We start from the raw sequence: 71559 nt of genomic DNA, 5'->3' as shown, positions 1-71559 counted from the left end.
AGGCTTATAAACACTTTGTGCCTCTTCATGCCTCATATTTTTCACTATACAATTTTCACATATTGTATTTAAATAGATGATTTGAGGGAGACTAATTACCATTTGCTTATCGAGAAGAGTCTTTAACCCTTTAAAATTTAGGTGTCCATATTATGTATGCCACAACTTGGTTGCACTTTCTTCAACTAAGTAATATGATTGCATTAAGTTTTGAATATTTTGAGGAAACATTATTTTAACTATCATTAGAACCTTTGAAATTAGACTCTTCTTCTGTTCCTCAATATAGAAGGCTTCATCTTTAATAATGATTAAATACCCTTTTACATGAAGTTACCCAAGCTAAGAAGATTACTTTTCAACTACGAAGCATAGAAAACACCAGTAATGGTGTATATATGATTATTGTTAGCTTGGATACTAGTATATTTTTTTCCCATTACAACCACTCTAGAATCATCTCCAAATCTCATAGTTGTTCTATAAAATTTATCCAACTATGAGAATATAGATTTATATCCACACATATGGTAGTTGTAACTTGTGTCTAGATACCATAGGTTTGAGGTTGTTTTGTCTACTTCCTAACATACCATCAATAGTATAGCCTCATCTTGATTCTCCTTATATTGTTCTATAAATTTTTCCTAATCAATCTTGCCTTCTTGCCAAGTTGGTGTAGTTTTCAGATTAATAGTGACCATATTGATGACATCAATAACATTTGATTTTAGATTTATCAATCTTTATTGCTTGAAACCTAATGAAGATCCTTCTCACTTTTCTTTTTGAATCATAAATTTCATCTCTCTTTCATCTTCATCTTTCTTAGTATTTGCCTCTTCCTTGATATGTCATAACTTGTAATGCATGTTGTTGTTGTTTATTGTTAAAGTTTTTTTCATGAACAAGTAATGAACTATATAGTTCATCAATTGAAATAAGGTCAATATCGTTAGTCTCTTCAATTGAACAAACAAACATAGTTAAACTTTGATATCATTATAGCAAAACATTTTCCATCAATATAACATCTTCTATGAAATCTCATTTTACTAGTTATAGCTAGTTATTTAGATAAATACTCATCTACTAACTCTCCTGACTTTTCAAACTCTTTAAAAAAAGTTTAAAAATGTTGTCGTTTTACTTTGATTGTCATTTGATATTTCTTCTTTATGGAGTCCGATAGGAGCCATCTTTCTATAGAATAATTTCAGGTAGAAAATGATCTATAACTTGAAACAAATAGTTGTTTGCCTTGAGATCCTTCAGATTTTATACATTATGAATCTTTTTATATGCTGCATTTGTTGATGTTTCTCCTTCATGAATGTCAAACTCTACAAGATGCCAATTCACTTTGGATCTTAAAAGGTCTTCCATCAACATACTCCAAAGGTCATAATGACCATCAAAGCATGGGGTTGCAGGCTGCACAAAGTAATCAGATGCCAGTGGTGATTCCTACTGTAATTTCAGAGTTGCTTTCGTTCACTGTTCACTTGGGATTCACTCTCCCCACAAGCTGTCTCTCGTGTCTCCCTCCCCTCGTAATTTTAAGGATTTGATACCATATGTTAGTGCAAGAATAGATTGAAAAAATATCAGACCGAAAGGAATATGAAATTTACCATTTATTCAAATAAGTTCAATCTTAAATGAACAGTGCATAACTTGGAAGGAAAGCAATGATTAAAATCTTACCTAACTAGCTAGGATTATTGCTAATAGCATAAACTTCCTAATGACTTGGTATCAGCTATAAAATAGCATTGCTGGTTGATTATCTAGAGAATAGTTCAGCACCTGATTCTCTCCTGAAATGATCTTCCACAAAAAACTGTAAACAGCTTTTTATTCCAAATTTTCTCCCTTAAACTGGTAATATTTACACACCAGTTTACAAGACAAATTCTGAAATTCTTTCATCAAGTAAACTCCTTAGCTTCGTAAACATTGTTCGTTTAAGCGACTTTGTCATTATATCTGCAATTTGATTTCCACTTCAATAATGAACCATGTCAAATACCTCTCATCCTTGCAGAGAATGCACATAAAATAATATCGTACCTATGTGTTTGCTCCTGGCATGAAAAATGCCATTAGACTTCGATTTACTGCGCACCTGATAAATTCTTGGGGACAACGGGTCAGGACTAGTAATAAATAGAAAGAACTAGAGAAATAATTGTTGGCAAAACCAATTTACAAAAGAAAAGGGAAAAATCAAATTTCACTCTACAATATAAAGAACTGAATCTGCTACCAAGGGAAAGCAGCAGAAGAAGAACGAGCTAAATTGCTAATGGAACAGCACAGAGAATGTATCAATTATCAAAATGTCTTCTGGGGTTATTTATCATCATAATCACAAACACATCTTTCATCAGCAATATCATTACAAAGATCATCATCATCATCCTTGTTTTCATCTTGTGACCTGAAACCATCATTTTGGTTCATGTCCTCTAATTCAAGATCTCCGCCATTTGTATTAGACAACTTCTCAACATTGTCAGAGAGATTCAGCGCAGTTTCTTGGCATCCTCAGTCCCCTATAAGAAAACATGAATGACTTACATGTAAATGCATGGGAACCCAAAAATATTGAACAGGGAGCAAACGGTTTTTTATGCTTATGCAGTTACTAAATCCTCATCTAGAAAGGGAAAAGAAAAAAGAACTGGAATAATAGTCCATGCACAAGAGAAACTTTTAAGGAAAAAACTCTTCCTTTATCCAAAACAAGGCGCACTGTTCATTTTCTTGTGTGATGCCAGTCAACAAAATGTATGAAAAGATCGATTCAGACTTGGGCACAGTCATGTTTGTTTATCTAGAACTCAAAACTTATGGAACACGAAAAGTAGCAAGCCTTCACAAACATAGATAGAGGCATAAGCCTTCAAGTAAAACCCGTAAACTGAGGGAAGACCTTGAATAATTCTTTTATATAAGAGTATAACTATTATTTATAGTTAATAATTTAGATTTATTACTTTCATCTGTCATTTGTGAGAACAGCTCCTGACCATGTCATTCAACAGTAGTCAGCAAAAAAGATTCTTATAAAGAGGTTCAGAATATGTCTTTGCACCAAATGAATAATACAAGTGAAAACAAGTTACATGTTATAAGTTGAACAGAAATCTGAACATTTCCCTTGTGATAATTTAGATCAGAACATGGGACTGCTTGTTTAAGAATATGCAAGAGGAACTAAAATTAATTTAAATAAACTAAAAGCAAAAGCATTTGTATAATGCTTCAAGGAAGAGAAGACACGATAAATGACACAACTTACAGGTTCCTCAAAGAGTTTCTTCAATGTATCATAGTTGATCTTGGAACTGCATCTCTGACAAAGAAATAATGTTCACATTTCTCACTAAACAAAAGAAGCAGCATGATCCACAAATTCCACGGTGAGAATTCTAGTGAACCTTTAAAAAAATGAAGGTACTATTTAGAGACACTTGTACAGAAAGCTTGCATGTGCATGCAATGAACCATGAATGATCGATAGGAAGTACTTGTAGATTAAATATTTGTTCTTTTTCTTATGAAATCAACAGAAAATATGACTAGCCTTCTTTGTTCTTTTGGAATGGATAATATTGCATTGCTAAAGGTTTTGAGTCAGTAAACCCCAATGTATTATGGATCTGTCCAAAAACGTTTCTGGACTATTAAATGTCATTTGTCTTTCACTTTTGAGTGTTACTTGAAATTTCGAACTTCCTATAGTAATATGAAGATTTCAGATTTCTCCATTGAAAAAGCCAGAACTTTTCTTCTTTTTTTATCTTTTTAGGTGAGTGTGAACATGATAGAATACATAGACTGCTTGTCTTAAACTTTGACACGTGTTGATGCAATATCCTACTAGATTCTCGTTAATAGCTGCATGAATCATTTAAAAAGTAGTAAAGTAGTAGGGCATACCAAGTGACAATAATGTTCTTATTCACTGCCTTAATTCAGATTGTATGCCTAAGATTCATGAGGTTTGCTCTACCGAAGCCACTATTTTGTATCCTTGGTCATATGAAAAAAATAAAACAAAGGAAAAGTAGTAGGGCATACCAAGTGACAAAACAATATGACAACAAGCTGAGAAAATGACTGATAAAACTAGCTACCCAAATGAAAAATCTTAGATAAATTAGTTGCACCATAGCAGTTAGCTAACTAAATAAGAAGTTTAAAGCTGGGTTGCATCTTTTTGCTGCTTCTTCAGCAAGGGCTAAAAGAGGAAAATATTATTAGTTAGCTGCCTTTTTGGTTGAGTAGCAGAAGGCTAGTACAAAATTTCTATAATATGTCACTCCACCATGGTATTCTTTCGTCATTCCTTCCCACGGTATTTCATCAATCTACTGCAACTCCCACCCTTGTTTATGTTATGCTCATATTTAAGATTTCTTATATTCTTAGAAGAGGTCAGGAAAGTATAGCTCAGTTCTACATTCTTATCTTGAACATCAAGCAAATGTACTAATTTTCATATATATTTTGACGCATGGATGCATTTATTTGTTTGTAATAAGCAGGCAAGAGTGCACCTACATTCACACATCAGATGATGGTGTTCTGTATTGATACACCCAAAATTGTACATCGAAATATCACACAATCCATTAGCAAGAAATTATTCATGCATATGAGAATGGAGTTTATAACTTGATTCACATGATCCAAAAGACATCAACTAGATTAGGCCCTTCCTATGACTAATTATATGGTTAAACTAAAATTCAATCAGAAAAGCAGTAAGACATGACTGCCATAGTTGTTCCATATTTATTATATTTATTGCTGACAATCCTAGAATCTGATTTTCAAAACCCATGGTCCACATTGTTCAAATTCTATTGCCAACAACCCCAGTTTTTCTACTTTCAAATTCTATTCTTTTAAGTTAAGAATTTCACAATAGAAATGCTATCATAAGGACGGTGTTATTAGAAATAAATTCTTGTATCATGTCCATGTCTTATACCTTCATAGTTAGCATTTGGTGGACGGCTTCTGCAGCAGATTTAGCAGGAACTGAGTTCCTAGCTTCTGCTACTCGTTAATGTTGCCTTCCCTGCAGATAAAGTTTCAAAGAAGATTAATCAAATGACATAACCCCATAGCAGGAAAATCAAAAGTAAATACAAGTACAATTTTTAACCAGGAAAGAGTTGCAAGTACGATCAGTCATAGCAGCCATGCATGCAGGCTTACTATTTGAGCAGTTGACATATTCCTCCATAATGTCAACGCATTCATTTTGTAAATCATATGTATCATAGAATATGAATTGATGCAAGATGAACAAAACATAAAATCAAATAATTGTCACTATAAAAAACTTTTTGGTTTATAACTAAAAATGTAATGTTGAAATTTTTCTGGTGATGACTGATCCTGGAGGTTTTATTTGTTGTGCAAATAATTTGGCCAAAACCATAACAAGTCAACTAAAACTCAACAAGTGATGTTACAAATGCAGGAATGATGAGCATTGTAGCTGAATGGGGGAGGGGGGGGTACATGGATAGAAAAATGGTCACCCTGGATAGAATTGTGTGAAACATGGATGGCATTCATGAACTCACAAATAGAGCAGGCTACTGGACCACGAGTTTGTATATTGATATTGATGGGTAAAAAAGATCTAATGCTTTTATGAAATAAAATAGTAAAACTGTTTTTTGGAGAAATAAATGGAAAATAAGTGTGATTCTTCAAATATAAATTGGAATGTTTTTTGGAGAAATAAATAGAAAATAAGTGCTTTTATGCATGCATCTTTGTGTATGACAATTATAAAGGAAAAAACTAATCAAATTCAAAGGATAGTACAATGTGAATTTCTAGATCTATTAAAACCTGAAAATTAATTCATGTCTAAGAAAGTTTGACAAGGCAATTTGAATGTTTTAGCAGACAAATATAAATAAATAATCAACATTTAAAAGTAAGAACAATAGAAGTGGCTCAGTATCTCTTACTTTCAGACTACCATAAAACTATATTCTTATGCATTCAAATAAAAATTGCCTCTCCTTGCTCTAACGAACAGGCTAATCGCACTCCAACTCCTGTAAGTACATGAGCCAGACTCTCCTCATGGGTGCCCCAAGATAAGACTCCATTTGTTCTTTACCAAGTAAGATATACCAATACCAATTAAAGAAAAACCTTTAAGGATTGGAGCTTTATTCCTATTCCCAATGCTGAGTGATTTTGTCGAAAAGACATTGCAACAATTTCAACCATGCATTAAAAGAACAAAAGCAAAAGAAATAGATTTTAAAAATACAAAAAACAGCTCAAGTCATACACCTAGACTTGTGATAAGAATTATGAAATTAAAATATTTTCAGATATCAGTTGTATGTATCTTTGGGGGTCATTGGAACACTTGCCAGATAGTTAACAGAAAAAAAGCATAAAAATGTAAGTTATATTCTTAGATGAACCCAACGAACTGCAAATATTGAAGAACCTCTTTGACAGGATAATTCACAAAAACCGTTATCATTTTCAAGGAGGGGAATTGAGAAAATGGAGCCATGTTGAATAATGTTCATGCTCTTTTAATTTGCTCAGTTGATTATAGGAAATTGAAGTAATAGGAAACACATACCAAACCCAGAGATTTTGTCACTTTTTGACAAAATATAAACGAATGAAAAGGTGCAGAAACTTTTACATGCCTATTGAATTTAGGAATATTTGCATTTCAAAAGTTGCAAAAAAAAACAAATGAAAAAGTAAATGGGTTAAGCTTTATTTATTTGATGATTAAGAATCTTTTACACCTAATTTCTTTGCACAAATGGTTTGAACTAAAAACTTTGGCAAGGAAAAGTAAATAACAAAATTTTCACTCTCATTTCACATGAAGACACCCATGGCTACTTTTAAGTAAAGAAAAAGGGAATATTTTACAAGATTGTAATCTGTAGTTGATCTTCCAATGATAAAAGTAACTGGAATCTCCAAGGTTTCAACCAGGTATTTACCTTTTTGAAATTTTCTATAGCTGCTTCACGCTCCTTTGCAGCAGCTTGCAGTTCCTCTGGACAATTCTTGAAATTCTCCTCCCAAGCTTCCTTGGCAGCAGCTGCAGCTGTTTCTCTGGCTGCCTGCTCCTGCAAATAGCAGATTCACCAACTAACAATACCTAAATGATGCAGACAAGAAAACAAGCAGAATTCTTGTATTTTGTGTCAGATTTTCAAACACAGGGGTGTTTCTTTAGTTTCCATATTTCTAGAAATTGTCTAGGTCTAGGATTTTATTGTATATTTTTTTGTCTTATTAGTCATTAATTACGTAGGTTTATGTAGGAATAGTATATATTCTAACTTAAGATTTTTAAGTCCTTGTTAGGTTAGGAGTCTTAAGGACTTGACAGTTTAGAAGCATGTTGGTTTTATTTTCAGAATAAGCTTTTATGAACAAAATTTCCAGCAATTATGCTTTTTGGTTGTGTGATGCATTTTGTGTGATGCAATCTTTCTTAGGTGGTACTCCTATGAAAGATTGCATCACACAGACTGCATGTGCACACACTCACAAGAGTGCACAAGGCAACACCAGAACAACACAAATCTTGTTTAAAATAGTATTTATGATAACAAAAGGCACTAGAAATCAATTTAGCTGGCATGAAGAAGATTGCATAAGAGTTCCTGAAAATCCCAAGGGCAAGCACAAACAAACCTGCATATGCATGATCGCTGAACACATGCACTCACAAGAGAGAGCAAAATTATACTAGAACGAGACAAATCTTGAATAATAACATCTATGATAACAGCAATAGCAAGCAGGAGTGAAGATGGCATGAGTGTTCCTGTAAATCACAAATCACAGAGCTTGAACACGGAATCACGCTGGTTTCTATATCTTCAGAGTTGCAATTCATGCTTAAAAAATTGTGGTTGTTTTTGGAACATGAAAGATCAGATATAACAGCAACGCTGTGCATAGAATTCAGCTATAAGTTGTAGGAAATAGGAAATATGATTACTTTTACTTGAATTAATTCCTCTGATATTTCTGGCAAGAAGGCCACCAAAGCAACCGTGAGCAGAGAAATCAGCAAATGCTATTTGAATTTTTAAATCTCCTACACTAACTCTTCATTTTCATATTCATCAAACATACATAAGATTCAAAGGTGGAATTAGACAAGTGGTGGTATGCCTAGAAAAACACAAAAATGGTTGTTCACCTCAGCATCATCTATATTAAAAAAGTCATTTGAGTCATCAAAATAATTAGAAATCATATCATCTTCTCCATGCAGTTTATCGGGTTGAAATTGGACTAAAATGCATAAATTATACAAATTTAAACAATAATTCTTGTGATAAATAGCAACCAACAGCACTTTGCAGAAAAATGATGGTGTACTCTTCATAAAACTTTTTTTTAACCAAATTATTAAAAAGCATATATACTAGTTAGCTAACTACACTAATCAAAATTCAAATAATTTAGCTCAATTAGTAAGTAAAACTTCAACTTTCACAAACTTGAAAAAATAGAAACATGGTCATTCCAGTTTCAACTTTTGGCAAGGAAACACAGTTTTCTATCTATTCCAGCAAGAAATTTGAAAACAATGGCACATGCTCGAAACTTTTTTATAGGAAACAGATGTATTGTAGAACAAACAAGGAAAGAAGCGCAACAAAACAAACCTTTTTCATACAATCTTTCCCGTGAAATGTTTTCACTTGGGATTTTCGATAGTAGTCTCGGCACTACCTACAAATAAAATGTATGTGGTAAGAATATAATAAAAACAGAATAAAACGTACAAAACAGATAAAAGTTGACGAAAAGAAAAGATCAAGACCACACCTCCCCATTTATAAATCGGGGATTAGCTCTAAGACCCGGAAACGCCAAAACTTTCCCGCAGATATTGCATGACCTTCACAAAACCAGCACAAAATAAAAGAAATTTATTTGCTTCATTATTTATCCACTGGCATAAGATTTCAGTAAAAAAGAAAAACGATCCAAATAAAAATCGAAATTCCACATTACATTAAATAATAAATAAAAAAAACCAATGCATTGAAAATTTAATTAATTACTCGATTTCATCATCTTCGCGAGTTGTGGAGACCTTTTTTCCACAAGAGCTGCAAAACTTCATTGCTTATTCACTGTCAAAACAGGAGAAACTCAAAATTTAAATATATATATATATATATATATATATATATATATATATATATTATTTGGACGAGTGTTTCGAAACTGAGATTTTCGATTTTCTTACCTTTCTCTGCAATCAAAACAGAAATTGTTCGCTTATAACATGGTTGAGAATTAGGTTTGGTTAGACAGTAATTAGGGTTTTGAAAAGGAGGAGATAATTAAATTAGGTTTGATTTACGCGAAATTGTGAAATTTTGATATCAAACATTTTTTATTTGGGAAAAGGAGCGAAACTTTAGAACGGCGTTGACGTTAACGTAACTGGAGTTATTGGTTTATCTTTATAAGCTTCTCTTTTTTCAAAACAGGGAAAGAACCGTTGAAAATACAGTGAGACCAAAATAACCTTAAATTTTACCTTTTTTTTTCAATTTGTGTTTTGCCGACCAAAAAAGAGAGAGAAAGACCATTGACACAATACGCATGCCAGAATGAGCTCTTAATAAATAATTTCCTATACTTTAGCAAAATCTTTAACCAAAAAATAATTGATGGAACAATAAAAATAAAATTTTAATATTATATTATTATATTAATAAGTATTAATAATTTAGTGTATAATAATATAATTTAAAATTATATTATATGTTTTTTTAGTTATTTTATTATTAATAATACTTTCAACAATAGTTTTAATTAAATATCTTTTAATTATTTTTTATTTAATAATAATTTTAATCATATTTTTAATCAAATACATATTTTAATCCAACCAATCATAACAAAAACTAAATTATTTTAAATTTAATTTTTTAAAATCATAACTACAAAAATTATCATAATATTAAACATACTCATAAAATTACTTCACACCTAGTTATTTAAATCACAACTTTTATAATTAATTAAAAATTATATTTTTATGGTAAAAAAAAAAAACACAACCTCACTCGTGTGTGACTGGAAATATGACTGTTATTATTTTTTAAAGTGCTTTTATATTTTAAAAATGTATTAAAATAATATTTTTTTATTTTTAAAATAATTATTTTTAATATTAACATATCAAAATAATTTTACAAAATTAAATTATATTAATTTAAAAAACTTTAAAAAAAATTTTTTTTTAAAAAATACAATTTCAAATCACAAGGCAAAAGACTGCCAAATTAGTACACATCCGCAAACATATTTCTATATATTTACCCAAAACAGCACCAGGCACGCTGCTCAGCTCTCGTTGCTCTTGCCTCCCTCCACTACCGTACTACATTCCCAAAGTCTCGCAGCCCAAAGTCTCTCAACGTGTCCGCTCTTGTCCTACGTGTAGTTCCTGACGTGTCCACACTCCCTTTCATGACTTTTTAAACCCTGCGATCTCACCCCTCCCTTCCATTTTATACCCATCGCCACTCCCTTTACAGTTCACTCTCTAAAAAGTGAAAACTCTCTCTCTGAAAACATTTTCTTTAACCATTTTGTTTGTTCTTCAGTTCTTGATCCTTAATTTCTCTCATTTTATTACAACTCGTTGATTGTTTTTTTCCGATACCAAAGATCAAAATAATGGCAGAAACATGTACAAGGAAACTGATAGTTGAGGTTTGCAATGCCAGAAACTTGATGCCAAAAGATGGCCAAGGAACAGCAAGTGCATTTGCTACTGTAGATTTTGATGGCCAAATAAGGAGAACAAAGACCAAGCTCAGAGATCTGAATCCAGAGTGGGATGAGAAGCTTGAATTTCTTGTCCACGATACTGACTCTATGGCTGCTGAGACTTTAGAGATCAGTCTTTACAATGACAAGAAGATAGGTAAAAGAAGCACTTTTCTGGGAAAAGTACGGATTGCTGGTAGTGCTTTCGTTAAATCTGGAGGAGAGACTCTTGTTTATTATCCGTTGGAGAAACGAAGCGTGTTTTCGCAGATTAAAGAAGAGCTGGGGCTGAAAGTCTATTACATCGATGAAGATCCTCCGGCTCCACCAGCAGAGCAAAAACCTGAGGAGAAGGCACCAGAGACAGAAGAGAATAAGCCAGCAGAAGAGGCGAAACCCGATGAAGAGAAAAAAGAAGAGGAGAAGAAAGAAGAGCCAAAGACGGAGTCCAATAAAGAGGCAAAAAAAGAAGAGGAGAAACCAAGTCCACCACCACAAGAGGAGAATCCCAAAAAACCTGACGAGGCAGCTCCTCCAGTTAAAGTGGAGAATCTGCCGTTGGTCGAGAGTGAAAAGAAGCCATCGAAAGAAAAAAAGGAAAAGGCAGAGATTGTAAGAAGATCTGAGGTGACAATCAGTGATTTTGAACTCCGGTCTTTAACCAGTGATCGAGGTCGAAGCGCTTATGATTTGGTGGATCGCATGTCGTTTCTCTATGTTTGAGTAGTGAAAGCCAAAACAGGAAAAAATGAATCCAAAAGCCCAGTTTATGCCAAGCTCATGATTGGTACACACAGTATCAAAACCAAGAGCCAGAGTGACAAAGACTGGGATAAAGTCTTCGCTTTCGATAAAGAAGGACTGAATTCAACTTCTTTAGAAGTTTCAGTTTGGACAGAAGAGAAGAAAGAGAATGAAGAGGCAACACAAGAGTGTTCTCTGGGTACTGTATCTTTTGATTTGCAAGAGGTGCCCAAGAGAGTGCCCCCGGATAGTCCTTTGGCTCCACAATGGTACGCTTTGGAATCGGAGAACTTTGCGGGAAATGAAGTCATGCTCGCCGTTTGGATTGGGACTCAGGCTGATGAGGCATTTCAAGAGGCTTGGCAATCGGATTCAGGTGGGTTATTACCGGAGACCAGAGCCAAGGTGTATCTGTCGCCAAAGCTTTGGTATTTGAGACTAACGGTTATCCAAACCCAAGATTTGCATTTAGGTTCAGGTAAGGCTCGAAACCCTGAACTTTATGTTAAAGCTCAACTTGGGGCCCAGCTTTTTAAAACAGGTAGGACTTCTGTTGGGTCGACATCTTCTAGCTCGGCTAATCCGACTTGGAATGAGGATTTGGTTTTTGTGGCGGCTGAGTTGTTTGAGCCATTCTTGACTTTGACAGTGGAGGATGTTACTAATGGGCAGTCAGTGGGGCACGTTAAAATACACGTGGCAAGCATAGAAAGGAGGACAGATGATCAGGCAGAGCTTAAATCAAGATGGTTTAATTTGGTAGGTGATGACACCAAACCCTACACGGGAAGGATACACGTGAGAGTGTGTTTAGAAGGTGGGTATCACGTTCTAGATGAGGCAGCTCACGTGACTAGTGATGTTCGAGCAGCAGCTAAACAGCTAGCCAAGGCTCCAATTTGATTGCTTGAAGTTGGAATCCGAGGAGCCACTAATTTGCTTCCTGTGAAAACAAAGGATGGTACCTGTGGGACCACAGATGCTTATGTGGTGGCTAAGTATGGGCCCAAGTGGGTTCGGACCCGTACAATCCTCGATCGATTTAATCCACGGTGGAACGAGCAATACACGTGGGATGTATATGATCCATGCACTGTGCTAACCATTGGTGTATTTGATAATGGAAGGTACAAGCATGATGAAGCTGCAGCAAAACAAGGCAAAGATGTTAGGGTCGGTAAAGTAAGGATCCGTTTATCAACCCTTGATACTAATCGAGTGTACTTGAATCAATATTCTCTTATGGTGTTACTTCCTAGTGGGGCCAAGAAAATGGGAGAGATTGAAATAGCCATTAGATTTTCATGCTCATCCTGGTTAAATCTAATTCAAGCTTACACTTCACTAATGCTGCCTAGAATGCATTATGTGAAGCCTTTGGGTCCAGCCCAACAAGACATTTTACGACATATGGCAATGCATTTGGTTACTACTCGGTTAACCAGGTCCGAGCCACCACTTGGCTAGGAAGTGGTCCAGTTCATGTTGGATAGCGACACACACATGTGGAGCATGAGGAAGAGCAAGGCTAATTGGTTTAGGGTGGTGGGGTGTCTCACACGCGTCGCTACTTTGGCATGTTGGATTGAAGGGATTCGCACCTGGTTGCATCCACCCACTACTATTCTCATACACGTGCTCCTTATAGCTATTGTGTTATGTCCACATCTGGTGCTCCCTACCATATTCATGTATGCCTTCCTGATCTTAGCGTTCAGATTTCGCTACCGTCAAAAGGTCCCACTCAACATGGACTCTAGGCTCTCTTATGTGGACATGGTGGGACTTGATGAGCTTGATGAAGAGTTTGATGGATTCCCAACCACACGATCGCAGGATGTGGTTCGAATCCGATATGATAGGTTGCGAGCACTGGCTGGCGGAGCCCAAACACTCTTAGGTGATTTTGCATCCAACGGGGAGCGCTTAGAAGCTTTATGGAATTGGAGGGATCTAAGGGCTACTGGGATTTTTGTGGTGTTTTGCTTAGTTGCTTCATTGGTATTTTATGTGGTTCCATTTAAGATGTTTGTATTAGGGTCCGGGTTTTATTACCTCCGCCACCCAAGGTTCCGTGATGACATGCCATCAATCCCGGTTAGTTTTTTCAGGCGATTGCCGTCATTTTTGGACCAAATTCTTTAAAAGTGTTGTAGCGCGTTTTTGTTCACTTTTTTGGTGAAGTTATAATCACGGAAAAGTGTGTTTTCTAATATGGTTTATAACCAATGATTGATTTATTAGTTATTTTTTAGCAAAAAGTAAAGCTTTCAAGTCAGTAAAGTGTACCTCTTGCATGTATAAAATGGAAAAGGTTACCGTTATTTTTATCATTTATGAGATTGGGTTGGTGAAAGGATGGATATTCACAATACTAGTTTACATGACTTGTTTTCCTTTATTTTTAATATAAAAAATGTTTATGTCGTGAAGAATAATTTTTACATTATTATTAAATTCAATTCATCAAATTAACTTTTAAATCTCTCGAAATGATTTTTTATTTAGCTGACTTGATAGGTTTAAAGACAACTTGATCAACCATTAAAAAATTATGACAATGAAATTGAGAAAAAAATTACAAATTAACAGGAAAAAAAAAACCTTTGCCTCAACTAGAAATGTCAATTTCACCTGAATCCAATTAATATTAACCCAAATTTGCCCAAACAGATATTAATTTTTTCTCGTTTGGGTCGGGTTCGGATGATACCTGAATTGAAAAGATTGAGTTCAGGTAGAGTATAGATATTACTTTACATGACTCAAAATTCTGCCCATACCCAACCCAACCCAAAGTATAAATATAACCTTAAAATCTTAAAAAAAAAATCACACATATATCCTCATATTTATTTATAGATAAACTAGAGTTTCTCACTTACATCTCCACACAGACTCGCGATTCACACTTACTTTTTTTTTTTTCTTTTTCTTTTTTTAACCAAACCACCAAATTACAAACCAAGTAAAACTCACAAATAAAGGTAAACCGCATAAATTTCAATGGTCAAGTTTGAGATAATTAATCACCTCTAATATATATATATATATATATATAGATATAAAATAAAAACTAGCCTAATCCAATGGTTAAAATAGCCGTTATTAACGAGGAACAGAGCTGACCTAAAAATTGGAAAAAAAAATGAACCCAAAATTCCAATTTGTGTAAAGTGGTTCCAAATCCGATCTCCACCATTCAGAGTAAAGAGAAGAGTTGGGCGAACCTCCCTACCAAAATTAGAGCAGATCCAATGGTGAATAGAAGCTGGATAGGCTAGCAACTTTTTCTTCCCCCAACACAATTTTTCCAGAAATATTGCAATCCCAAAAATGCTCAAACGGAGGAATATAATCACAATCCGAACAATCTGCTTGTAGCTAATACTAAGGCACATAACATATCAAAAAAATCATCTCAAGCTGACAGTAGATGATAGATTTATGGCCAGTGTAGTGATTCAAGTGTTGTTTCTATTTGGAGAGAATATGAAGCAATGGTTTTGGGTTCAGGTTCAAGTATGGATATCCAATAGATACCCAACATATGAACAATGGATGTCCAGTGGATACTCGATGGATACCTGAAACCTGATTGGGTCAGGTTTGGTTCATGCTCGATCAAGTTTGGGTCATGGTCAAGTAAAAAAATTAGAATCAGTTTGGGTATGGATATTGCAATACCCGATCCATGGGTGCCAATTGTTATCATTGACCTCAACTCTTTATCTAGTCTGAGTTTTAAATTAAACCTTATAGAAGTCTCCTCGAATTGATACAATCAACTTACTTGGTCTAAAAACAACTTGATTGACCAATTTAACTCATACGAGGGTTGCCTTGACATGATCTGGTTAACTTGGTATGTAAAAAAAAAAAAAAACCCTAAAGACCATTAAAAAATATATGAAGATGAAATTGAGAAACAAATGATGAAATTAAAAAAAAAATGGAAAGAAAGAAAAGTTTAAGGATAAAATTGAGAAAAAAGAAAGAAAAAGAAAGATGAAATTGTCATAACAAAAAACCTCGCAACTCGACTCTTTTGGTTTAAACTTGAATAATATTAGACTTAACCTAAAATGACCTTTTAAACTTGGTTGATTCAAAAATAACATAGATAACTATTAAAAAAAAAAGGTGAAATTGAGAGGAAAAAAATTAAAAGAAAAAAAAAAGAAATAGAAAGGAAAATGAAAAGTTAAAAAAAAAAAAAAGCACAGTAACGAACTTAGTGTTTATATGAATAATAAAACATGTGCATTGCACCTTAATTGTTTTAGCATAGAGAGGAACTAGTATAATTAGCAAGAAATTTTAGGAATAAACATTCACAGCAAATAAAAAATAACAACAAAAACAAAATAGAGAAACTATAATGATTTGAAAAATTGATGATAATATGCCTTTTGTGAGAAATATTATTTTTTAAGTAAAAACTAATTACGATCAAGTTTCAATTAAAAAAATAATAAATTAATCATTTTTACTCATCAATATAAAACACATATGACAACAATAAATTTAACAAATCATATAAAAAATCAATAAAAAAATAGATAAATTTGATATATTATTATATAAAAGTAAAAAAAAAATAAAAAATAGATATTTTATTCTCATTAAATATTAACGAGAAAGGTATTTTTTAACATTTTCATATTATATTAATACATAATTATTCATAAATTAATTGATAATATCATCATAGAAAAACCTTAGTTTTATTCAAAAAAAAAAAAACAATGACATAATTGGATAATCACTTAAATATCATTTTAATAAATTGATTTTAAAATATTTTTAAAAATAAAAAAAATACAGGGATGATTTTCATAACCCTTTTTAACCCTTATTTTTTAACGTGTTTTAAATTTTTCAAAAAATTATGTTTTCAAATGTGATTAACTTAATTTACAATCATTTCATAAGTTTTGAAACTTTTGTTTATTTTATGCCAAGTTAAATAATAATAATAAATAAAGGTGTGAAATGATATGCAAGGAAAAAAAAAAAGGAGACTGATATAATGAAGGATCAAATAATATAATGGAAGATAAAATAAATAAGGAAAATTCAAAGATTGAAAATAAAGAAAGATCATCTTCTATAAAGTAGAGATTCAAATAATGTTGAATAGATTGCATTTGACTTGAACTAATGGAGTACTTTAATGAAGATATTTTAAGAATAATTAATTATGAATCTCATTGAAGTAAAAAAGAAAACAAAGATTCTACATAGTTAAAGAATGGAAAAATTGATTTTTGACTATAAAATGTATGGATCTCATTCATAAAGTGAAGAAGTAAAAAAATATCTTCTAATTAAAAAAAAAATAGTCTCATGTAATAAAAAAGAACAAAAACAAAATCAGAAAAAATTTGCACCAGTTCTCTTTCTTCCATCTTCATCTCCTCGCCAAAATTCAACTACCAAAACCTTACAAATCACATCAACAACAACAACAACTCTTCCACACCAACCTGAACCAACCCATGACAATGGTTCCTTCACATTAACTTGAATCATGTGACAATAACTCATTCACACAAACCCAAAACTTGGCAATCCATTTCTCTCCTCCACACCACCACCACCACAGCATCTCCATGTTGTGACCAACCACCAGTAACCTGTAATACCCATACCACTAAAACCACCGAATAAAAAAAGAGAAAGAGAGAGAAAGAGGAAAAAAAACAAAACTTCCTCCATATTAATCTCTCTTTTCTAGTAGTCATGGACTTCCCTGTCAATATGAAAAGGAAGAGGAATTTGAGATGCTCTTGATCCCCAACTTCCTACTCTCAATCCTTATTGGTGTTTGGATCTACACTTATGGTAGCTACAGTAACAAGTGTACCCACGTGTCACCTCTTTAACAGTTCATTCCTAGTAGCTTTTGATTGACTTTAGTAGTTTTTGAAGGTTGTTTTTTAACTTCATTCCTAGTAGCATTTTTCTTGTATATTTTGATTAGATTTTAACATATTTTGATTTTTATTGTGAAAATATATGAAATGTTAAGATCTACACCATTGTGTGGAAAGCTTCAGAGTATAAAGTCGCTAGAGATTTATTTCTTGAAGAGTGATAAGGTTGGAATCAATATCTCATGATGGGGTTAGAAGGACATGTTGCAACAAAATTATTTGAGGTGTAATTATTTAATCTTAGTGTGGAAATTTTATGTGTTGATGTGCATGTTTGTTCATTGTGGAATTTGTGCTAGAATAAATATTTTCAATGATTGTTCTAAATTAATTGATAGGATTATATTTATAATAAAAAAAATTACTTTTAGTTTCTTTTGTGTGATTGTTTGGGTGCACATAGATTTTCTTTTTTATTAAAGAATTAACTTGAGGATGGTAAGATTTTTGAATAGGTCTTGTCTTTGGAAGTTGAGAATTTATTGTTTTAATATATATATTATTTTCTAGGTGTATTGATTATTTTCTTTATCCATGAATCAATCTAGGGATTGTATAATTCTTAAATGGGTCATATTCCATAAACATTAAAAGATAATGAAGATGATCAATAAGTTATTTTATTTTCAAAATATATATCACTTTTTTGTTATGTGTATGTATTTGGATTTATAGGTTGAAGGATACTATTAACGACACGTTTTTTACCTACTTGTTTTATTATCTAGTAAATTGGTATCCTACCGATAGAGTAACCTTCAAGATGACAAATTACATATATATTTGTTTATGAATTTCCAAGATACATTACTTTACATCACTATGAGTAGACTTGAGTGAGGTTAACATGACCCCATGAAGGTCTATTAAGTGAAAGTGGTGGCTTTCAGGCCTATTTTAAACCTTTTTTTATCTTCTTTCAATTTTACCCCATAAACCCTAACAGCTTGCCAAAATATACCCTAAAACAACACCTAAAAAGAGGTCAAGCATTCTTGGCCTAAGAACAAATTCTAGGTGCGCATGGGTTGGGAAAGCTAGGCCCACTCACCTAGATTTTTTTCAATAGTTTTTAACATAGTAGATGATGTGTTGCCTACCTAGGAAGATGACATAGTCTTCTGGTCGACTTTCTAGCCACTAGCTCAAGGTTTGATGTTTTAAACCTTAAATTCCAAAATTCAACTTGTTTTAAAAAAAACACATTATAGACCTTAATAAACACATTTTCAACTCTCCAAAACCCTATAATCACTTCAAAAAAAAATTGAATTGAGTAAAAAACTACTTCATAGGCCTTAAACTACTTTTTACAGCATGTTTTAGAAGAAAAGCCACCTTCATTGAACTCCCCTCTCAAATTTATTAACATTAAGATCAACTTTTTTGCTGGTCAAAAAGTGACTGACTAAACACTTTCTCTATTCTCTTTTATTTTTTTTCCAGCAACTTTCTCTCTATACTCTCAAAACCTAGGGACTAAAACGTAAGAAATGAAGTTTAGGACTAAAATATGAAAGCCTAAAAACACAAGGGCTAAAAATGAAAAAACTAATAACCTTAAAGATTAGAATGTATTTTTCTTGTTCCCAATAAATAGCAAAAAAGGAAATAAAGAAAAAAGGGGTTGTGTTTTGTTGGAGTATTAACTTTGGTATCTGTTTTTTAGTTTTTTGAATTGATAAAATTAAATACTTTTTTTGGTGTAATGTTCAGCTTTAATCTAATGTTAGTAATTTTTTTGCCGTCATGGATATGCAATAGCTCCCAAACCAATATAAATTATAAGGTTTAAAACCATGTCAATATAATATGGATAGATGAGATTGAAAAGAAAAATGTTCAGTGAATAAAACAAGATAATTTTTAAGGACTTAAAAAATAAAGAGACTAACTCAACTGCATTATAGCTATCATAATCCAACCGAGTCTGCCTCTATAAGGAAAACAAATTGTAAAAAAAAAACTCTCTTTTAATTTTCTTACAATGTAATATGATATTACATTAGGTTTGTCTAAATGTAAAACATGAGTTTGTTTTTAAAAAAAAGTACAATGAAAAAAAAAATACTTGGCAAACTAGCATAATCCCTAATTGTTTTATAAAAATTACATAGTTTGAGTAGACACACAAGTTCAACCTATGAAACCTTTAAATTGCAATAACTGTTGAATTCTTTCGACCAAAAAAACCCAACAAACTCAACAAGTTCAATTCAAAACAAATCACTTAACCTGTAATTCAATTTCATTTCAACTCAATTCAGAATTACACAAATTCAATTAATTTATTATAAAAATAAAATCAATTCTTATAAAATTCAAGATCATTTAACTACATCTATTAAATTAAGACGTTGATGAGTCTGCACCTTTAGAACCATGATATTCTTGTTGTCATGCATATAAAATGATGGATAAGCCTATATCGGAACCATGAACATGTTGTCCTGCACGAAAAACAACATCCTCCTCCTCTATTAAAATGTCTAAACATTTAACCTTCGTAACATTATTAAGTCTAGAATGACATGATGAGAATTAAATGGAGAAAACAGCACACACAACATCATTAATAGCATCACAAACCACAATAACGACTCTTTAACCCTTCCTTCATAACAAGATTAGCTAATGTGTAACAAAATAAATTATATCATCATATGTAATACATAAATAATATATTTATTAAATGTCATTAAAAAAAAAACTAATACATACCAATTAATTATATCTCAGTGCACAAGGCTTATAATAAATCATATTACATGTTAGATTATATTTTGGGATTATGTGGGGGATCACGTGGACATCTAGCAATACACTCCCTTGCAAGGGTAATAAATTATTGTATTATGTTCATGTACTATGTCAAGTATAGATCTAAATAAATCAGTAGATATCGCTCAGTAAATATCCAATCTTTCATGGCATGCTAAAGTTGTACATATGCAACACAAAGCATTGACCAATCATCATCCCTTCTACCTCAATGATTAACAAATTACCACTCATTAACTATATCAACATCATAAAGTATGTGTTAATAAAATCAAATTTGTCAAAATAATATTATTAGACATAAATCACAACCTTTAATGCATATAAGAGAACTGCTACTATTAAATTATTGCAGCATAACTTCCATATCACCTATCAAAATTATAAGTTACATATATTAGAAAATAATTTGACACCCAAAAATAAAATAACAAAAAACAAATAAGACATATAAGGTAACACACACCTGATAACCCTCGTGCACTTTCAACTTGTCTTAAATAACTTGTGAGCATGAGTCAGGTAGTACAATTTTGTATGTATATAAATTGTTAAAAATAATTTATTAAAAACTATTATTATTGAGCTCTAAGTAAGAATTGTCTCTCTGTATTCGTGTTCACCTCTGTGTTCCTCTAACAACCTAGATGACCGATGTAAAGATGCTCCCATGACTAAAGCTACATATTAATAATTAAAACTATTAGTTAATATTTTTTTTAAAAAAAATATATCATTCACTAAAAACTTAATATCAAATTATACTTGTAGGAATAATAAGCACTTGCCAATTTATTTTAGAACAGTGTTGACGTTAACGTAAATGGAGTAAAGTGATCCCACTGATCTCATATACATCAAGACTATAAGTATATTTTTGCCACTTATTAAACTTATTCTATTTTAGTCCATATAGTTTCACTTTCCAAAACTTTCCCTCTGATTTTCAAAAAAGCTACCGTAATATTTTTTATTAACATTAGAGTTAATTGCCAAAAAAAAAAAAAACCTAAATACTCTTAAATTACTCTACACAAAGAAAGATATCATTATGGATTACGATAATCCACAATGATATTCTTTTTGTTATTCTGCAATTCACGGTTTAGTTTTTCAATTTGTTTTTTTAATTTGGTCATTTGACATTGTAATAACGTGAGTTTGGGCTTGGTAAGTGGTTTTGTCTATTTATGAATAGGGATGTCAAAGTGTCGAGAAAATATTTTTTACTCGATTGATGTTCAGTTTAGCAAACTACTCAATTTTTATGGGGTAGGAGTATTGATAACAGGAAAATTCACAGATTAGCATAAGAAACCGTGGTGAAAGAAAAAGACATGGAAAGTCTTGGTGTTGGGACTATATTGGCAAAAAATAAAGTTCTCCTTTTCAAGTGGATTTGGAAATTGGGAAGCAATGACAAAGCTAGTTGGACAGACTTTATTAAGGAAAAATACAGACCAAAGTTCATCAATGGGATGCCCCAATTCAGGAAAAAACTCTCAGGGATTTGGCAAGGTATCTGTTCAACCATTACTAGTAAGGATCATGGTATCACTTTTATTCATGCTGGCTATAAACTTAAAATGGGTAATGGTAACCATGTAAACTTTTGGTCAGATACTTGGGTGGCTAACTTTTGTTTAACTAACTCTTATCCTGCTCTCTTCCGCCTGTCCTCATCCAAAGCAGGCATCATTAGCCAGATGGGATACTGGATAGAGGATACTTGGTATTGAAATCTAAAATGGATAAGACCTCTTAGAACTTGGTAGAATATGATGTTTTAAAGGTTAATGTCTTATCTTAATCTTGCAGTTATTCATCGATAAAAATAAGACAGGATATAAGGAAAGAAGGTCTATACTACAAACTCTTGTATGCTTGCACTTGAAATGATTAGGTTTACTAGAACTAAAACTTATGTTACATATGCCTGAAAATCTATTTGCCCTCCAAAAATAGAAATGACTTTATGGCTAACCCTAAATGACAACCTTTGCACAAGAGCCTTATTGGTTAAGAGACATATCCTGAGCCCTCAAAATAATTATTTCCCTTTCTGTGAGCACCATTTTGAAATTTTCTTCCACATTCTCTTGCATTGCCCAGTGGACTAGAAACTATGGAATAAAATTGTAGCTTAGAGAGGTCTAAATTGGGTAATGCCATATGCCCTTGACGACCTTCAATGTCAATGGCTAGGTCGTTATAGGAAAGTCATTATAAGTTTGAAAGATCTGTTTGGGAGGGTTTATGTTTAACATTGTTTGGACTATCTGGAATACCGAGAATAATTTGATATTTAATGAAAAATAGCCAATTTAGGAAGATTAAGATATCCTATGATATTTGTTCTAATTTGTTGTAGGTTGGATTAGAAATCTAATTCTTTATTTTGGTATACAGGTGCCAATCTGTATAGGAATCATGAATGTATTTCGCTTGGTCTACTTAAGTTCTGATTTCGTTTGGTTTTTTGTGTTGTTGCTCTATTAGTAGGGCTGTTTGTTCCTTATTTTTTTACCTTGTAGTTAGACTGAGGTCTAGGCTACAACCTCTGTAACTAAAACTCTGCTCTCTCTGTTTAGGCTTTCTTTTTACTTTATATATATATATATATATATATATATATATATATATATATATATATATATATTCATTCTAGATTTCACCAAATAAAAAACTATTATACTAAAACAGTTTGAGTTTCTCTATGTCCTTCACTATTCATATTTAACTACTATACTAAAAACGTTTGGGGTTTTCCATTTATTGTTTATATGAAAGAGCGAAAAAGACGAACTTTTTTTTTCTTTTTTCTTTAAATATCTTCTATTTTTTCCTTTCAATTGAATGCTTTTTGGCTATTTTTATTGAAATTTCAATATTTTGTTGCTTTTGAATTGGTAGTCTTAGTTTATTTTAATTTGTTTTCTATAAGGTTATTGCAGTCTCAAACAAATGTCATGATATTTAGTTTACGCTTAATTTTGTAAGCATATATTTTGTTTATCGTATCATTAAATATAAAAAACATTTTTAAATGTAGTGAAGTCTATTATTAGGGCTACAGGTTTAGCAAGTTAAGTCATAAAATTCAAGTCGATTTAATATACCGTTGTATCAATATTGATCTACTAGATTGAGTTTAATAACGATATCAAATAGTTTTTTTATATATAAAAAAAAAAATCATCTTCTAATTTTTTTAATTTTTTTTATTTCTTTTAATTTTAAATTGATTTTTATAATTTTATAATTCAAGCCTATTTTGAAACGCTTTTTTTATCCAACCTTTAATAAAGTGCGGTTCTACCGACTAGTTTTCTTCAAACTGTTGGGTTGTCTTTTACAAGGTAAGATCTCTCTCTCTCTCTCTCTCTCTCTCTCTCTCTCTCTCTCTCTCTCTCTCCCATCCAATTGGCCCAAATCGAAGGTTCAGACCATCTGTGTACATAATACATAAATATAGCCAATTTCTTACCCCATTAACGACTAGCTTTTGCTTTTACCTATCAATAGGCTATCCTTTTCACCTTTATAAGGGATGCAATCCAAATATTACTTGTCTAAGCTTACTTCAATGTATTTTTCATCGTTTGCATCATTCCCATTACTAAAAAAAAACTCGAGTATATTTTATTTTTATGTTTAAAATATATATATTTTTATTTTAAATTAATATTTTTTTTGATATTTTTATATCGTTTTAATATGTTAATATTAAAAATAAATTTTAAAAAATAAAAAATATTATTTTAATTTATTTTTAAATAAAATATAATTTAAAAACCAACAATTACCGTAATATTAATCAAGCTCAAGTCTGTAAACTAGTTATTGTGAACCCGAAACTTATTATTTATTGATTGAAGTTAATGTAAAAACTATAAGACGTACTTGAACACTTTTAATAAAGAGCTTGAGTAGTTGACTTTCCAGCTCGAGCATGTGAGAAAGATTACGAGGATTGTGGTATTTTTAACCTGTTAAACGTACTTTCTTCCTTTTATACTAACATGGAATGAATGAAAAATATGGTACATGAAACTGGTTGTTAGAAATCAATTATTTATATTAAATATACATTATATGGGTATGATGTAGATTAAAAAAAAAAAGTAATGCTAGCTTCAATAAGCATTAAAATCCTTTTATAGAACTTATTAGTCATTACTAAACTGATTCGGAATAAATAAATGTTTTCTCATCTAAAATAATCTTGAAAGCAAAAAAAATTTTTTTTGCCTAAAGGGCTTTTTTGCATTTTTGTAATTAATAGAGTTTTCATTATTATAATGTTAATTGAGAGGCAATTTGATATTTGATCTAATATAAAAATAATAAATAATTAAAAAGCATAATAAAACAACTAAAATGCCCTTAAAAAAATTAAAATTCGGAGTGAAGGGCTTTTATATCTTTTCTCAAAGGTTTTTTCATTATTATTAAATCGACTCAGGAGCAATTTGGTTTTTGAATAAAAAAAGGACAGGGGCATGTACGATACTAGGAGGTGCGTGGGAGGCGCTTGTGCATTTATAGTGGCGTGTGTAGTTGGGAGTGTCATCGTGTCCTCTTTCCTGTGGAGTGACATATGTCGGCGATGGTAGTCCAGTTTATTGTTGGGGGGCCTTTTTTTCCTTCTTCTTTTCTCTCTCTTCCTCAAAAAATTACAACTTGACCCTGCTTGTTGTTGGAATTTCGACTTTATTTCTTATTCTTTTTATTTCTAGTTTTTGTTCTTAATCATTTTAAAGAAGTTTTAATTATTTTTCAATTTAATCCTTCAATCTCGATTTACCAAATATTATATTTTTCAATTTGGTTCTTATTCTTTTGATTTTTAACTTTGTTCATTGGCCCTTTTATAAAAATTTTATTGATTTTTAATCTTATCATTCAATTCAAATTGATAATATTATATTTTTCAATTTTAAACCTCGTTTTTTTATTTCTTTTTTTTCTTGATTCTTTTTGAAAAGTTATTATCCTTTTTAAGCTTACCCTTCAATCTAAATTTTTTTTATGCCAATTATGACCCTCATTCTTTTGATTTTTTAGGTCCTTTTGCTAAACTTATTTTTCTTATCAATTTCACTTTTCAATCAAATTAAAATTTATTTTATATTTTTTAATTTTGATTTTTATTCTTTTAATTGCTATTTTTTTAATTCTTTGGTATAATTGAAATTATTTTTTCAATTTCATCTTTTAATATTTAATTAATTGAGAATTGGACTTTATGGTTTTTCTAAATAGGGTGCTTCGGGTCTAATGACCAAGTTCATGGATTTAAAGAACTAACATGTTTTTTAAGGCTTTATAGTTTTTTTTTATCTTTTTATCAGGTTATTATAATCTCATGATCTCAATCACGAGTTTAATGAGATATCCTAGGTTGGCTTGGCCTTAATTATCAAGGTTACAGGTTTGTCATGTCAACTTGGGTTAACCAAGACCAATTTTTTATATCTTTTTTCTTACCTTGTTTCGGTCTTCTGTATTTAATGGGTTGTGGATTAAGATACATTGTTTATTATCTTTTAAAAAATATATTTTTTTAAGTTATCCTAATCAGTTTTCTTTTTAAATTTGATCTATTTATTGTCATTTTTTCATTTTTTTTTCATCTAATTAAAATAAAAGCAGTTTATTCAACCCAGTTAAATCTATGCTCTCGAGTAGCATTTTTATTTAAAAGCATGCTTGTGCAGCAGCTAAATATTATTTTTTTGTTAAATAATAGTCTAACATCACAGCAATACAAGGGCGCCAAAGAATATTTATCTAGTTAATAAAAAAAAATTATCTCTCAAACATTTTGAAAATGAAGATATGTCTTTTCATATATATAAAACTCGAGGAACATCAAAAAGGATTTTCTAAATCCTCAAACTAAGCTCAGTTTGATATTGTATTTCAAATGGGGATGGAGTAAAATTTGAATTTTTTTTAATTATTTTTTTATTATTTTAATGTGTTAATATCAAAAATAAATTTTTAAAAATAAAAAAAAATATTATTTTAATGCATTTCTAAACAAAACACACTTTAAAAAGTAATTATTATCATATTTCCAAACACCCTTTAAGCTTCTTTTTTTTTTTTCAAATATCTAAATGGAGAAAAAAAAATATTATTTGAACATAATATTCTATTATTTATTTTTCATGAAAATAATTTTCTAGAAAAAAGTGATTTTTTTTATCAATTTGTACAAAATCTTAATTTTTTTTTTCATGTAAGAATTCGTGGTCAACGAGAAGCTTCTAGAATAATGCCTCGTCAAAGTATTGACAAAACAAAAGGTAAATACTTCGTACAATTTTATTTTGGTTCGTGGAGAAATTTATAATATTTTTTATATTTTATAAATTATTTATAAATGAATAAATTTGATTTTTTTATTAGATAAACATGTTTTATTTTCAAATAATTTAAATAAAATAACCTACAAAAAAATAACCAAGAATCTGATTTATTAACTTGATGAATTTTGATGCAATTTTAGAATTTTAACTCTTTATGTTTTTATTGGTTTATTTTAAGTCTTTTTAAAGTTTTGATAATCAAAATAAAATACCAACATAGCATTATATAGTTTAGGAATGATTTAAGTTGCATATATTTAAGATTTTATATGATGTATAAATAAAATAAAAATAAAAAAAAAAAGGATTGATGTATATTTTTCGATTCATTATAAAAATAGTATATTTTTAGGAATTGGTGTTTTTAAAAAAGTATCATTATCATTATCATTGTTTTTTTTTTAATTATAAAATGTGATTGAATTTACTTATCAATATCAATAATATATTATGATTTTATTAGAGTTTGTTTGTTTTTTACGTTTTTAAAAGTGATTTTAAAAAATTTTAAATTTTTTTTCTTTGCTTTTAATTAAATTATTTTTAGTATTTTAAGATTATGTGTTGATATCAAAAATAATTTTTTTAAAATAAAAAAATATATTTTAATACATTACCAAATAAAAAAACACTTTGAAAAGCAATCATTATCACACTCAAACACCCCTTAGTATGACACTAAAGATGAAGATAAAAGAAAAGTATTGCATTAAAGATATAATAGTATAATAAGTTCATTTATATATATATATAGTATATATATATACTAATATACATAAAAATATGAAAATTTTAAAAAATATATATATATATATTGACCAAGATCAAGGAGGGCAAGAATAATAATTGCATTATGCATTTCTATTTCTTAAAATAAATTATGCGTAAGGGATCAAAGAAAGAATATTATTGTAAACCATAATTTTGAAAAGAAAAATAAAGAGATAGAACATTATGTAAAAATTAAATAAGGAGTATTAGCGACATAATTTCATAAAGAAAGATAAGAATGAAAGGGAAGTTGAAGCGTAGAAAATAATGATAGACAACAATCTATGTTATTGTTTTTTTTTTTTTTTCTAAATACTACTAAACCTATGTCAATTCAAATAATTTGTGCTCTAAAATAATATTGGGGACTTGAACTTTGAAAAGGTAGTAAAAATAATGTGGTATTATTGGGGACTTGAACCCAGAACTAACCAAAAGCCAAATACATACTATAAATTTTAGTCCAAAATTTTATTTTTTTATATTTTAGTCTCTCAAATAAAAATAAAAATAAAAAGAGAGAGAGAGAGAGAGAAATTGGTTAGATTTCGACTGTAGAAAAAAAAATGATATAAGAGATTTTTCTTAATATACAGTTTTACATTATTGAGCATAATTTTTAATTTAACCATTGAATATAGATGAATTTTTTTCTCTGAAATTCTAGAGAACTTATTTACTATAAGATTAAAATCTCATAATAATCAAATATTAGAAAGGTCTTCAAATAATCTCTAAATGTTCTTGTTCAAGATTTGCTATATTTTTCTAATTGGTTTATGATTATTTTTTTTATTTGGATTAGAACTCTTTTATTAAATTTTTCTTGTCTTTATTTAGCATGTTTTCACTAGTTTTTATTATGAATTTTATTACTTTTCCTTTATTTTTTTGTTTCTTTATTGGTTTAAGTAACTTTTTATGGTTATATAGGGAGTTGTAAATCTCTTACATAGTCAGACAACATGAACAAAAAGAATATATAGTAATAGAGTTTTGAATTAGAATTTTTGTGTGATACTTATTCGATGTGATTTTGTATTTTTCTTACTTGATTTTAAAATATTATTAGATTTTACTAGGACTTCTCTATCATGAAAAACTAAGTAGCACAATATCACTTTGTTGAGGACTGAAATCCTTTTCAAAAAGATACCTAGAAACACAAGAGATCATAAAATAATTATAATAAAAGTGTGTATCAATATAGCCACTAATATTTGATAAAGGTATACGAAAGATATAACATCTTTATTCTAATTTATGGGCATGTCGAATCTATGTTAAATTTTCAACATGATACATTCTTCTCAACAATTTATTAACTCTCTCATTTTCTTCCTTATACACAATGAATTATAGCAGTCATATTCATAATAATTTCCTCATTCTCAATCCTATTTCTTAACTCAACTTGTTATAATTATCAGTTATAATTTTAACTTAATTGTATACATGATGATGTCATATTCAATCAATACTCGTGACTTAACTTAATTACATGTATAATATCATTGTAATTATTCTTAATTCATGGTCTAAATCCATGTAGATTTCATATTCCCCTTCCATACTAATAAATCATATTTTTTTTAGTGAAATATGGGTTTTCTTATGTCATTTTACATCCCTAACATTTATGAATACAAGTTCTTTTATTTGCATTCATTCATTTCATTGTTTAGTTCATCATTTTCAATCAATATATTTTAAGAGTTTGTCTCAAAGCCTTTATGTCAATTTTGACCAATTTATTTTGTGAGTTCATCTTAGCATGTATAATTTTGGTGATCTATTATAATTTCGTAAGTTCATCTTAGCATGTATAATTTTGGTGATCTATCAGACTTAGCATATATAGGCTTAACTTAACACTAAGCCCAAACATGTATGAGTTTAGGGATCTAACAGTCCCAACACCCTTAGGCTCAACCATATATTCAGCTTAAACATGTATGGGTCTGGCGTTCTGCCAAGCCCAACACCTCTAGGTTCAACCAAGCAATGAGCTCACATGCAAATAAATATATTTCTCCTTTGATTAATTCAGAGATATTTAGATATTTTCCTCTGATTAAGTCGAAGATATTTTTTTCCTTTAACACAAAAGAGGCTGGAATGCAATTAAAAAAAAGGTGAGGATGAACTATAAAGACCCATTAGATCCTTAGAAGAAAAGGTTCTTAATCTCCACTCTTTATGGCACATTTTATTTTTAGGGTTTCTTTCTTAAATTTCAAAGCATTTTTTTCTCATATATATACTTACTTAAGCATCAAAGAGTCCCTAAACCCACTAAAGGAAACCTTTTGTAGGTGTCAAACACTAACCACTAGTTATTTTGACAAGGGAGAATGAGCTAGATTGTTAAAACCAAGATATTAATCGATTATCCAACATATAAGCCTTGTTCTTAAGTTACTTTTATGTTTTAAGACATCATCAATGACATCGTTTATGAGAAACTAATAAAAAAAAGCCATCGATAGTTATTTCATAATTAGTTTATCAATGTCCCCAATCACCATAAAAAATAGATAATCAAAACATTTATAAAATGGGACGTGTCATAGGTCTTTCTATAGTTGTAGGCTATTCAGCAATAAAAAGGAAAGGCTATAGAGGAATTTGATCGCCTTAAATCAATATGATTTTTCTACTTGCCCATTGGCTTAATAAGACGACCAAATTTGGGCTAGATATTTACCAACTTCATGACTACAGTTAGAGCCTCGAGATTTTAGAAATCTTTCAACTAGTACAAATGGGATGTTGGTTCAAACCATAACATATATAAAGTCTATTTGCCAACCATTTAGAAGACATCTATTGGAGAAACTTTATTCTCTCCCCTTTTAGAGTCGATACTATGATCTCAACAAAAATGTCATTAAGATAATTATGCCTCAAAGGGCAATAAAATGTGCAATGGTTAATGACTAGGAATATAAGTTTCTTATGTATGAATTAAATTATTCACAGTAATGATGTTCTCTTTTCTTTAACCGATATTCAGGGCAGTGACCTCAGAACCTTCCAATGATGGGATGGACTCAATCTCCTTAGTGTGATTATGCAATTTACCTTGGAAGGAATTGATCTAAAGCCTTTCTAATGTGATTGCACAACTCTTCAAGGATGAGATTACCATAACATCTCTCTAGAGCAACAACCTCACAACCTTTCAAGGATGGGATGGATTCAGTCTCTCTAATGCGATTGCACAATTTACTTTGAAAAGGATTAACTCAGTCTTCATAGTGTGATTACATAGTTTGCCTTAAAAGAAATTTATTTGAAGCCTTCTGATGCAATTACATAACTCTCCAAGAATGAGATTGACATGACATCTCTCTAGGGCAATGACCTCACAACTTTCTAAGGATATAATAAACTTAGTCTCCCTAACGTGATTGCACAATTTACCTAGGAAGAGATGGATCTGAAGCCTTCATAGTGTGATTTCACAACTCTTAAATGATAGGATTTACACGACATCTCTATAGGATAACGACCTCACAACCTTCCAGGGATGAGATGGACTCAATTTCTGTAGTCCGATTGCACAATTTATCTTAAAAGAAATCAACTTAATCTCCCTACTACGATTGCATAATTTAATTTGAAAGGCACCAACTCAGTTTTGTAGTGCGATTGCACAAGTTACCTTGAAAGGGATTGATATGATCTTCTTAGTGCGATAACACATTTCTATAAGGATAAGGTAAACTATCTCAACAACGATGTTTTACCTAAGGACAACAACACCAATCCCCACCTCCTGCCTAACAACTTTTCAACAATCCACTACAGGTTCATCTGGGTTGATAGGAATATACCTAAAACAAAGATTTCCTCTTGGTTCTAGATAGGGGATAGATCCTTTCAAAATCTTGATTAAGGTTAGGTAGTTCAAAGTTCAAATTTGATAAATATTTTTCTAAGTACGGGCGTTGGACCCATACAAATTTTTAACAATTTCCTAAGGGGTCATAAACCCTGCATGAAATTTTTCATATAGGCATTGAAACCATACAAAATTTCAAAGCTTTTTCTAAGGTTCTTAAACCCTATATAGAATGTTTACTATATGTGTAAGATCCGTACACACAAGTAAATAAAGAAATAAATAAGAATCAAAATTTTATAATATAAAAAAGTTACATGGATAAACCCCACAAAACTAGGGGTGTGTACATTAATAAAGGGAGAGGGGGAAATGAGGTTTAATTATCTAGCCCGAGCTCCTCAGTTAAATATTCCTCATATTAGGCAGTAGCAACCCTTACTAGGAATACATCTGCAAAGTCGAGCACCAAAATTAAATGAAAGGTGACATTAAAGTCCACATACATTCCCCTTAATTTATTGAAAAAATGCAAATTGAACATCGTAAGAAATATATTATCCTTAATTATCTTGGTCAAAGTTGTAAACCCCCTAAATAATTCCTGAAACTTATTGGGAGATTTCCTCAAAGCCTTCAGTTGAGCTTGAAAACTCCAGGCTTATTCACTGGTAGCAAAAAAGCTCAGCCCTCATGCCATTTTGGATGGTCTTTGCCTCAAGGATCTCCTGCTTTATAAGTTACCTGAAGTTGTTTGTCGTTAGAGCCCAACTAAAAAACAACGCCTTGTATTTGTTCCTTCAACATTGAATAAACCACATCAAGGATTTTTAATTCGGCCTCTATACCAATATTTTCCTCTTTTAGCCGTTCAAAGGTATCTTGATTTGCCCTATTTATGGTAATGACCTCCCTTACATGATTCCTCTCGGCCATTAAATGCCTTTTTGAAAGGGCGCACATCATGAAAGTTTGCTAAACAACAAATGTTGGGAATAATAGTCACAAAACTAAACAAAACATAAATGAGAAGGTTCTTTACATTAAACGTCATTTGATTAGATATAGCCAAATGATGGTTCTAGCTCTCATCAAACATCATTAAGATGTTTGAAAGGATGGTGAGAATCATTTTCATTAGTCTCACCATCTCAAAGAGAGCCTCTCCAATGCCTAAACTTATGCCAATAGAAGCCTCCATAAATTGAGTCTCATTTTCAATCAAGATGAGGAAATTAAAGGGAGATTGACCAAGAACGAGCTTGGTGAAAGCATCCTCGAATTCAGTTCCCTCAACCTGAGTAGAAGGCTTATTTGTTGCAGCTTCTACCAACAAAACTGGAAGTTAAGGTAAAGGAAATGCCACCAAAGAAGCCTCTACAATCAAGATTGGAACACTGGGTTCCATAGAGGTAGAGACCCTACTCTTTTTAAAATGAGTGGCAGTACCTACAATCACTTCAGAGGGAGTTAAATCTACTTAACCCCTGGTTGACGGAGTATGACTTCCCTTAACTTTATTTTCTACAAGAGTTTTGACTTCTACTATTGTTTCCTTAGGAATATAGCTCTCGTGAATAGAGAGCTCACCAATAATGATAGCTCACCAACAATGATAGGGTAATTGTCCATCAGTTATTCATCCCTACCTCCAAACATATCAAGTAGGGTTGAGCATTTCCAGTTCAGTCCGGTTCTAGGTCAAAATAAATAACCAAATCAAAATTATTTTTTTAAAAATTTTTGAACCGAACCGAACCGAAAATCGGTTCAAACCAACCAGTTTCGGTTTGGTTTTTTTCCCTTCTAAACCGGTCAGTTTGGTTCGCTAGCTTGAAAATCTATGAAATGATGTCGTTTCTGTACAAGCCAAAATACACAACTTTCTCCCTGAAAAGTATGAAATCTAGGGATTGATTCTAGCTTCAAGACGAAGCAGAAGAAGTAGCTGCTATCGCTTCGTGGGCTTCCTCTTTTTCTTTTGAGTTTGCTTGAAACGTAACTCGAGAGTAGAAAGAACTTGAATAGAGCATGACAAAACAGAACCAGTAGCTTTGAGCTTTTGATGACCAGGAGAAGGAAAACGAAATCAGGATTTGGCGAAGTCCACTACCCCGTTCTGAAGTTTTCCTCTATGTCGATGCAGCGAGATAGGGAGATCGTATCGAAAAAACTAATTTTCCTCTCCTCCCCAGTTGAAGTATCAAATGAAAGCCTGGCTAAAGCGAATAAAAAGAGTGGATTATTAAACTCACTACTCATCCTCTCTTTCCTTTCAGTAGCTGTTTGTGTGTGTGCCTCAATGCCTGTATGGGGGGGGTTGCTGGTTAAGAATCTTAAGATTAGAAAAGGAGAGATGCAAAGAGCAAAACAAATAGAGGGGGCGGCTGGTTATGTGTTTAAGGAATGCTCCTTTAGGTTTAGGGTTAGAAAAGGCTATCTATTTATACTTGTTTTTTTTTAAGTGTTGGTTTGATTGAACCGGTTCGATTTGGTTCAATTGGTTTCAGACTTTCAAAACCAAAACCAAGTCGAACCGGATTTTTTTTGTGATTTTTTAATCGATTAATTCATTTTTTTTTCTGTTTGGTTTTTTTTTGTTTTCTTGGTTTAATCGGTTATCAGTTTTTCTGCTCACCCCTAACATCAAGAGATAAATGTCTTTTGGCTAATATGTTCAACCTAGTCAGGCATTTGAGTTGTGTACTCTCCTGGCTGAAGGCGAGAAACAAACTCTATATCCTCCACTTCTAGAGTGCTAAAAACATTGTCCTTTAGGGTTTGAGGCAGCTTCCATCTCTATTAGGATTCCTTGATTACAATAGAAGGACTTTTACAAGGAGAGCTACTCTTTCCCCTACCAGATATGGACGCCAGGGTGTCAACCCCTAGTCATGTGGCCCAGTCTTATGGACTCATGCCCCCTGCCACTTCTTCTAGCTTCAGGTTAGAACCTGAACTTCTCTTTAGAGGCATCAACACCTCTATTTTTAGAGACAAATTTGACTTTTTTGGGGTTTATTTTTTTGTTTAAAATAGAAAAGGAAAGATGCTGGTGGTGGAAAATACTTAGAAATAAGTTTGTCTACTTGTATTAGAACTAAAATAGTTCAGGGTCTTCAATAGAATGTTTTTTTTAAAAAAATTACAGAATGTATAAGAAAAGATAGAGGCAGGAATGACTAGGGTTATAAAGGAAACATCTTTCAACTCTCATTGTTGGATGAATGGCTTTTCATGCCATTTAAATCTCCATAAATCCACTTAATTATTGCATTAAATGTAAGCTACCATTTTGACACAGAAAAGGTTAGAATGCGATCAAAAAAAATATGAAAATGAAAAAATAAAAAAAAATTCATAAGTGGAAAACATGATAGTGTCTCCCTCTTTCTCCATTCATTTTTTTAAGGAAAAAAAAAACTCATCTCTCATACCAAATCCTAAGCCTTTATCATCCCATTCACCTTGTCGAACTCTGACAAAAAAGCAAAGGCTCTTTAGCAACAATGCTAGCCTGTCATTTTCTCTTCTCTCTCGTTGTGTCACCATCACAAACCTATAATAAAAATCCACTAAAACTAACTATAACTGCCCCTCCTTCATTGCTAAGATAAAAGTTAATCTCCTTGTCATTAACCAGCCACTACATTTGCAACAACACACAGACTAGTAGAGAGAAAACAACATAAACAAACTTATTTTCTTGTTAATTTCTCATCTCGAGTGATAGTGGACAACACTGCCATCATAGGAAGGAAGAAAAGGATGCCATTCATGTGGTGAGTCGATCCACACGCCTCTTAACCTTATCGATGCATGCAAGGATATGCCACAAGTTGTTGTCATCTACCTGCACATATAGCTAATGCTCCACCATTGCCAACTATAGTTCCATTAGTTTTTGATATTTCCTAACTAGTTCTAGCTACCTTTAATCAATCCCAATCACTCCCTAAAGTTAATTTTAAATGCTAAATGTGAATTATTATGATTATTTGAAGTGTTGGGGTCCACAATGATGTGTAGCAACCTCAGGGGTATGATTCTAAAAAGAGATTTATTTTCATGGTGGAATAAGGATGAAAATCAATACCCCATGATGGGGTTCAGAGGATTAAGACTTTTTTTGGTTGATCTAAGACATAATGGTTTGGTTTCGGTGTACTTTTTTATGTAATGATTTGGATTTGTTTTGTTGCGTGAATAGTTATTTTTGAGATTTTATCATGTTGGTTGGTTAAAAATCCTACCTATGGCAAATTTATGATTATTGAACATTGTTATAGTGTTTGATTAGTAAGAAAATAAATTGCTTAATAAATCACATCATTATATTCAAAAAATTTCAAAAAACATGTTTATGTTATATGTTGATTTGTTAACAATCCTACATATGGAAAACGCACCATTATTGGGCATTGATATAGGGTGACATTAATTCAAAAAAAAAATCACTTAATATGTTATAATATTTCAAAACTCTTTATCTTTGGTAGATGTACCGTTATCGGACAATGTCATGAGGTAAAATTAATCAATAATAAAAACATTTATTGCGTTATAATATTTTTAAATCTTTTACCTATGACAGATGTATCATCATCGAGTAGTGTTATAAGATGAGTAATCAATAATAGCATTACTTTTTGTTATAAAGACCCATTGAATCCTTAAAAAAAGAGGAATTCTCAATCTCCACTCTTCCTGGACACATTTTATTTTTAGAGTCTATTTATAAAATATCAATGTATTTTCTCATAAAAAAATATTTATTTAAATATCAAAGAGTTTCAAACTCATAAAAAATAATAAAGCACCAACCAACAATTATTTTGGTAAAATAAATAGATTATATTTTTATAAAATATCGAACGTAAACTTGTTTTCCAAACTCCTTGAATTTTTCTTGGCACATCATCAAATCTAAAACTCTCATAGTAATTTATTTCTTAAAATCTGAAACCACGGGGTTTTTTCCTCCCTAAACTTCGTGGCCAAGAAATGCATGATAGGATACTTAAACAAGATTAGTACATCGGCAAACATCTGTGTCAGATACGTACTTGCGCTTTTAATCTATTAACATGGAGTGGAGTGGAGTGGTTACTCTATAGCACGTTAAAGGTTGATGATCGATTATCCTCCCTGAAGTAAAAGAGAGGCACAAAAACAAAAGCAACGTTCATTTTTGCAGAGAGATGCTAGTGGCCGCTTTTGGGTGCTTCTTTACTTTATTTGTTAAAAGTGGCTTAGCAAGCTACATGCCAAGACGAACTTGATTTTGTGAGAATCTTGATTTGTGTTAAGATAGATTAGATGCCTGGTTGGCCCGTGTAATTACAAAAATGCCATTTTCATCGTCTTGATTTTGAAGGGAGACATGATCAAATCTGCCATCTCAGCTGTGGTCCTCTTGCTGGATGTGACTTCGTCGTTCAGGATTATTGGACTCTTTCTTTTCACCTTTCAATCTTGCAGGAGGGGGGGTCGTGAAGGCATTCATCCATTAATGCCCTGTATGCACTTAAATTTCACAGAAGCAGCAGCTAGGTGCCATTGGATGTATAATTTAGCACTCTGCCTTAGCACCATAGCAATTTGTAATCTATTATTCCTGTACAAACACAATTGCTTGTTTAAACTGATCACAGTTAGTAACCAAATGAAAGGAACACAAAAATTCTTGTAGTAATTAACCATAAAAGCCAGTCCCTGATCTTATTAAGATCTACATCTGCATGCAAACATATTTCTATATATTTACCCAGAACAGCACCAGGCACGCTGCTCAGTTCTATCAGCAACACCCACGCTGCTCTTGCCTCCCTCCACTACGATATTACCTGCCCTAAATCTCGAAACCCAAAGATCTCTCAACGTGTCCATTCTTGTCCTACGTGTAGTTCCTGACGTGTACACGCTCCTCCTCATGACTTTTTAAACCCTGCGATCTGGCCCCTCCCTTCCATTTTATACCCATCGTCACTCCCTTTACCATTCACTCTCTAAAAAGTGAAAACTCTCTCTCTCTCTCTCTCTCTCTCTCTCTCTCTAAAAAAAAAAACATTTTCTTTAACCATTTTGTTTGTTCTTTAGTTCTTGATCCTTAATTTCTCTCATTTTATTACAGCTCGGTGATTTTTTTTTTTCTGATACCAAAGACCAAAAGAATGGCAGAAACCTGTACAAGAAAACTGATAGTTGAGGTTTGCAATGCCAGAAACTTGATGCCAAAAGATGGCCAAGGAACAGCAAGTGCATTTGCTACTGTAGATTTTGATGGCCAAAGAAGGAGAACAAAGACCAAGCTCAAAGATCTGAATCCAGAGTGGGATGAGAAGCTTAAGTTTCTTGTCCACGATACTGACTCTATGGCTGCTGAGACTTTAGAGATCAGTCTTTACAATGACAAGAAGACAGGTAAAAGAAGCACTTTTCTGGGCAAAGTAAGGATTATTGGTAGTGCTTTCGTTAAATCTGGAGGAGAGACTCTTGTTTATTATCCGTTGGAGAAACGAAGCGTGTTTTCGCAGATTAAAGGAGAGCTGGGGCTGAAAGTCTATTACATCGACGAAGATCCTCCGGCTCCACCAGCAGAGCAGAAACCAGAGGAGAAGGCACCAGAGACGGAAGAGAATAAGCCAGCAGAAGAGGCGAAACTAGAGGAAGAGAAAAAAGAAGAGGAGAAGAAAGAAGAGCCAAAGACGGAGTCCAATAAAGAGGCAAAAAAAGAAGAGGAGAAACCAAGTCCACCATCACAAAAGGAGAATCCCAAAAAACCTGACGAGGCAGCTCCTCCAGTTAAGGTGGAGAATCCGCCGTTGGGCGAGAGTGAAAAGAAGTCGTCGAAAGAAGAAAAGGAAAAAGGCAGAGATTGTAAAAAGATCTGAGGTAACAATCGGTGATCTTGAACTCCGGTCTTTATCCAGTGATCGAGGTCGAAGCGCTTATGATCTAGTGGATCGCATGCCATTTCTCTATGTTCGAGTAGTGAAAGCCAAAACAGGAAACAATGAATCCAAAAGCCCAGTTTATGCCAAGCTCATGATTGGTACACACAGTATCAAAACCAAGAGCCAGAGTGACAAAGACTGGGATAAAGTCTTCGCTTTCGATAAGGAAGGACTGAATTCAACTTCTTTAGAAGTTTCAGTTTGGACAAAAGAGAAGAAAAAGAATGAAGAGGCAACACAAGAGTGTTCGCTGGGTACTGTATCTTTTGATTTGCAAGAGGTGCCCAAGAGAGTGCCCCCGGATAGTCCTTTGGCTCCACAATGGTACGCTTTGGAATCGGAGAACTCTGCGGGAAATGAAGTCATGCTCGCCGTTTGGATTGGGACGCAGGCTGATGAGGCATTTCAAGAGGCTTGGCAATCGGATTCAGGTGGGTTCTTACCGGAGACCAGAGCCAAGGTGTATATGTCGCCAAAGCTTTGGTATTTGAGACTAACGGTTATCCAAACCCAAGATTTCCATTTGGGTTCGGGACCCGAAGCTAAGGCTCGAAACCTTGAACTTTATGTTAAAGCTCAACTTGGGGCACAGCTTTTTAAAACAGGTAGAACTTCTGTTGGGTCAACATCTGCTAGCTCGGCTAATCCGACTTGGAATGAGGATTTGGTTTTTGTGGCGGCTGAGCCGTTTGAGCCATTCTTGACTGTGACAGTGGAGGATGTTACTAATGGGCAGTCAGTGGGGCACGCTAAAATACACGTGGCAAGCATAGAAAGGAGGACAGATGATCGGGCAGAGCTTAAATCAAGATGGTTTAACTTGGTAGGTGATGAGACCAAACCCTACACGGGAAGGATACACGTGAGAGTGTGTTTAGAAGGTGGGTATCACGTGCTAGATGAGGCAGCTCACGTGACTAGTGATGTTCAAGCAGCAGCTAAACAGCTAGCCAAGGCTCCAATTGGGTTGCTTGAAGTTGGAATCCGAGGAGCCACTAATTTGCTTCCTGTGAAAACAAAGGTTGGTACCCGTGGGACCACTGATGCTTACATGGTGGCTAAGTATGGGCCCAAGTGGGTCCGGACCCGTACGATCCTCGATCGATTTAATCCACGGTGGAACGAGCAATAGACATGGGATGTATATGATCCATACACTGTGCTAACAATTGGTGTTTTTGATAATGGAAGGTACAAGCATGATGAAGCTGCAGGAAAACAAGGCCAAGATGTTAGGGTTGGTAAAGTAAGGATCCGTTTATCAACCCTTGATACTAACCGGGTGTACTTGAATCAATATTCACTTATGGTGTTGCTTCCTAGTGGGGCCAAGAAAATGGGAGAGATAGAAATAGCCGTTAGATTTTCTTGCTCATCGTGGTTAAGTCTAATCCAAGCTTACACTTCACCAATGCTACCTAGAATGCATTATGTGAAGCCTTTGGGTCCAACCCAGCAAGACATTTTACGACATACAGCAATGCGTTTGGTGACTGCTCGGCTAACCAGGTTCGAGCCACCACTGGGCCAAGAAGTGGTCCAGTTCATGTTGGATAGTGACACACTCATGTGGAGCATGAGGAGGAGCAAGGCTAATTGGTTTAGGGTGGTGGGGTGTCTCACACGTGTCGCAACTTTGGCACGTTGGACTGAAGGGATTCGCACCTGGGTGCACCCACCCACAAGTATTCTCGTGCATGTGCTGCTTGTAGCTGTTGTGTTATTTCCACATCTGGTGCTCCCCACCATATTCATGTATGCCTTCTTGATCTTAGCATTCAAATTTCGTTACCGTCAAAGGGTCCCACGCAACATGGACTCGAGGCTTTCTTATGTGGACATGGTGGGACTTGATGAGCTTGATGAAGAGTTTGATGGATTCCCAACCACACGATCACAAGATGTGGTTCGCATCCGATATGATAGGTTGCGAGCACTGGCTGGCCGGGCCCAGACACTCTTAGGTGATTTTGCATCCAACGGGGAGCGCTTAGAAGCTTTATGGAATTGGAGGGATCCAAGGGCTACTGGGATTTTTGTGATGTTTTGCTTAGTTGCTTCATTGGTATTTTATGTGGTTCCATTTAAGATGTTTGTATTAGGGTTTGGGTTCTATCACCTTCGTCACCCAAGGTTTCGTGACGACATGCCATCTGTCCCGGTTAGTTTTTTTAGGCGACTACCGTCATTTTCGGACCAAATTCTTTAAAAGTGTGGTGGTGCGTTTTGGTTCACTTTTTTGGTTGAAATTATAATCACAGAAAAGTGTTTTGTAATGTGGTTTATAACCATTGTTTGATTTATTTGTTATTTTTTAGCAATAAATAAAATTGTCAAGGCAATAAAGCATATCTCTTGCATGTATAATGTGAAAAGGTTACCATTATTTTGATCATTTATGAGATGGGGTTGATGAAAGGATGGATATTTAAAAATGCTAATTTGAATGACTTGTGTATCGTTATTTTTAATATAAAAAAATATTCATGTAATTTTTACATTATTATAAAACTCAATTCATCAAATTAACTTTTAAACCTCCTATTTAACTTTTTATTTAGCTAGAGTTTAAAGTTAAATTATATAGAAATTATTTTAACATAACTTAATTGACTTGGTACATTTAAAGACAATCCAATCAATTATTAAAAAAAAATTAACAATGAAATTGAGAAAATAAAAAAGACAAGTTTAACAGAAAAAACCTCTACCTCAATTAATTAGGAGTGTCAATTTCACCTGAATTCAATGGGTACTAACCCAAATTTACCCAAATAAATATTAATTTTTTCTTGTTTGGGTCCAGTTCGGATGATACAGGAAGTGAAAAGATTGAGTTCATATAAGGTATAGATATTACTTTGCCCAACTCAAAATCCTATCTCAACCCAACCCGAAGTATAAACATATCTTTAAAATTTTTAAAAATCACAATTATTTCCACCTAAGATAATGTAGAGTTTCTCACTTACCTCTCCACACATTCTCACAATTCACCGCTTACTTTGTTTTTTTTTTTTTTTTTTTTTTACCAACTCACCAAATTACAAACCAAGTAAAACTCACAAAATAATTTTGGAGGGAACACATATATTTATTAAAATCGTTTATTTAAAAAACATTATCATGATATGTAAAGTAATTATAAGGAAAAAACAAAAAATATATATATTTTCATACAATTGCAAAAGAAAATAAAAGAATAATCAATTGAAGAGGATAATGTAAAAAATGATAATAATAAAAATAATAAAATGTTTATTCTATTCTCATTGAATAATCTATGCCAATCTTTTTAAAGCTGGTGCACATTTGTTTCCTATAGAATCATAAAAAGGAAAATATTACTATTAAAAAATATTATATTAAAAATTTCAAATATCATTTAAAAAACATGGAATAATTGAATAAATTTTTAAATATCATTATATTTAATTATCTAAATACTATTTTATTTTAAAATATAAAAACGCGGGCATATAGAATCAAGCCCCAACAAGTTTAGGTTTTTTTTATAGTAAAGCTAGCTAGGTGTGCAAACCTTGTCTCGCAAGTCTAAGCACTCCTAGGCTTCATGCTCTTGGTTTTTTTTTTTTTTTAATATTTTGAAAGAAACTTCTTGCTAGATAAATAAAAGTAATAGTATTTAAAAATAATTTAATTTATGTCTTTTTCTCAAACAGGAATAGATTTTTTATGGTACTATTTGCAATTTAAATAATTATGTATAAAATTATATTGATAATTTTTTAAATAAATTACACATTAATATTCCATGAGAATAAAAATAAAAATCTGTATTATTATTAATTTATTATATTATTACTTCAAATTAATTATTTATTTTTAATACAGTCACATCAACATTATTGAACCATTATTTTTTGTTTTTTTTTTAATTGTTTTAAAATCTTAGCAAGTTTTTATTTGAGAGGCCAATGCTTACGATAAAAAAACAAAAAACAAAAAAACAAACATGTTTTTTTCATCAAAGTGGAAAAGAAATGAATGAAAACAAAAGGGGAGTTGCAACTAAAGAAATGTATGGTTTTTCTTTTGAATTTAAATCATTTAAATTTATATGAATATTTATTTTAATTGTTTTTTAAGTTAATTTTTATTCAAATAACCATCCTACTAATAAAAAAAATGACTTTGTCAACATCAAAAAAAAAAAAAAAACACTTAACCATTTGAATCCTTACAACTGTTTATTTTATTGTTACAAAACGAAATGAAATAAAGATTTTGAGAATGACTCGGGCAGTAGAATTATAAATTCTTACTTGTACTGACCTGGTTGTAAGCAATTTCCATACATCTTTACTTGTAGTTCATGCAGTCATCATGTATAACTATCAAAAAACTTGGTGTTTAATTACATTGTAGCTTTTCAAAATGTTATCGATTCTCTCTAGCTGGTATTAACATGTAATAATATTTCTCTATAAGCATCTTATATCAGCTTTTCTCAATGTATCTCGCCAAACAACCAGCCAAGTAATTATACGACGCATTTATTTTTGTTTTTTCATTTCGAGAGAACTTTCATCTGCATTGCCGCTTGAAGTTCTTTTCTGGAAGAAGTTTGGTCAGCAAATTTTGCAGCCTTCTTGATCCTGGTCCAGGCCTCAAAACACCATAATTCCCGTTTTGGAACCCTGAACATGTTCCATGCCTCTTGCCACTCCTGGCACACCAGCCCCCGTGAGCAAACTGTCCCTTGTATCTCTTAAGAAGCTCGCGATCAATCTTATCGAGAACTGGATCATTTCTCTTGAACTTTCTTGCAAATGGCCTGCTGCTTAAGATCATTCTTCTGTAATCTTTAACTCCTAGGGACCGAGGGTGCTGCTTAGGAGGTGTATCCCATGTAATGTAATGAAGGTCATGGTTCACTGTGGTGTTTTTATAGTCTTCAGAGTTGCATATTACAGTTTGGAAGTAGCCTTCAGGGGAGGACACAAAGTTGGCGTAGTAGAGAAGAAGAGTCCTTGGCAAGTTGTCCCAGCCCACAATGCTGTACTCAGCAAAAGATCTTGACAGTATGGTCCAAGCAGAACCTGTTATGCAAAGCAATTGAGAGAAATTAGGATTGTTGTAACTATTGGAAACTTGAAAGACACTGCACATATATAGATGAATCCATTTAAAATTGGAAAATGCCAAAGAAAATTGTTGTTCGATGGGAACATTATGTTTAGTGTGTTTCTGGAAGATGAAAAAGCATGAAGGGGTGATCTGAAAGGAAAAAATAAAGACTGCCAGCCCTGCATATTGCAAAGGGAACTGCCACATCCACAATCAAAGCAATCATCTATGTTTTCTGCAATGTGGAATGATTCTGAAACCATGAGGGTTACCAGTATAATCTACAGGTAATTTTAATTATGATGTCATAGAGATAATCTAGCGTTAAAAGAGAAAAAAAGGCACTTTCATTTCCAATTAGCTAGTTTGTAAAAGGATGAACAGCCTCCGGGCCTGGATCATATCCAACAACATAGCTGATTGACACTGATAATTCAGCTTGTAAAAATCTTGATCTTATTTTGTGAAAACAAAATAAAACATTAATGGAAGAAATCAAACGATTTAAATTCACATTCAACTATAAAAATAAAAAAAAAAAATAGTAATAAACGTAACATACTATGAATCCACATTTATCTCATACCGATTATTAAAAGCTAAAAAAGGAAATCATAAAATCCATGACATGAACACAGGTAAGGACATGGCTTGCTGTACTCTTTTGTCAAGAATTTTTATATTCAGTTCCTTCTGCATGTTGCGCCTTGGAATCAGTTCAAAGCAACTTGGAATAATTACTTTGTCTATTCCTTTCTTTCAATCGGGGCATTCATTATTACAAATCTACAAAGCTCTCCAAAAGAACTGGAGAGCACGTGTATTCTAACATCAACTTGGCCTTGTCATGTGAATTTTCTAGATCGTGCAGCCTAGAGCATACAGCTGTCTGTCTTTGGTCCCCTTTGTAGGTCATTTCAAGGGCTCACCTAGAAATCCAACCTGGACACATCTCATTGTCTGGTGGTGATTCAATGGCTATGTTGAGGTTTTACGCAGCTTGCGAAATGGTGGAGCCATACGTGGTTAGGTTGGTGATGGGATGCCTAACATGCTCTGAGGGTAATTCAAAAATGCTGATTATGACATGAAACCCAGCTAGCATCGACAACAAGTTATCTACCATTACACAATTCTATGTGCTGTATGATGAAGAAATTAAGGAAAAGCGAGGGATACTTCCACATTAACACAATATTCTGGGCAGCACTCAAACTAAAACTTCATGAAAGATGCATTAAGACAGCACATCAAATCTTTGATGGAAAGTAGTGGCTTCTGAACTCAGTTTTTCTCACTTTGTACACTGTCCCACTTGTTGCTTTTTTCCACTTTGAACATGGGCTTGATGTTCGAAAGCTAAAACGATAATTTGGCGTTGAGTTTTATATATTTTTTATTTTTTCATCTGATGATTGCATAATTACATGGCTTACGGCTTACCTGAATTGTTGTGATTCAAGGCATGGAGGACCGCACTTTCACAACGTGCTGTAAACTTCAATATGACATCCTAACCATTTAGCCGGAAGTTAACCCTAATCTTCTTAGATGTGATTTTTTTTTTTTTCTAAGACTGCTACTTGCAGTTTGTTGAAGCTACCATTAATTAGGTCCAAGGTCTTATTCAACTATCAACAAGAATTTTGTTAACAAGAAGTAGAAGATTGATTGCAAAATGATAAAAGCCTGTCAAATTCGACCTACTTGATTAAATTTCTTTAAAAAATAGATTCCTTTATATATTATATTTCTTTGTACCAAAAAAGAGGCAGAAGGTAAGGGGTTAGGTCTCGTGCTCAAAATATTGTTTTATTTAAATTTGAAAAATATTTTTTATTTAAAATTAATTTTTTTAATGTTTTTAAACCAATTTGATGTACTAATATGACTATTAAAAATATTATTTTAATATATTTTTAAATAAAAAATACTCTAAAACACAACCTTCATTGTACTTTAAAACATGCATTGTCTTTGTTGTAGAGTTCAGGAGATTTGAAAGGAGGGCATAGTCTTAGAAAATGTGATTTGCATTCTAATCGTTACCATTTAAGTAAAAGCCAGGATGGACTTTTTGTCGGCAATGACTTCGCATGGAAATACGAATGATACAAGGTCCTACTAGCAAGACATTTGGAAAGATTGGGCATATTTTCAAATACATCCAAAATAATGGCCAAAAAGAAAAACCCATAAATTAGTAATTCCATTTTTTTTTAATTTTGTACAGTGAGTACCATGTACTATGAAATGCGTGCTGTCTCTTCATTTCAGAGCTCACATGCTGTTGATAATCAGGTGGGGGCAGAAATTAAAAAAAAATTAAAAAAAATTGGTGAAAAACAATGCATGGAGCCCATAGATAAGAGAATGGAAGGTCATGGTGGCCATGTCTTGTGATAAGCAAGGTCCTTCTCATATGAAACAAAAAGACTGAGAGAGAGAGAGAGAGAGACCTGTATAGAGCTTGAAGGCAGTTGGGAGGCTCCTTTGTTTAATTACCCACCAGATCTCTGATTTGTTCAGGCTGTAGAGACCAGGGTCTATCATGATTGGCTTCGCTCTCTTATTCCTGATGGTGATTAATATTAGTAATGTTTTTAATAATCAAATTCCTCTCAAAACTTCACAAAATTAAAAAAAAAAAATGATGAGCAAAAAAGAGAAAAAGGAAAAAGAAAAGGTCTCGTACAGTTTCCATCCCAGGCGACTGCTGTGCTGTATAAAGTTGAGGTTTCTTGGCAAGGTAGAGAAGGCATCAATCAGATCTGATAACAGCAAAGATAGGTGAAATAATTACTACATTATTGAACATAGAGTCTGGAAACAAAAATGAAGCAAAAACAGCAAGAATTTAATGAAAAAAGATCTGTAAAACACAAAGCCAAGATCAGTGGTGGACAGATAACAGAGGATAGTGCAAATAAAATGAAAAAAAAAAAGGCCACTCACCATACCATCTTGGGTGACCAGGGGATAATCAGAGGCACTGAGATTAATGAACCAGTCCCATTTGCAGGTCCTCAACAGTATAGCCATTGCATGGAGTGTAGTAGCAAGCATAGTAGGACCTCTGTAAGTAACCAGATTTGGTTTGCCGACAATCCAAACATTTCCCACCAGACCAAAAACTGGATCACTAGACACAAATTCAGCTATTTCTCTATGCTCCTTTTCCGGTGCATCAGAATCCACATGAATCAGATAGTAGTTCCCCGGATGGTACAATGCCTTCAGCAGACGCGTTAGCCTCTTCGCGTCACCTCTAGATGCTGATATCAAGTACGCGAACGTTACTGGATATGGTTTGAGGTCTTTCAACATGTTCAAGTTGATCACAGGGTTGTATTTGGCAATGGGTGTGGTTAGTTTTGTTGGGATGTACAGTAGAGAGAAGAGTATCGAGGTTACCATGAATGAGATCATGAACAGTTTGATGCCCATTTCATTTAATCGAAGAAGAAGAAGAAGAAGAAAATGTGAAGGAAAGTGATCAAGGGAGGGAGAAATTAAGGTGGCTTAATGGCGAAGGAGGGTGTTGTGAGAACGGGAATAATAACGGAGCTCCTTGCTTTAAAGGGAAGGCCTCCGGTTGTCATTATCGCAGTTGTTGACATGGAGATTCATTAAGTACAGATGGAGAAGAGGAAAGAGGTGAAATTACTAAATTAGTTAGGCCTTTAACGAGGTTGGGAATGGATTGTAGTGGACTCTTGTGGATACAAATTAAGGTATCAAAAGAGTGAAAATTTCACATGGGTTAGTCGGTAAACTCGAAAGTAGCCCACGCGCCGTTCCAGGTAACTTTATGGTTGGGATTTAAAATATTTTTTTTTATTTAAAAATATATTAAAATAATAAATTTTTTTATTTTTAAATTTTTTTTAATATTAACATACTAAAATAATCTAAAAATATAAAAAAAAATTAATTTTAAATAAAAGAGAAAAATATATATAAAAAAATATTTAACTAAAAAATTTGAATTGCAATTTCTTAACATACCTAGTAAATTAGTTTTACTTAAACCAATTATAGATCATATCATAAGCTTCGATTTAAAATAGATATTGAATATTGTTTTATATAAACACAAAAAAAATCATGAAACTCTATTTTAAACTAGATGAATGCACATTAAGGTTCTTCAAATTTTTTAAGAGTTTATAATAATATAGTTATTTAATTATATATTTTATTTCTTTAAAACATTTACTAAATAAATATATTATACATTTTTCAAGTTTGTGTTACTTTTTTATTTTATTTTTAGAAAAAAAAAATTAATATTTAATCAATAAAAAGCATACCAATACCTAGTTTTAAAAACAAATGCTATAAAAATTATATATATTTTGGGTTAATCATTTTTAATAGATGTAAGATATAGTTAAATCACTAAACAATTGATTATATACAAATGATAGTATGATCAAAATTGTTTCATCCTCGCAATGCAGGGGTTATCTGACTAGTTTTTATATTAACTTATTTGTCAATTGAGATTAAATATTTCTCCAAATAATTCTAAAGATGCATCCTCTATATTGATATCGAGAAATAATAATAATCTATTTTAGGATAAAGTTTATAATTTTACTTAAAATAGTAAGTCTAAAATAGTTTTTAGTGCTAGGGATTAAAGAAACAAAAACATTCCACTCATAGGAATTTTATATTTTTCAAATAAATTATTTATAACTATTTACACAAAAAAAAAAGAAAAAAAGAAGAAGAAGCAATCATTGTAATTTTTATATAGTATAAAAGGGCTCCGTCAATTGTGTTTTTATTAGTTTTGATAGTAAAAATCAATGGGATGATATATTTTTTTATATGTTTTTACCTGGATATTTTTATATTTTTTTTAAAAAATAAAACTAGTTCTGTTTGTTGCTACCCCTCTTAATAAATACGCTTTCTAGAAATCAAACTTATATTTTTATTCTTGTAGGGATATAGTAATGTCTTAACTGCTAGATCAATACTTTATTGATGACAAGATGATATATTAAATAAACAATAACTATTTAATGATAAATTGGATGCAATTAAGCATATAAAAAGACATGTGGGATACAACTCCTAAAATATAAAGATTCATGGAATTATTTTCTCTTTTATATAAGAAATATGATATTATCACTGTTTTTATTGTTGCATTTATTTAAGAAAAAATTGTTTTTTGTTATCATAAAATACTAAAATAAAATGGAAATAAGTAGCAATAATTAATTATGAAAAATAAGAAATGAAATTATTAATGATTTATTCACTATCATCCTAATAATTATAAACAAATTTAATATTTATTATCTATCAAATTAATTTACAATTTTGAAGTAAGCATAGATCACGATATATTATTATTTATTTTTAGGAGATATTTTTTAATTATTTCAAAAAAATATTATATTATATAATTATTAAAAAAATAATTTCTGTCTATAAAAAATTATATCCTAAATTTTAGAATTTATAATTCATAGCAAGTTATATCTAACTCTCGTGTTTGTATCTGTGTCTGTACCAAGTTACAGACTAGTGTCATATTATTATTACTTATAATCTAAAATGTATTGGCTAAGGTATTGTGGAGCTGCATTGTTCACGCACATAAAAAAAACATTGTGAATGATACTGTATATTTTTGGGTTATTCATTTTGGTCCTCTAAGTTTAATTTTGGGTGATTTCATTATAATTAAAGTTCAATTAACTTTGGATTTCTTAGAAAATAGTTGAATTAAAAAAAAAAAGACTTAAATAAAAAAAGCAGAAACATGGAAGGCATACGGGAACATATTTCAACAATACTCTTAGGTCCTTAAACTTTCAAAATAACATATAATTTATGTCCTTTTAGATTTTAAAAATATCATTTTTAATACAAAAATTTATTTATATTATTTATATTATTTTTGGTATAAATATCTAGGCTCCTCTGGGTGAGTGGAATCTGGGTGTGTAGATGACATGTCATTTGCCTTTACAGGCGACATGTCACTTGCATAGTTTTTTTTTTTTTTTAAAAAAAAAAAACAAACAACAAGTTGTCTGTCCCTTTTAAATATAAAAAAGCCAAGTGCCCGAACCTAGGCTTAAAGGCCCGGCTACACGAATGAGTTTTTCTTTGCAATGGCCCAGTCGAGCTAGGCCGTGGGCCCTAGAATCTGACCTTTTTTGGGTGCTGTTTTTTTTTTTCTTATGATATTGCTTTTTTAAATTGATATTGTTTTTTTATTGTCTTTTTCTGAAATAATTTTTAAGTTTATGTTTTAATTAATATTGCTACTATGTGATTTTGTTGTTTCTTATTTAACCTTTTTTGGCCATATTTTGATTTTTTTAAAAAAGGCTAAATATAAATTTAAGAAAAAAAATATTAATCCCAGTTTAATCTATGGTCTAGGGTGTAGGTTTGATAGCTTAAGCCACAAATTATTTGAGCTTATTTTTTTCTAATATTTTTTTCAAATTAATTTTTTTTCTAAAATAATTCTTCGGTTTATATTTTTATTAAAATTGTTTATCTGTTATTTTTTTATTTAACCTTTTTAGATAGATATGTTTTTTTAAAACGGTGTGTGTTTTTATTTTTTGAAAAAAATGTTCTGATTTATCTAGAATTGTTTTTTATATTTTATATAGATTAATTTTGTTTCTTCAAATAAAAATATATTTTTAAAAAATATTTTTAATATATGCAGCCTTTCATAATATTTTTTTTAATTTTATGTTATTTAATCAATTTAATGTGTATGTTTATTTCTATTATTGTTTGATTTAATAAAAAAATAATTTTAATACAAAAATCTAGCTTTCGAGTATTCTGGCTTGTGAGATTAAGTATCTTGATTTATATTTATCTTTTAATTTTTCTAAATTTATTTTTTATTATCATTAATGGCTTTTTCTTTATTTATTAACACTTATAACTTTCGAGTTATTTGATTACATCTATGCATGAGTTTTTTATTTACATAATTTTTTTATTTATAAAAACACATTAAAAAATCATATATATATATAACTTTAAAAAAAAAAAAAAAAATTACTCTCACCAAACCCAAATCAAATAACTAGTTATATTTCTAGTGTCGTCGTATTTCTACCAAGTTATAGATTATTGCCATATGAGAACTTACATGGGCCTGGTCATGGCTTACAGTCCCTCCCATTCATTTTTTTGGAGGATGGTCCCAACTCATAGAAGATGGCCACAGTCTACCCTGAGGCCTTGCTAGGCCCGATCACTAAATTATAATTTTGAGTTCCTTCTTTCCATTTCAAAAATATTTTAAATAAAAATTAATTTTTTTGCTTTAAATTAATATTCTTTGATATTTTTAAATTATTTTGATACAATAATATTAAAAATAATTTTTTGAAAATAAAAAAAATTATAATTTTAATATATTTTTAAGTAAAAAACATTTTAACAAGTGATTCAAACAAGCTATAAAATTTAGCCTTAAATTTACAAAGACAAAGCTCACCTTGCACATTTGGTTAGCACTTTTCTTTTATAAGCTTAGATCATTTCTTGTATGTGATAAACTGATAATGCTTGTCTAGGAATAAAGAGAGCACGAGTCTTTAAGGATCTTTAGTTTCCTCTTCTTCCCTTGTCCCTGTTACATTAATTTTTATATTATGTTTTTAAAACATGATAATATAAAAATATATTATTTTATTAAATATTTTTTAAATGGTGTTATTCTACTAAAACTTCTAAATTAATATGTTATATATAAATCAATAAATACAATAAAAATTTTGGCAGATTCCCAGATTTTGAAGTGGCCAAGCTCTATAATAAATACTATATGGTTAGCCTAGCCTAGAACTATAATTAAGAACTCACTGAGCTTCTGACCACCTAATGGTCTTCCTACTGTTTGCAGAAGCTTGTCCACTGGAATTATTTTCTAGCATTACCGCATTTGTCATAAATCTTTCCCACCTAAAAAGAAAGAATCATAAATAAATCTTTCCCACCTAAAAAGAAAGAATGAACTTCATTAATGAATTAGAGTGGATTGAAGTTGGTTTGGTATCATTTAGCGTAACCTTTTTTTTTTAACATGGAGAACTAGTCTTTAAATTGTGTTCAAGAGTGTTTTTTTTTTTTGTTTTTAGATATGTTTTAAAAATATTTTTAGTTTGAAAAAAATATTAAAATGATAATTTTTTTAGTATTTTACAATGATTTTAATATGATAATAAAAAAAAAATAAAAAAAAAATTATTTTAAAAAACACTATAAACCGCATATTCAAACACAAACTGATACCTTAGACTGATATAGTACTGTGAAAACCAATTTACTTAACATTGCAGCTCAAATTTTATTGCAAATATACCCTCGGTTTCTGGTCTCTCTCTCTCTCTCTCTCTCTCTCTCTATATATATATATATATATATATATATATATATATATATATATATATATATCTCAGAAAGGATCCCAGCCCCTCCACGGCTCGTTGCAAGTGAATGGAATATGCTTAGCTTGACCTTAACTTACCACTGGTATTTTATAATTTGTAAGAATATAATGTTAAGCAGTTTTCTTGTAATTAACCAGTAGCCCCCCCCCCCCCCCCACCTAATGTAGTTGATGTATGATAGGTTGGTTAACAGTCATTGTCAACGAAACACCAGAAAATGAACTTGTTTAAGGGTGTCATGTTTGTTGAGAATTATTTTTTTATATCAAACATCAAAAAAAGAGGTTAATCCACTTTGATGTTTCTACTTGAATATCTCATGTTCAGATTGGTATGATCAGATTCAGAGACTATAAATTAAAGCTACATTCATTGTGTAGAAACAGTGATAGAGCCATATAGGGGTAAAAGAGGATAATTGCCCCCTCACCATTCAAAATCAAATCCAAGAAGGAAATTTCTTTTTTCTTTTCTTTTTAATATAGGGTTTGGGGCTAAGAATTTTATGCTTGGTCTGCAATATATATAGGATATAGAATGAGACAGCTGATGGGTTTGAGAAAAGAGTTAAGCTTGCCTAGTAGTCATATTTTTTTATACTTGCGTTGAAGATTTCATCTCTTCCTGATAGGTTAGCAAGATATGAAAACTCAAAAAAATATTGGATCTGCACCTTTAAAAATTAGCTATTGAAAATGTTAAGGTTTATAATAATTTATGGGTTTGGTGAATTAATATATGTATAGGTAATATTATATGCTAATGGATATAAATTGAAATGAATTTTGATGAATTGATAAGTATTTTGTTATGAATTGAAATGAGTTTTGATGAATTGATAAGTATTTTGTTATGAATTTCATAGAAAAAATGATGATAATGAATTTACTAATGATTAAAAATAAAGTACAGGACAACTAAAAAAATTAGGAACATAATCAATAAATTAAAAAAAAATCCGCTTAATATTTATGTTTAATCCACTTGTACAAAACAATAAGTCAGTAAGAACAATATCAATTTATGACAATTTTTTTAAGCTATAATTTTAGATGTTATGTACCATATGTTAGTATAGAATTGTTGTCAAGAACTTTGTTTTATATATTAAGAAATATATTTTTAATGAGATTAGAAATAAAATCATTATGAAGCAGTTTTAAAATATAAAATTTCAAGTTCCTCCCTCCTTGCTATGCTCATGGCCAGAAACGATTCACAGAATCTGGAATCCGGGCCCCCATCTTCAATCCAGTCTAAGGTCTTGTCCAAGACTGCGTTACATTTGAATCTTCCACTTGTAATTTCCCAGCACTGAAGATGGTGTAACATTGAATCCAACTCTGGTTATCCTTTGGAAGAGGATCTCTTCAGTATTTGATGGACAGATTTAGTTAAACCTACCAAACATCACTCTTTCTATGAAGAGACAGCTGCGCCTTTTTTCTTTTTCTGCACTTTCTTTAAGCAAAGCTAACTGCATCGCGAGAAATAGCTTAGAGAGATGAGAAACCCCTTCGACAAGTCACCTCTGTAGACCTATCTCTTAACTTCTCTACCTTCCAAGTCAATCACCACTCATTAAACCCAAAACTCACACATGCTAACACGTGATCAGATTGAGAGGAAATGTGAAGGAGAAGGGGGACCTGGTCAGTTTCTTGCAATATACAAGATTTTGTCAAAGAAGGCTTTCACAAGTTAAAAGTCTAGGTCTTAACAGTGATATATTCGTGCCCTTTGACCTGTAAAGAACAGTAAAACAAGAGTGGTAGAACGATGTTTGAGGATTTTAATTTGACCAGGCCTGTGATTTTGGAGAATCGTGGCCGCCAAGAGAGTGGAAGATAATAAAACGAAGAGGTTATTTGTTTTAAGCGGAGAAGACCAAGACTTTGAGTGTAAAGTTTAGTAGCCATCAATGAAAAGATGCAAGGAAATGATTAATGATGATGCAGTTACAGCTATTAACGTGCAGAACTTCCACATTCAAGTTCAAGAGGAAAAACTTCCATACATAATCCCCAACCAGGTTCTATCTCCATTCCTCTCTCAAATCAATCTCTTGATTCTGTTTTATCATCTTTCATCAGCAACCCCCCACCCCCCCTCTTATAGGTGGCATTTCATGTTCCTTTTCTTGCTTCTTTATTTCTTGCTAACTATTCCTTTCTTTAGAGTACTATCATTCATTTTTTAGATCTTGAGCATCAGAAACAGTGAGTTGACTTTGTAACTTATCTACCAACTGGCTTAGTTAGTATTTTTGCAGGTTGAAGAATCAAGCATCCAGCTTGAAACCGCAATGGTGGCGGGGATATTAGTCTTGAGGCTCTTTCGAGTCCTTTTTTTCTTGCACATGGTCCTAATCGCCATCCTAGTAATCTGCCTCACCATCCGTGGCCTACTCTCTGCCCACAGCCACCATTTTCATCCCAAGAAGTGGTATCCTCCACTCCTTACTGCAACAGGATGCGCTGGAATTGTGGCTTTCACATGGCAATGGTTTACTCTCTGCAACCCTTCAAGAGCACTGAGAACAGCCTTCTGGCTTAGCCCCTTGCTAACCTGTGCAGTTGGCGTGCTGTTTGTGCTAATAGGCTCTGCTGCAGGTTTAACAATAGGCGTAATTGCAATAGTTCTTGCTCTGATCCTATCCCTTTATGCTTGCTGGATGAATCCTCGATTCGATTATGCCACCAAGGTTTTATCAATTGCTGCTGCTTCCCCTCCGGCGAAGACTACAACAGTGGTCAATCTTTCAATCATCACAGGCACTGTGTATTCCTGTTTCTTGGTATCTGGTATTGGCGGAGCCACCGCTGTTGGAACTGTAATGGACACCCTGTTCATTTTAGCCATCCTTGCCAGCCTGGCATGGAGCACGCAAGTGATAAGAAACACGTTGCAAGTTACAATTGCACGCGTCAAATACCTACACTTTGCATATGGGGTAGAAATGGACTTACGAATTGCTTTACGGGACACATTCAACTACTCCATGGGAAGTGTGTGCATCAGCTCAGTCCTTGTCCCGATTATTACTGTAGTCCACGGTTCAGCCAGAGCGATAAGTTTGATTGTGGGGGGCACAGATGAGTTCTTGTTTTCCTGCGCTAACTGTTACGCTACTGTTGCTGCAACTCTGGTTAGCTATGGGAATCGGTGGGGTCTTGTGCAAGTAGGGGTTTATAATAAGGGGTTTGTGCAGGCATCCATGGATACATGGGAGATGCTGAAGAGTGTTGGGTTGGAACCTATAATTGACAGAGATCTGACAGGGTCTTTCTGTTTTCTCTCCGGGATGGCAGGAGGTGCAATATGCACGCTAGCTGGAGGAGCATGGACGTTTGCAGTTCATAAGAGTTACGCTACAGAAGTGTCAATCTATGCATTCCTGATTGGCTACTTCATGGTAAGAGATCAGCAGCCTTCAAAACAGGAAACATTTCTTACAACAATGCTCAGAAACTGATAGACAATTTTTTTGCTTGCAGTGTCGGATAGAAATGGCATGGCTACAATCATGTGTTTCAGCTTACTACATTGCTTACACAGAGAACCCACAGAACTCGCGGCTTGACCCAGCTATTCTATTTCGCCTTGAAGAGTTCCAGAGATACGGAGATTAACAATCATGGGGGCTTCATCTCGCTTGCTGAGTACAGATTCATTGTTTTAGATTGAATATTTGCACCAGACACCACGTAGACCAGGGCAACATCAATTGATGTTAAAAGGCATGTGATTCTGCAAACACGTCAGGATTGCAATTTTTTTGTTCGTAAAAGAGAACTTGTCCTGTGAATGAGACATTAGTCACAGCTTTTATATTCAGTATAATCTGCCCAAGTTCTCTTGCACGTAGATCATCTTCAAAAATATTGAATTTAACTCCCTTGAATCAAATGATTACCATGGTCACATTCCATGGAGCAGATCTCAGGTCACAAAGGACAAAATTCCAATGCACTGATGCAGAGCAAATTACCAAATTTTGATTTCAAGTGTAATCATGTTAAGAAACTCTTTTAAGATCCATTTTTTATACTTTCTAAGGCAAAACAACATCAAACCGACTGAATAAAAGGGAAGTGGAAACATTATCAATAGTTTGCCTATAAAGTGGATACGGGATCAAGACCATTCAAAAAATCAAGGGTAAATTATAGAGGAAGAATACCATTGAGAAATTAAAAGGTCGATACACAAAAACTTTAATACAACATTGCAAGGCTACATAACTAAAACAGATATGACAACCTAACTGTAAGCGTTGCAGCAAGAGGGTACAACAAAATGCAACGAGAAAGCAAAGCGCAAAAGTTACTTGAGTCCAACATGACCTCGGCCACCACATTCTGAGCACATGATGTTTCCGGTTCCACCACAACCTACAAATATATATATATATATATATATATATCATATATTATATATATATAACAAGCATATCAAGATAACCACCAATCAGCTACCATTAGCAATCACACCACAAGACCAAGACCCATGCACGACTACCAGCTGAGCTACTCAAGATTTGCTACTTACCAAAATGTATAGAGATAATTTTATGTTCAATAACATGTAAGTATAACTTTAGGTTTAACACTAATATTCTGCACTCTTAATCACTATATGGACAAAACCATCAGATGAGATCACCCGAATATAGTTGCTATTGGTTTTTTCCAATAATAATATAAGTATTTATTCCTAAAAAAGCTCCTCAGAGTGAAGTCACAGCAAACCTATTAATATCCTCCTAATATGGTGAAAAGTAAAAAAGTAAACCTATGACAATAACCCATCCAGTTGTAAGGCCACACTCAATAGCTTTCAAGGAATAACGTTGTGAACTTCCTAGATCCAATCCAGGGATGGTATTTGACATTTACCAAAATGATTTCACAAAACAAGCATTGCCAGAATATTTACACAGGAAAAACCACAGGCATTTGTGTTCCAAATTATGCATGCACAAGTGCTTATGGATTAAAGACTGGAGCCATGGAGGGAGTACAAATTTGAATTGAGAGATCATGCTTAGTACTAAAGTAGGAAAAATGATGAGGATCAAAAAGGGTGCAGTGGAAAAGAGATGATAGATACTCTTCCCACACTAACAACCCAAGTGTAAAGCTCGCTATCCCTCTACCACAAGAAAAAAAAAAAGTATTTTCAAATCAATAGAGGTTATACTTTAAATATGCAAGTATTTTCAAGGCATCTATTTCAATAGTTGCTCCCAGAACTAGTCACTTGTCATAGTGAAAGATGCCAAATCCATTATCAAAGTAAGTTCATTGGAAACATGATACGGTATGGAATTTCAAGTTAGATCTGGATGATCCTAAAATAACCACAAATCAAATTGGGGGATATAGGAGTGCTAAGTGGAGTTCAGATAACAGAACGTACAAGTATACTGCATCTGTTAGATTATGCTCTGTGAAGTGAAAGCAAATTTACCTAAGCACCGGACCTTGACAATGATGCCCTGACTTTCCAATATAGAGTCAACATATAAGCCTGAACCAGCACAAGTGGTGCAAAGAACCGCGCCTTTGGCTTGGCAATCAGTGCACCGAGGATTATCTCCAATTACTTTTTCAGCCAATGAAATACCAACAGGCTCCTCAATTCTCTCCTCTGGTATAGGTTTGTCATAACGAAACGAAGATTCAAGACTGCTTCTTCTTCTATTCATATCTCCCACCGAACTTGACTCCTGGAACATCAAAGAATTAATTTCTGAGGAAGCTGTGCATTGGAAAACACATGAAAATGAAAAACCAACAGCATAACAATAATCATACAAGAATTAGCACCCATGAACTTCATTCACATATGTACCAAACGTACCGGCAAAATCATTTTAAAATCTCGTGGTTATTTTGGGAGTAAAAATTGATAAAAACACATCAATTTATTTAGCATTCCACTCATTCATTCGCTTCTACATTGCACCTTTCTATAAATCCTAACAACGGCCTAGACATTGGTTACCCTCCTCTCATTTTAACAATGAGAAATGCAAGTGAACAACAGTAATCATGGCAAAATTTGTTGATACACAGAAGAAAATAAAAAAAAATAAATTAATAACAAGCGATCTCCTAAATTCCAATAAAATTGAGAGAAGAAAAATATACCAAAAAAGAAAAAAGCAAAAAGAAACTAACCCCATGAGAAGCAGCAGAGGGAGAAACAGAGCCATTAGGAGTGAGTGCAGAGACGCACCCATTTCCAACGAATCGAAACCCATATTCAATCTTATTTTTCCTCCGTAGATTTGATAATTTTGGTGAAGAAGAAGAAATGGGAAAAACAATTGATGAACCAATTCTAATGGTAGAATCCATTGAACCCAAGAAAGAAAAGAAAAGTTAAATAATTGAATCAATACAAAAGCACAGAGCTATTATGTTTACAATCCTCGAATTATAAAAAGCCCAAAACTCAAACTTTGGGGAAATCGATTCTGCTTTCGAATTATTTTTCCTCTCGTTCGTTGTTTACGATGGAGAAGAGAGCTGAGAGAGCTTGGCGAGTGAGAGATCCGTATTTATAGTTATAGATGGGTTTATGGGTTTGAATTTCAGCACAAACTTTAGCCCAATACATTTGTCACTCAATATCATTCCTATCCCAACCCATCAGTTTTCTTCTTCTTTTTTGTCTGTTTTAAAAATAATTCTTTAATTTTTAAGCCCATTAAAAGTAACTATATTAAATTTTATCAAGAAAAGGTTAGCTTTAAATATTTTTCTTTTTTAAAAAAAATCTAGCATACTTCAATTTTTTTTTTAAGAGAGATAACGTAATAGAAAATTTATTTTGAGAAGTAATGTAATTTGTTGAGTTGTGAGATCATTACTAACATAGCTAAATGAAAATTTTATTGTTGCGGTAGCAATGTTTTCAAAGTATTTAAAATTTCAAAATTTTTAAATGTTGTAGTTGCATCATTGTCGCGGTCATCATTTGAGCACAAACCCTTTGTAATGTTTTAAAAGAAAAGGAAAAATTTAATAAGAAAGGACAATAATGTTTTTGAAGGAGTAAACGTTAGGTATAAATGAGTGAGGTATATTTTGGTTATTGTAAAAAGTTGATAAATATAAATAAACAGAAAAGAAAAAAAAGAAGTGCTCAAAATTCTTAAGGAAATAAAACTAGAAGAAGAAAGGTTTTTCTTAATTTTTAAGGTAAGATTTTGGGTTTGTTTGCATGATTCTCAAGTTTAGATTTTATTTTAAGATTCTTGAGGTTATAGAGATTTTAAGTTGTGTGTTAAAGGTTAATGGAAGAATTAATTGTAAGGGTAAGAGTTTAGTTGATTGATTTTAGAAGATTTTGGATAAGGATAGTGATTTTAAGTTATGATTTGTTTAGATGATGAAAATAAGTAGAGATTTTTGCAGATTAGTAGGTGATATGTGGAAAAATCTAGGTTTGAAGTTCATGATAACAAAATTTTAGTTTGGTCTCTTATTTGTGAAAAATTCAATTAATTCCTATCCTTTTTAATTTCAAATTGATACCTAGAGCATAATTCGAGATTTTAGATATAATTAAGGATGAATTATTGATAAACTTTTAATATGATTATGAATTTATGATATTTTTTTATTTGGTACTCTAAATTTGACAAGAATTACAAATTGACCCTAAAAATTAATCTATTTAATCTTATAATTGACTTATTTAATCATACAATTAGCTTATTTCAAGTTGAGACCTTTTTAGATTGGTAATCGACGGGAGGTTCGATGAACGATTAACTTTCACACAAAAAAGATTTTCTTTATAGAAAATGATAATTGTACCATTAATTATGTTCACACCTTATAAAAAGTTGATTATGTACAATTTATGAACCCTTTCTATTCTAACACCATGCATAAAAATTTATTTGCTCCTTGTTCTTAACTTTTACTTGGCCTATCACTATGGCCTGAATATAATTAGCCAAAAGTAAAGGGACGTCTATCTAGATGGAGAAGCAAAAGGATCGAAGGAGATTCACTTGTTTACATTACGATATAGATGCTAGAGAATGCATACACAAAATAAATATATACCACATATATAATAACAAGGTTATAACAAGAAAACATGCCAAAGTGGATAACATATTTGTATATTTGCAATTATTTTCCATTATGACTATCTTCCTTTTGTTTTACACTGTAAATTTATGTTTGATTTGTTACAATATTAGCAACTTATTTAAACAGGTACCCACTGAGTCATGGTGCGAGTTAAAGGAGGAACATCAATTTTTATAAGAGATTGTGACCATTGAGAGGACTTGTCGACATTACTTCAAGGCATTTTACCCATAAGGGACTATAGTAATTTTATGCCTTGTCATGTTAGCTAGTGTGGATCTAGGCATTTTATCCAAAATCCTTTTCATATTCACAAGTTTTTTTTTAGATGAGCTAGATGCATGAGAGCCTCGTCAGATATACGTTTCCTCATATATTTTATTTGTTTTTTTATAAAATTTATTTTTGGATGTCAAATTATTTTGTAATATATCTATTTTATATTTTGATAAGCGATATAGACTTTGTCCATTAACAACTTGATAATGGCAGTTTTCTTGATATACATGAAGCGTATGCACTATTTTTGCCATTCATTAAAATGCATTGCTCTAATTATGTAATACAACAACTTGAATTGCATTCAACATATCTTTGATAATATTGCAACAACTTGAATAGTTATTACTTGTTAATAAACCTTCATCACGCCGTGAAAAACCAGATATTATAGAATGATATCTTTCTACATATATATATATATATATATATATATATATGATACATGAACATGACAGAATGATTTATTACACTGATACGTTAGCGTGTCATGATAATTTGATGAATTACAGGCTCCAGAGACCCGACATGTTGGACCTGCAATGCATCGTACAAGTATCTAACTGAGATATTTTGAAAACTCCTTGCCACAGTGCTGATTCTAAATAAAAACTTCGAAACAGCACTAAGATAAGTCATGAGTTGATGAACAAAGTAGCAATGGAGAAGGAATGGGATTTGATTCTTTCACTATTTACTGGAATTGACATCAAGATAAGGAAAACGATGCTCGTCCGTCACCGTCCTTGATAATTTATTGCTGGGAAAGATAAGGCAAGTGCCTTTTCTTCTTCGATGGATGACAACCCTACTATAACCAATGACCTCCAGCCAGGGTGCAGAGTGGGATTTTAATACAAAATCCAAGAAGGAATTCAAAGGATAAAGTCAACACGTACTTGATGCCCGGGCATCCTTCCTCCCCCTCGCGCGGCGGTGAAGTTCACGCCGTCTGCTAAGATGCAGGGAGGAGCCGTCGTCTAGCACGGAAGGGTCTCGGCTCTTGATGTTAAAATAATGAGACAAAAACAAATCTATTGTAACATCAATTGGTCATGAGGGTTTGAACTCGAGCAACCAAGATTTAACATTGGATGGATGGATAAGAAAATAATTAATATTGAAGAGTGCAAAACTTGTAAAACTGAGTGGTATAATTAAAAACTTCTAAAATTTTTAGATTGGAATGTGGGGTTTTTAAAAATTTGAGGGTGCTGTAATCCCCACCAATCAACATAATTCTAAGTTCAAGCTCCATGGTTATTAATATGATAGTTATTGAAGACTTATATGATTATTAATTTTAGAGCCTGTAAGATTAATCGATGCATAAATATCCATGCTAATAAAAAAAAAATTTTGACCAGCTAGCAAGTACTTTGAAAACCTTCAATAATTCTTCAGCAAGCTTCATTGGTTGATTAATTTTTTTTTTTTTAAAAGAATTAATAATATCACTAAATATATTTTGAATATATTATGATGTATGATCAAAATAAATGTATTTTGAATAGTTATTATTCAATATTTCACGACTTTTGGGCTGGTGATGCACTGATTTGGCAGGGGGGGGGAATAAATAAAAGACTTCAAAATATTTGAAAACGATATAAAAAAAAAGTAAATTTTATAAAGCGTTTTTCCCAAACAGCCATTTCAAATAAATGAAATCCACACAAAATCATGTGATGATGTCATGAAGTCTTGACTCTGACTCTGATAAATTCACAATTAATGTGAACGCATTGACTCTATGATGAATCCTCGTTATTTGGATAACGCACAGAGACAATTAATTCAAGTTGTGGGAAAGCTATAGCTGGAATACGCTCATGTCCCTGGATTGTCAAATAATTATATATATGCTGATTTTTTTTTTTGTTGGGTTTTTATATATATAGTTTTGCAGTAGTTTTTTAATTTTTTAAAATATATATATTTTTAAAAATTATTTTTAATATAATACATCCAAACAATTCAAAGCACTAAAATAATAAAAATAAAATTTAAAATTTTACGCTGCTGTCGAATAACTGCCACCATATTAAACATTAAAAATATTATGAAAAAATATTGTTTAGAATTGTGGTAATGATTATTTTTTAAAATATTTTTAAAATATTTTATATTTAGAAATACTTTAAAATAATTTTTTTTATTTTAAAAAAAATTAGTTTTGATAATAACATGTTAAGAATAATTTTAAAAAAAAATAAAAAAAAAATATTTTTGAAATGTCCTGGAGATATTTACCCCTTCCTCTAAGTTTGTCGTTTATCTAAAAGAATTGTTTTTTTTTTTTTTTTGGCTCCAACGTGTTTCAAGAGGTGTCGGGCGCCAAAGTTTCCTTAGAAGATAATGGAACTGAAATCAATATATTAATTAGTTGGGATCTGGTGTGGTCGGCAAAGTGGATATCAATTCATTTAACGGGAGACGGATGAACTTGGCTGGTGGCAATAAATCAATTTCCCAATTCTATGTAGAAGAAATAGAAAAGGAAAATAAACTATTACAAAACAAAATCTCTCTGCAAGGTTGTTCTTAGAGATGCTTCGTGCACCACTGAGAGTAATACACGCAAGGATCACATGCTCAGCGAGATCACTTCCCTCCATGCCAGAGGACGTCTGACACATAAAATTACACCGATGTCCTGTTGCCACTGTTAGAAAAGCAAGTGTGCCAGCTCTTCCTTAACCGTGTCCCTCTTAGTGAACAGTGATGATTATCGTACTCGTATAATATCTGATGCTATTGTTGCCTCCTCTGGTCTACTCAGATTCTTTGCTTTGCCTTCACAGCCCTAAATCAGGAGATTCCTCCGATTTGCATTCCTCAAACCAGCATTCTTCGAAACACTTATCATCAAGGGGGTTAGTTTTGTTTTTTGTATTTGGTATAATGGTCTTCATTTCTCAACCAAGTTTTTCAGAAGAATATTTTCTAGAATAAATCTACCTGCCTCTTACTGTCCTGTGCCCGGTTCTTTTCCTTGATTTGGTGCGATCTTGTTGTCTAGGAAAAGGGTTTTGATTGAGTTGTTTCCTTAGCTTCTCCATCTCTTTCTTTGATGCTGTTGCATTCGAATTTGGCTAAATTAATGTTGTCTTGAATGAAACTAGAAGTCTGGTGATTATAGGCCCTGTTCCTTCATCATGATTTTTTAATTACCTTTTTTTTTGTGTTCAAGAGGGAATTTGATCGAGTTTTCTCTATTAGGCACCATGGTCTCCATATCTGAGCACAAGAAATATGTCTTGTTCTTAAATATCTCTTTTCTCTTGGTGGCTTGTGTTTTCTTGATCGTGCAATTCAGTTCTGCTGGGTTTCTTGTGCTAGGGAGTTCTCAATCTTTCAAGGAAAATGATCAACAAGACTGCCAGGGGTTGCATAGTCTGGATGACTACAAAGCCAAGTGCTCTTACATTAAATCAAATATCCCATGCGTCTCCCAAGGCTATATTGACTATCTTTACCTTTTCTATTGCAATCTTGGAAGATTTCCTCTTTTGGGCTATTGTCTTTCTTTTCTTTGGCTTTTAGTATTGTTTTACCTGTTGGGAAACACTGCTTCTGAATACTTTTGTTCTTCTCTTGAAAAATTGTCTAAGCTGTTGAATTTGTCTCCTACAATTGCTGGGATTACCCTCCTTTCACTTGGCAATGGCGCCCCTGATGTTTTTGCCAGCATAGTGTCTTTTATGGGTGACGGGACATCTAGCGTTGGTTTTAATACAGTACTAGGTGGTGCTTCCTTTGTTTCTTGTGTTGTGGTTGGAATCATAAGCATTTTGGTGAAGCAAGAGGAATTTAGAGTCAACAGGTGTGCCTTTGTTAGGGATGTTTGCTTCTTCCTTTTAGTTCTTGCATCCTTAACTTTCATCCTGATTCATGGCAAGATCAATCTGTGGGGTGCAATGGGGTTTCTGTCGATGTATATTGTTTACTTCATGGTTGTTTACGTCCTGCAAGTCCATTGGAATGGTGGTGGAAATGAAAGCGAAAGGAACGCTAGTTCAAGTTATGGCAGTGATTTGAACATACCAATTTTAAGCAGCATGGAAAAAGGGGAGCAAAATTATGTGCAGGGATGTGATATGGAGTGTGGTACTGAAGTAGAAATGAACAAATGTTGCTTTTGTGTACGATTATCAGCTCCTTGTCGTAAAATCATCTGGATCCTTGAGATGCCTCTTTACTTACCTCGGAGATTGACAATTCCTGTTGTCTGTGAAAAGGGATGGTCCAAGCCAGCCACAGTTGCTTCAGTGACAATGGCACCGGTTCTCCTATCAGCTCTTTGGAATGCCCAGGGTGAGAGTGCCACCCTCACCACAAGCCTAATAGTATATGGAATTGGGTTGATGTTAGGAATGACATTAGGGGTTCTTGCATATGTAACAACTGAGACGTCAAGTCCACCACAGAAGTGCCTGCTTCCTTGGCTAGCAGGAGGATTCTTAATGAGTGTTACATGGAGTTATATAATAGCTCAGGAATTGGTAGGCTTGATAGTTTCACTCGGGTTTATATTTGGAATAAGTCCTTCTATACTAGGATTAACAGTTCTTTCCTGGGGAAACTCAATTGGTGATTTGATTACAAATTTGATATTGGCTATGAATGGTGGCCCTGAAGGCGCACAAGTAGCCATATCAGGCTGTTATGCAGGTCCCATTTTCAACATCCTTTTCGGTCTCGGGTTGTCTCTGGTTGTCTCAGCCTGGTATGCTTACCCATCATCTGTTGTAATCCCAAAAGATCCCTACCTCCTGGAGACAATAGGCTTTCTGGTAGGTGGCCTGCTTTGGGCACTTGTTGTTTTACCAAGGAGAAACATGAAGCTCAACTGGGTTCTGGGAGGAGGGCTCTTGGCTATATACATGATGTCTGTGTCTTTGAGGCTAACTCAGGAACTTGGATCTTTCCATTTCCACGATACACATACTTAGTTGTAACCAGCTTCCTTCCTGTACAGTGATCGCTAGCTGTTGTAACACTGAGGTGATGAGCTAACTCGCTACACTTCTGAGTAAATGTTTGTATATTTCCTTAAGAGCTTCCATGGCAATTAGAATGGCTATAAACTTTAATTTGTAATCTTGAATACACCAATCTGAAAGCTGTCAGAATGAATCCAGCAACTTGTTCGAAAACCATTTTTGCGCCAATGCATTTTTGCTGTAATTTTGACTAAGTGATGAGCTTGTGATACCCTGGTATTTCAGGGCCTAAGAATATTAATTGCAGAGCATTTGGGAGGTGAATTGAATGGGGCTTGGATTATTTTCATGGAGCTAGTTGTTAGAAAATAATTTTCCATTTCATTTGATTCTTCAAGTGTACTTTGGAAGTTTACATTCTATGCATCTTCTTAGTTAAGACACACAAGAAAGACACATGAAATGGAATTTTGGGATGTGTTTTCAGGACGTTAACCAAAAATCATGATTGAGTTCATACTTTATACTACTTTTGCTCATTCCAACATGTGCAATGAGGAACTGAGTAATACTCAAGACATGCAGTTGAGTGGTGATGCACCATCCATTTCTTCAGGGCCCCAGCCCTCAACTAGGAGGAGGAGGCGGAGGAGGAGGAGGAGGAGGAGGAGGCCAAACGTATCACACTCAGCTTTGGGCCCAGCATAGTGGCTGGTGATATAATATATCTTGGCTAAAGCACAACTAATAGTCCAACCTTTTCTTTCTTTCTCGTCACATTGCTAGAAACTGAAGGTTTTGAAGTATAAATGACAAAAACAGATTAATAATTGATATATATGACAAAGACAAAAGCAGTCTTCCTTCATTATATATTATTAATCTTATTGCTCATTCATGAGTTTCAACACTTGCATCATCGGCACAAGAAAATTGAATTGATTGGAGTCAATTTTGGCTCATAGCTACATTACCAAACAACAGAGTTTGGCCCCCATTTGAATATGCTCACAAACTCGTGCAAAATTTTGTTGTGGCGTTATGGCCAAGACATTGGATATAACAATTGCAGATACGAAGAGTATTTGTTTTTGCTGTTAAAAAATGTTTTTTATTTTTTTTTATTTTAAATTAATTTTTTTGATATTTTAGATTGATGTGCTGATATTAAAAATAAAATTTTAAAAAAATTATTTTAATATATTTTCAACCGAAAACACACTTTGAAAATTAATTATTACCATAATTTTAAAACTACCACAAAAGGCTTAGATTTAGTTGATTGTGACGTGATGACATATGATTATGACAGTGTTTATTTTCACGGTTCAATTATATTTTTTATTTATTTTTTTAAATTGTTTTGATGTGCTAATATCAAAATAATTTTTTTAAAAAAAATATTATTATAATGTATTTTTAAGTGAAATACACTTTTAAAAAATAATTTTTACCATAATATAACACTTTAAAAGAAAAGTTATTGGCGTGTCTCTGTAATATCATCGATGTAAGACTTTGGAAGACAATCATTTTAGGAACTAAATCTCTTAAATTTATTTCATTTCAAAGATGCCCTAGTAGAAAAGAAAAGTAATATTAACAATGACTGGCATGGAAATTTATAGTCTATAGCATGAGCAAGTTCTTCTTCCTCTTTGCTTGAATGACCTCCTATTCTCATGCCAACAGAATTCGATCTCAGCTTTCTATGCTAAGATTTTCTTTACAAGTCATTAGGTTGTTCTTGGGGACCAATCATGACAATGCCATCTATTTTCTTGATAAAGATATTTAACATTTTTTATTGAAAAAAATGAATTTAACTTGTTCTCGAAGTTAAACTAATTAAGACATGAGAATTTGTTATATAGCCATTTTAAAAGGAGAAAAATATTACAATAATGATGATATGTCGGGATCCAATATACTTAATAATAGTATTTGAAAAATAAATTATCACTCATACACATTAATATTTTATTTCTAAGGACATGAAGAGCAAAAGATTGATAGTAAAAGTCTGAGTTCCTATAGGATTTAAAGACCTTCTAATTATTAAGTTAATGGTTTTATAGTAAAAGATTGTAATAAATAAAGAGATAAGCATTAAACTTCAAGAACAAAAACACTTGGCCTTAGTTTTATGTATAGTAAATGCTTTTAAAATGTATGATAATAGAATAATGATAGTGAATTCTTTTAATTAGGTGGTTTGGCATATATTTATAACTTTTGTATTTTGAGCTTTGCTATTTTGCTTAAAGGGTCAAAAGTTTTTTCCTCGTAAATATCTTAGTAAAAAACAAGTCTTTTATATCAATATTAATACTAGTGGAAATGTCCATTATATTAATATCAACACAATAGTAATGTTAATAGGAATTATCCTTACACATCATTAATGCTTATGAACAAATAGTAGAACTATAGAAAACTTGTATACCCTATTTTATACACAACATTTAATGTTGATGGAAATAACCCTGTTGTGGTATTAATGTCGTTTAAAATATAGTCGGTTCTTAGAAAAATTTTATACACCTGGGGATGTAGGGTAATGATTATCCTAAGATATGGCGTCGTGTTAGATACATATGCACTTGGGTCAGTATAAACCTAAAGGGTTATAGTTTAGCTTCTTATTAGACCCACAAGTATTTGGGCTCAGTGTGTAGCCAAACCCGAGAGGATTGGGTCTTGCATGTTGTCAAACCTACATGTACTTGAACTCAGTGTGTAGTTGAACCTAAAAAAAAAATTGCTCTAGCATTTTTCCACACCTATAGGTGCTTAGGCTCAGCACGTAGCTGAGTCCAAGGGTGTTAGGTCTGACTTCTTGCTAGATCCATTAGCGTGTAGACTCAGTACGTTGTTGAGATCAAGGGTATTTGGTCTGGAAAAAAGAACTAGACTCATGTCATATGAGCTTGTTATAATGTCAAGTTTATGCATATTAGGTCATCATTTTGTCTTGGACCCTTCTATTCGTGGGCTTCTTCAAGCTATTGAGTTGAGTATAAAATATGTTGATTTATCATCCTATTTGGAAAAAAAATTTATGTTTTTTCAATGTGGGATAATTTTTTTTTATTTTATTTAAATACTTTAACTTAATAGGATAAGATAATAACTTTTTCAATGTGGGATAAATTTTTTTTTTGAAATAATCTTTTAGTTTATATTTCCATATGGTTTTTTTTAACTTTTTCATATGAAATATTAAAACTTTGAATATTTTTTTTTAGTTTTTCCAGCTTGACCCAAGCGATTTGGGTCTAGCAACCCTATGCAAATTTACTATGGACCAAACATAGTCCACTGTAGATTTGCAAAGTGAATTTTCCACTTATGATAGAGCTAATGTTGTCTTTTCACATAAAATTAAATTATTAATTTGTGCTTTGGTTAAAAAAATTGAAGCCCTGGTTGTTTTTTCATAAGGATATTTTAGTATTTTTCATAGGCTTATTAATCATTAAACATTTCAGGGGAGTTATGATAGTCTATTCATGATTAATTGCATAGTAAAAATATTATTGTACCCCTAAGGTTAACAAAATTAAGACAAGTTGCCTATAATATTTTGACATTTCACAAATTGTTAAATAGTTAAAATGCATCTTTAGCCTTGGAAAAGATTAAAAAAAAAAAGCTTTGCATATGAGAGTATTTTTGTTCTTTCACATTGTTTTTTGTGTAATTTTTATAATTAAGGGGGACATTTTGGTATTTTGATATTGTTTTATTATTTTTAAATTCAAAAGGTTGTCTTAGACTCATATTTACTTGGGTTTGACAAATAAATAAGACTCAAATTACTTGGTTACTAAACTCAAGACGCTTAGGTCTAACAAGGTTGTCTGACACAAGACTCTTGGGTCTAAAAATAAATAAAATAATGAAAAAAATAGGATTAACTAAAATAATTCATTCCAAAAAATAGGTTACTTTTTTAAAATAAATTCTAAAATATAAGTTAACTCCTTTTTATTATTTTTCTTAGTTATATGAAATATACAATCTTAAATAATAATAAAAACAAGCTATTTAAGTTGGTCCTAAACTATATAGTATTATATTGATACGTCATTTTAATTATAAAAAATTTAAAAAAGACTTAAAACAAGAAAAATAAAAAACTAAAAACTAAAGAATTAAAAAACATTGATAATATTTTATTAATTTCTTATTGACTATTTTGAATTTTGTCTTACTTTAGTTTTTACTCTTGACAAACATTGATAATATTAAAAACAGATAATTTTTATTTATAAATTATTTATAGTTTATTTATTCATGTTTCAATGGATATTTATTTTCAAATCACATATAATTGAAAACAATGGTTTAAACATTTAAATATATTTATTTATAAATAATTCTAACATTCTATTATAAATTAGAAAACAATCATAAATGGGTTAAATAATACATACGTGTACGTGTGTGTGTATATATTAGAAAATTTTAGTTTATTGACACGTATGTATTATTTAACCCATTTATGATTGTTTTCTAATTTATAATAGAATGTTAGAATTATTTACAAATGAATATATTTAAATGTTTAAACCATTGTTTTCAATTATATGTCATTTAAAGCATCTTATTAACTAATTACTCGATGCATCCATAACATTTTATTGTATCCAACCTAAATTAAAATTTTCATTTCTGATTTTACCTGAGAGGATCAAGCAATTTCAATAAATCAAAATTTTTTACCCATTACCCATTATTATTTGTTTTATCTAAAAACAATTCTATATATTAACTGGTTAAAATTATTCCAAAGAGATTTTACTAATAAAATTAGGTTCAAATAAAATCACAAACTCATTAATTGAAAAAAATTAAAAAGTAAGAACAAAACATATTAAATAAATATATAATTTGTGCAATATATATATAATTACCTGACCCCACCGAAAATTTTTAAAGCAATTACCCAAATTATCCATTTCCTAAAGTATATTAAATTAATATTTTAAATATTTTTTTGATATATTTAATTTATTAATAATGAAAATAAAAAATATTTCAATATATATAAACATATAATATCTTTCAAGCTTGTCAGTTCGGAACAGGTTGATTAGTTTTGAATTGAGTTTCTTTATAAATATAGTTGTAATTATTTTTAAAGTATTTTTTATTTAAAAATATATTAAAATAATTTTTTTATTTTTAAAAAATTATTTTTGAAATTAGTGTATTAAAATAATTTAAATATATTAAAAAAATAAAAAAAAATTAAATTTTTTTAAAAATACTTTTAAACCAAAAAACAAATAAAAATTTTTGATGGTTTGTGTTTTTTAAAAATTATTAATCAAAAAAATCTTAACTTCACTTTTTTTTTTTTTTTTTTGGATTATTAACTTCAACTTGTAGGAATTGGGCCACGTGCTTGGTACAGGGTAAGGTCCCCTCACGTTTAAGGACGTACCAGATAACTCGGCACACGATGCAGGCTCTGTCTAGCAACTTGCAGGAAACATCCAAAATTGGATGGGACCACGTCCGCCAGTTATTTGGGAAAGTTGCAGAGCTTTTAATTGTGATCATGACATGTGTTTTTTTAAATTATAAATTATAAATCATAGGTTTTAAAAATAACAAATGAAAGGGCTATTATAATTATTAATTTTTTTAAATATTATCAAAAACTTTAAGAAATAGCTAAAAATTAAAGTTAAATTGATTGATGATCCTCAAACGACCACGTTGATATTTTCTGTATATTCATGGGATACCCCAGTCTCGTACCCACCTAATAAGCCACCTCAGAGTTTGTAGAGCCAGTCCAATAACTAGCACAATTCAAAACTTGAATTCTTAGATTTTTATTTGGTTATTGGGTTGTTTGAATTAATTTTTTTTTAAAATCAAAATAATATTATTTTAATAAAAAATAAAAATAAAAATCAATGAGTTATAACCGGGTTTGTGATCGGGTCTTACCTAATCAATTAAGTCGTTGTATTATACTGAGTTTTTTCTTCTTCTATTTTTTCTTTAATTCGACCTAATTTTATTCTTGAATTGACTGGATTCTAGATCGATTTATCAGGCTGAATTTAAAAACTATGATATGTTGTGTTATTTGTTCAAATTTTTTCTCCTATAAAATTCCATAGCATAAGTTATCTAATATAACTTTAATTACCACACTTTACTTTGTTTCCTTATTGCCACATATATGGTAATTAAATTCATTTATTTTGCGAATTAGGGAGACAAGTAGGGGCGGAGGAAGGAATTTTAATTATTTGAGAGGATGAAATTAGAGAAACATTTTTTTTTTTTTTGGGGGGGGGCATTTTTAATTTTTTAATTTTTAAGATTAAAAATCTAATTTATTGAAGAAGAGGGGCTGCAAAAAACATTTCCTTAAAGGGCTAAGATAATTT

The 71559-nt window shown here is 32.0% G+C and overlaps 7 protein-coding genes, 1 long non-coding RNA gene and 1 pseudogene across 25 annotated transcripts; 5 read left to right on the top strand and 4 right to left on the bottom strand.

Annotated features, from left to right (window-relative positions):
• Positions 1–1200: 1200 nt before the first annotated feature.
• LOC118042425 (uncharacterized) lies at positions 1201–9491 on the bottom strand. Of its 16 annotated transcripts, none has more exons than XM_073403791.1 (10): positions 9302–9491; positions 9114–9185; positions 8875–8947; positions 8712–8778; positions 7726–7858; positions 7023–7151; positions 5006–5095; positions 3949–4041; positions 3308–3361; positions 1201–2558 (listed from the first exon to the last, which is right to left on the bottom strand). In XM_073403791.1, the coding sequence occupies exons 2-6, from the start codon at positions 9173–9175 to the stop codon at positions 7037–7039; spliced, it is 450 nt and encodes a 149-aa protein (XP_073259892.1). In that variant the 5' UTR covers positions 9176–9185; positions 9302–9491; the 3' UTR covers positions 1201–2558; positions 3308–3361; positions 3949–4041; positions 5006–5095; positions 7023–7036. The 16 variants fall into 16 exon arrangements, 12 of the variants coding, with proteins under 12 accessions (XP_073259892.1, XP_073259891.1, XP_073259890.1 ...); XM_073403790.1 differs by lacking the exon at positions 3949–4041 and having other exon boundaries at positions 1201–1550; positions 1708–2558; XM_073403789.1 differs by lacking the exon at positions 3949–4041 and having other exon boundaries at positions 1201–1989; positions 2074–2558.
• A 1255-nt stretch (positions 9492–10746) lies between these two features.
• On the top strand, positions 10747–11562 carry LOC118042423 (multiple C2 domain and transmembrane region protein 14). Its single transcript, XM_035050082.2, has one exon. The coding sequence runs from the start codon at positions 10747–10749 to the stop codon at positions 11560–11562; it is 816 nt and encodes a 271-aa protein (XP_034905973.1).
• Positions 11563–11619: 57 nt separating this feature from the next.
• Positions 11620–13960, top strand: LOC118042424 (multiple C2 domain and transmembrane region protein 14). The gene is given in 1 exon segment (XM_035050083.2): positions 11620–13960. A coding segment is annotated over 1 exon segment (2109 nt). The 3' UTR covers positions 13729–13960.
• A 23417-nt stretch (positions 13961–37377) lies between these two features.
• LOC118042457 (multiple C2 domain and transmembrane region protein 14-like) lies at positions 37378–40605 on the top strand (annotated as a pseudogene).
• A 1965-nt stretch (positions 40606–42570) lies between these two features.
• LOC118042419 (beta-glucuronosyltransferase GlcAT14A) lies at positions 42571–47014 on the bottom strand. Its single transcript, XM_035050080.2, has 4 exons — positions 46306–47014; positions 46041–46116; positions 45805–45920; positions 42571–43317 (listed from the first exon to the last, which is right to left on the bottom strand). Exons 1-4 carry the CDS (start codon positions 46790–46792, stop codon positions 42803–42805), a joined length of 1194 nt encoding a protein of 397 aa, XP_034905971.1. The 5' UTR covers positions 46793–47014; the 3' UTR covers positions 42571–42802.
• Positions 47015–53695: 6681 nt separating this feature from the next.
• LOC140954381 (uncharacterized) lies at positions 53696–54911 on the bottom strand. Its single transcript, XR_012167575.1, has 2 exons — positions 54771–54911; positions 53696–54673 (listed from the first exon to the last, which is right to left on the bottom strand). It is a non-coding gene; the product is annotated as an uncharacterized lncRNA (long non-coding RNA).
• Positions 53703–55725, top strand: LOC118042416 (protein pns1). Of its 3 annotated transcripts, none has more exons than XM_035050074.2 (3): positions 53703–53833; positions 54059–55216; positions 55299–55725. In XM_035050074.2, exons 1-3 carry the CDS (start codon positions 53723–53725, stop codon positions 55431–55433), a joined length of 1404 nt encoding a protein of 467 aa, XP_034905965.1. In that variant the 5' UTR covers positions 53703–53722; the 3' UTR covers positions 55434–55725. The 3 variants fall into 3 exon arrangements, with proteins under 3 accessions (XP_034905965.1, XP_034905966.1, XP_034905967.1); XM_035050075.2 differs by having other exon boundaries at positions 53723–53833; positions 54074–55216; XM_035050076.2 differs by having other exon boundaries at positions 53735–53833; positions 54063–55216.
• A 222-nt stretch (positions 55726–55947) lies between these two features.
• LOC118042417 (uncharacterized) lies at positions 55948–58357 on the bottom strand. The gene is made up of 3 exons (XM_035050077.2): positions 57987–58357; positions 57274–57532; positions 55948–56195 (listed from the first exon to the last, which is right to left on the bottom strand). Exons 1-3 carry the CDS (start codon positions 58164–58166, stop codon positions 56128–56130), a joined length of 507 nt encoding a protein of 168 aa, XP_034905968.1. The 5' UTR covers positions 58167–58357; the 3' UTR covers positions 55948–56127.
• A 4263-nt stretch (positions 58358–62620) lies between these two features.
• On the top strand, positions 62621–65359 carry LOC118042411 (cation/calcium exchanger 2). The gene is made up of 2 exons (XM_035050069.2): positions 62621–63073; positions 63420–65359. Exon 2 carries the CDS (start codon positions 63425–63427, stop codon positions 65150–65152), a length of 1728 nt encoding a protein of 575 aa, XP_034905960.1. The 5' UTR covers positions 62621–63073; positions 63420–63424; the 3' UTR covers positions 65153–65359.
• The last annotated feature ends 6200 nt before the right edge of the window (positions 65360–71559 follow it).

This window comes from Populus alba, chromosome 13 (genome assembly GCF_005239225.2).
Source record: "Populus alba chromosome 13, ASM523922v2, whole genome shotgun sequence".
Classification (NCBI taxonomy): Eukaryota; Viridiplantae; Streptophyta; class Magnoliopsida; order Malpighiales; family Salicaceae; genus Populus; species Populus alba.
This window is presented reverse-complemented; position numbering and strand designations above follow the sequence as displayed.

What these genes read in the sequence shown, in the direction of transcription:
- LOC118042425 (XM_073403791.1), bottom strand. Translation starts at nt 9,175, where the DNA reads ATGAAGTTTTGCAGCTCTTGTGGAAAAAAGGTCTCCACAACTCGCGAA. An exon ending in CGCGAAGATGATGAAATCGA is followed by an intron (nt 8,948 to 9,113) that starts GTAATTAATTAA and finishes GGTTTTGTGAAG; the next exon opens with GTCATGCAATATCTGCGGGA. An exon ending in CAGCGATCATGCATATGCAG is followed by an intron (nt 7,152 to 7,725) that starts GTTTGTTTGTGC and finishes TGCTATTTGCAG; the next exon opens with GAGCAGGCAGCCAGAGAAAC.
- LOC118042423 (XM_035050082.2), top strand. Translation starts at nt 10,747, where the DNA reads ATGGCAGAAACATGTACAAGGAAACTGATAGTTGAGGTTTGCAATGCC.
- LOC118042419 (XM_035050080.2), bottom strand. Translation starts at nt 46,792, where the DNA reads ATGGGCATCAAACTGTTCATGATCTCATTCATGGTAACCTCGATACTC. An exon ending in AGTCGCCTGGGATGGAAACT is followed by an intron (nt 45,921 to 46,040) that starts GTACGAGACCTT and finishes AATCACCATCAG; the next exon opens with GAATAAGAGAGCGAAGCCAA. An exon ending in TGCCTTCAAGCTCTATACAG is followed by an intron (nt 43,318 to 45,804) that starts GTCTCTCTCTCT and finishes TTTGCATAACAG; the next exon opens with GTTCTGCTTGGACCATACTG.
- LOC118042416 (XM_035050074.2), top strand. Translation starts at nt 53,723, where the DNA reads ATGAAAAGATGCAAGGAAATGATTAATGATGATGCAGTTACAGCTATT. An exon ending in CATACATAATCCCCAACCAG is followed by an intron (nt 53,834 to 54,058) that starts GTTCTATCTCCA and finishes CAACTGGCTTAG; the next exon opens with TTAGTATTTTTGCAGGTTGA. An exon ending in TCCTGATTGGCTACTTCATG is followed by an intron (nt 55,217 to 55,298) that starts GTAAGAGATCAG and finishes TTTTGCTTGCAG; the next exon opens with TGTCGGATAGAAATGGCATG.
- LOC118042417 (XM_035050077.2), bottom strand. Translation starts at nt 58,166, where the DNA reads ATGGATTCTACCATTAGAATTGGTTCATCAATTGTTTTTCCCATTTCT. An exon ending in CCTCTGCTGCTTCTCATGGG is followed by an intron (nt 57,533 to 57,986) that starts GTTAGTTTCTTT and finishes TTGATGTTCCAG; the next exon opens with GAGTCAAGTTCGGTGGGAGA. An exon ending in TGTCAAGGTCCGGTGCTTAG is followed by an intron (nt 56,196 to 57,273) that starts GTAAATTTGCTT and finishes ATATATTTGTAG; the next exon opens with GTTGTGGTGGAACCGGAAAC.
- LOC118042411 (XM_035050069.2), top strand. Translation starts at nt 63,425, where the DNA reads ATGGTCTCCATATCTGAGCACAAGAAATATGTCTTGTTCTTAAATATC.